The sequence below is a fragment of the Barbus barbus genome, assembly GCF_936440315.1.
Source record: "Barbus barbus genome assembly, chromosome: 26".
In the NCBI taxonomy this organism is placed as follows: Eukaryota; Metazoa; Chordata; class Actinopteri; order Cypriniformes; family Cyprinidae; genus Barbus; species Barbus barbus.
In genome coordinates, this window is record NC_136754.1 from 5,457,083 (window position 1) to 5,523,204 (window position 66,122).

The window sequence follows — 66,122 nt, forward strand, 5'->3', positions numbered from 1 at the left end:
TTCATGTGTTTGCTCCATTTACATTTACTCTTTTCCTTATACTCCAAGCAGCATTGTATATAATGTTTTAAACTGTATTTGCATTGGGTATTTTTCTTAATTGTTATTTATATGTTGAGTTGTACTTCCATATGTTTATATTCTTTTATAATGAAGGAATGATGATGATGATGATGATGATGATGACGAATGGTCCAATAAACTCAAATAAAAGTCCAACTTTTAACTTTTCTTACTGCTATTACATCAAGTGATCAAATATTAATCAGCCATAAAATATACCTACCCTCGATTCATATGAAATTCTGTTCTTTTACCTGTCTACCTTTACCTTAATATTTTTCCTCTTCCCTTTTCCTTTACCTAAAAATTAGAATGAAACAGAGTTTATGGAGGCCAATAGAAAAATATGCTTTAGACATCAAAATGGTCATTTTACAACATCGACCAGTAGGGGTTCTCCAAGACCACTTTCTTTCTCCTTTCTTTTTTTAATTGGTCTTTATGACGGCCACAAAAGCCCTCTTTGTCTTTACATATATTTCTAATATATATATATATATATATATATATACACAAATGCACACAGAAATATAAATACAATTTATACGTACATACATACATATAATTATTTTTATATTCTAAAAGAATTCTATTATTCTATTAAATAAATTGCATGTAAATATGTATTCTTTTATTATCGTAATAGAATAGAATGCCTTTGAATACAATTGATGTGTTTTTCCTCCTCGATCGAGCTCCATATTCTCCTATATCATGTTATTTTAGCCATAAAAGCTATAAAAATAGACCAATTGACATAAGATAAAATCAAAATAAATGAAGATTCCATTGCTATAAAAATACATGTAATTAATTCACGCAAATAAATAATGTTATATATTGATTCTGTCTTATAGTAAGCATGAAATATTTTGGATGGACTTTTATTTTAAAGTGTCGTCAGTTATCAGTTCAACGCAGATCACACACAGCAGCGTTTGGGTTCCTCTCCTGAAATCCTATTCGTGGAGTATAACAGCAAATCTGTCGTCCTTCACATATTCGATCAATGGCTTTCATCATGATGAAAAAGAAGAGGTTCAAGTTTAAAGTTGATGTGGAGCTGGAGGAGCTGTCATCTGTCCCGTACATGAATGGAGTTCTGTTCTGCAAGGTCCGACTGACCGACGGAGGCTTTTCAGATGAGTCTTCCAGGTGGGTTTATCCTGTATATTATTTTATTTTATCATTTTATTCAAGTTATAAGTGTATGTGTGTGTGTGTGTGTGTGTTTAAAATTAAATGTCTAGATGTTATTTAATATTAATATGAAAAAATGTTAAATAATAAATGCATTTCTGTTCCTGAAAATATTGTATGAAGAACATCAAGCCTTTTTAATCTTGAAATAATTTATTTATTTTGATTAGGATGCCTGATTAATGTTGAATGAGTTGGAGATGATCAAAGGCGTTTAATGACAAATGGCTTTATGTTCAAATGTTGTCTTTTTTTCTTTTGGCTCACTTAACTTGAACTGATATCGAGACATTTTAGGAAACGTTGCAGATTTAGTTTTAAAGGAACGTGTATTTTGGCAGGGGGTGAATGAGAGGGGGTATTCTGCTCAACAGGTCGTCAAAAGTGGAGATGGTCCTCACTGCAGAACATAAGATCCAGGGGGTGTGGTTGGATCTAGATCCAACTCCTCCCACCTTACATATACCTAAACCTACCCGTCTCCACCCCCTGATCCCTAAACCCACCCATCCCCACCTCTAAACCTACCCATCTCCACCCCCTAGATGTAGATCCAACCCCACCCCCTGGATCTTTGTTCTGCAGTGAGGGGCTACTGCAAAAGTGGGCAGTGTCTGGTTAGAAAATGCTTTCCTTCCTCTAACCGTCGAGGCAGGACTTGTTGTGGCAACAGTAGTGTGCATTTTACAAAACGGTTACATTCCATATCTGTCGGAATTCCAGACGTTCCTCCTCATAAACACCACAGCCGAAGGTTAACTTGGCATTAGTGTTACTTTGTTTTCAGGAACAGCATGTATAGAGTCTGCAGAAAAACTGCTGCAAGAAGCATTATTGGGAAATATTCCTTACAGAATGCACAGTGTTTCACAACCAGAGTAAATATGATGTAACAGACATTGTAGACATTGCTGTAATGTGCATTTTCATTCAAATCTCCCTTGACAAATGCTTTGTTTACATCACTTTTTATCCTCCAGTGTGATACCGTTAAGTGCTTTGATCCAATCTGTATTGTTAAAAGCGCTATATAAATAAAGGTAATGATAGAGATTTCCTTGTGTATTGGGGCAAAGACAGTAAACACTGTATTCAGATTTCATCTTTGGGTCTGTTTCAGTCATTCAATCATTTTATCTGTATGTCTTGTCTGTCTACACTATCTACATTATCTTTCTTGTGTTTGTTTTTTGTGTGTTTGTTTCTGTAGAGAGCCAGTTCTGGTGAATTGTGTTAAATGGAAGAAAAGATTCTCCTTCTTATGTAAGATGAGTGCTAATGCAGGGACAGGGGTGTTGGATCCATGTGTTTTTCGGGTATCTGTAAGAAAGGTATGATTTAACATCCTCCGTTTTGGGGAAAGTTACTTTTAAAAGAAATGCATTACAATATTGCGTTATCCTCTAAAAAAGTAACTATTATGTTACTGGAAAGAAATGCGTTGTTACTTTTAAGTTATTTTTTTAAGAGATGCTTGTTTGTTTTTAAAGGGTTACTCCACCCCAAAATGAAAAGTTGTCCCCATGTCGTTCCAAACCCGTAAACACAATTTAAGATATTTTGGATGAAAACCGGGAGGCTTGTGACTGTCCCATTGACTGCCAAGTAAATACCACTGTCAAGGCCCAGAAAAGTATGAAAGACTTCGCCAAAATAGTCCATCTGCCATCAGTGCTTCAACTGTAACGTTATGAAGCTACGAGAAAACGTTTTGTATGCAAAATAACAGCTTTGCATATGGCCATTTTGGAGAGTATCCACTGGACGTAAACTGTGTTGTTCTGTGTTAGCTGCACCACACGGATACGTCTTCTATGTATTTACGCTTTGATTTGAATGAAAACAGTGTACAGTGAAAACAGTGTACGAAAACAGGCAGAGGAGATGAATTGTTGAATATTATTGTTTTTTTTGCATACAAAAAGTATTCTCGTAGCTTCATAACGTTACGATTGAACCACTGATGGCAGATGGACCATTTTGGCCATTTTGAGGAATACTGAATATGTTTATATGCATGTGAGATGAGTAAATAAATGTTCATATTTAGTCTAGAACTACAGTAAGAATCATGTTCACACAGTGCACACAACGTCACACACTACTCCCGATTACGTTACTCTCGATTTCTCTCAACATGGCAATACAAGAGCTGTCAGTCAAGACATGGGAAACAAAGTAATTGGCATTATTTATTTGAAAATGTAACTCAGATATTTCCTTCGAAATTAAAAAGTAATGTGTTACTTTACTACTAAAAAGTAATCTGATTACGTAACTAGAGTTACTTGTAATGCATTGCCCCCAACACTGAACATCCTTATTGTTAAACTGGGCTCTAAGCAGTTTGTTTCTGTACAAATGTAGTTGGATTGGGTGAGGTTTTTGATTTTTGTTTTTTCCTTTTATGAAGGAGCTCAAAGGTGGGAAGACATTTGCAAAGGTAAGTTCAGTTTATCTGTGGATTATGAAGACTTTTTCAATCAGATCACTGGCACTGATACCGTGTGTGTGTCACACAGCTTGGCTTTGCTGATTTAAACTTGGCTGAGTTTGCCGGTTCAGGAAGCACCACACGGCGCTGCCTATTGGAGGGATACAACACCAAAAACACACGTCAGGACAACTCTATACTGAAGGTACACATACACGCATACGCATACATAGCAGAAAACTTCATAATGAAGATGCACAGTTGTCCCCTTTGTCTTGAGACTGCATGTCCTATGTATTTTATTTTCTAGTTTATTTTTATCATAAACATGCGGTTACTAGGGGACGGGTGAGGGGCGTGTCCCCTGAGATCTGTGTGCGGTGTTGTGTTACTTCATATTCCGCTTCACATGGGTTATGTGTGGCATGCTTCGGCCTGTGTTGAGCTGTGTTTTCCAATCCACAACCCCCACCTCCGCCTGGAGCTGTTCGCAGAGCACCCAAAATTCCACAGGCCTGCTCATTTATAGCTGTTGAGAGCCACACACATGACCAGACCATTTTAACTTGCATCACTGCAGTCCATTAACATTTGAACACACGTGTTGCCATATTTGTACGTTTATTATAGAAACAAGTCTTGTGATGCATTGCAGTTATTTTACACTACATACGGGACGTTTTTTATTTTCTCAATATTCACACTTTTCTATTTGATTCTTTAATATTGGGTTTGCTGATAATTGGGCTCTTAAAAATAACACGCAACAATAGTTCTCACAAGTAAAGTGATTATTATATTATTATTATTAATAATAAGAAATATTATGAATGAATGAAGCATTTATACAGCGCTTTATTGTGTATTGCTGTACACCCAAAGCGCTTTTTACAATCATGTGGGGGGTCTCTCCTCGACCACCACCAGTGTGCAGCATCCACTTGGATGATGCGACGGCAGCCACAGCACAACGGCGCCAGTGCGCTCACCACACACCAGCTACAGGTGGAGAGGAGAGAGTCATAGAGCCAATCAAGTGTATGGGGATTATTAGGAGGCCATGATAGACACGGGCCAGTAGAGGGAATTTGGAGGGAAAGAGGGAAAAATATTATTAATGACATTATTATTATTATTATTATTATTAATAATAATAATAAAATGCATATTATGCTGTAATTTTATTTTTAAAACTATATTTTAAACAGTAATTGAGTTGAAAAGCAGAAGTGACTTAAAAATGTGTTCCTCTTTTAGAGACTATTAAACCTAATAGTATAAATAAACTTTTTTGATTCTTTAATATTGGGTTTGCGGATAAATGGTACTAGAAACACTCAACAATGGTACTCGCATGTAATATTAATAATAATACTAATCATCATCATTATTTCACAACATTAATATATTCAGTAGGATATTTTCAAAATATTCTATATTAATCAAACATTTGTTTCATTATAAAATAAAATAAAAAATTTAAATAAAAAAAATCAGTTCTGCATTATCAGACACTTAACTAAATTCCTTTAAACAAAATAAGAATGTGTATCTGTCTTAAAATTGTAGTGTCAATCTTGTACAATATATTTATGTGAGTTGATTAATTTGTGTATATTGTGCATAAATTAATCAGTCAATCAAATTTTTATATAGTTTACCACTGCTTACTGTATGCGTATGCGTATACTCACCACCTCTACCTCTTTCTCCAGGTGATAATCAGTATGCAGCTAATGTCGGGTGATCCTTGCTTTAAAACGTAAGTTGTCCCTTAATTTTTTATATACTTATTTGTAATTATAAAAGTTTAAATTTCATATGTGGATCAAAATCTGCATCCTTCTGAAAAGACAAGCCTATGTTTTGGATGCTGGTCTCCAGCATGGCACAACCTGGTTTATTTAAGCTCAACAAGTGATACAGAAAGACCATGCTAGTCGAGCTGAGTAACCCAGCAGCTCAGAATGACCTTGAAACTGTGCGACAATACACTGTAAAAAAAAAAAAAAAAAAAAAAAAAGTTGAGCCAACTTAAAATAAGGCAACAAACTTCTTTCATCAAAACTTGTTTTAAGTTTATACAACAAAAAGTTGAGAATCTCTTACAAAAATAAGTTGAGAGAACTCAAAAATCTGCTGAAGCTGGTTGCTTTAAAATTTTAAGTTGGCTCAACTTTTCTTTTTATTACATTGTAGCAGACGCAGCTGCCGTGATGTCTTTGTATTTGTTTGCGTGTCTGTGTGGCTATGCCAGAATGCTTGTTCCAGTGTTTTTCTGACACCAATGTCTAGGACTGCATGAACACAGGAAGTCTGGTTCAACCACTTCCTGCTGATGTTTAGTTAGACAGGGGTGACAGTCAGACACGAAGGTGCTTTTTTTGGGGGGGGGGGTCAGAGCTTGAAACCTCTGATTATTAGTTGAGGTTGTATGGTTACTCAGCCATTCTAAAGTAAGCAATAAGATTTATGTTTGAACGAAATTATACTTTCATTCAATTCAGTTGATCAAAAGTGACAGTAAAGCCTACAGAATCCTCAATCCTCGGTTTCCCCAAAAATATTAAGTGGCACATTTGTTTTTAACACTAAAAATAATAAATGTTTCTTGAGCAGCAATCAGCATAGTGGAATGGTTTCTGAATGATATATATTAGAAGTAATGAAAAATGTAATATTATTCAACACTGGTTGTTGATAATAATAATAATTAAAAAATCACATTTCTGATCAATAATTAACATTAAAACATTTATTTACGGCGGTTTTGTGAAGAAAAATGTATGTGTTTTCTTTTTTCACTGCCCTCTCTCTTTATGTGGGTCTGATTGTATTCAGATACACTAGCACTTGAAGCACTAGTATTTCTAGTATATTGGAGTAATTGTGTGGATGTTTTTGCATGCATGTTGAAATACCACCCAGAAACACTGAAAGGTGTGTTTCCTGTTATGTAAGTGAGCTGGCACACAATCTCCCATCAAAAAACAACTCGTACAGTGTTCTGACAGTGGATTAGCAACTAAAATGAGTGACAAATGAACCTCCATGAAGAGGCATGTGTGTCTGACTTCTGTCGTCACAGACATGTGAATCATGCTCTAGTGAGAGCTGTATCATTGCTTCACTGTGGATGGTTGTCAAAAATAGTCACGCGCACTCATAAATCAAAGTGCTTGGTGGTGTTTCCCGGTGAGTGTGTGTGTTTGTGAGGCCTGCAGAAGTGTTATCGGGGTGTTTGTGTGTGTGTGTGGGAGTGCTTTTAGCTCTGGCTAGAAATATTTAATATAGTTTACATGACCTGGCTGAGTTCAGGTTATTAAAAGAATGATTCCCTCAAAAAATACAATTCTGTCATCATTTACTCAGCCTTATTTTTTCAGACCTGTATGACTGACTTTCTTCTGTTAAACACTGAATTAGAAATGTTTCATGTGTTTTTTTCCCTCTAAATATTAAGGCTCTCATGTAAAAATGAATTAGTTTAAATATCTAATTAAATATAGTTTTGTTAAAAATATTTAAGTTACTGTTTAAGTTAAGAATAGTATATTATGTGATTTTTGTATGAGAAACAATGTCTTGATTTGTTGTTTTTGTATGTTTATATGTTTTAATGGAGATATTTTTGACTCTTCCAGGCCTCCATCCACTGCAATGACCATTGGTTTTCCAGGAGAAACGGAGACATGTCTACATGAGGACAGAAGAGGAGAGACACCGAGTACAACTCATATCTGTACAGGTACCTCCACAATCCTCACACAAGTTTGGAATAATATGCTTTTTTATGTTTTTGAAAGAAGTCTCTTATGCTCACGAAAGCTGCTATTTGATCAAAAATAGAGTGAAAACAGTAACATTGTGAAATATTATTACAATCTGACTATTTTAAAATGTTACTTATTTATTTATTTATTTAAATAATGCATTTTTTGCTATTTATTTATTTTTAAAAAATTGAATAATTATTCCAAACTCTTTCCTTTATTTAATTTTCTTAAAGATCTAGTAAAGTCTACTTTGCATTTCAACAGTTCCAAAAATCACAATGATTTGTTTTTTTTTTTTTTTTTCGAGAAAACCTAGTAAAAAGTGGCTTCAGTCATGGTTCTGTTCCAGATGAACTGGGAAAGTGTGGGCACTCAAGAACAGCCAGTTACGCCAGTCAGCAGTCCAAGTTTTCCGGTCTGTTTATTCACACCAAATGTTTTGCTTTTCTGTTTTCTTTTTATTCTATGACTTTTTGCATTATATAATTTCATAATATTGATCAGCCTGGACATTCTTGTAGGCTACAGTACAGGTCATTCGCGCTCCTCCAGCCTGACGGAGCTCTCTCATAGGAGGAACTTGTCTGTGGGCAGTGCCTCGACTGGGATTGGCAGCCTACCAGAGCCCAGTGAGGACAGAGAGTCCCGCACACAGGCCTGCACGCCTTTACCTCAGCACTTGACCACTCCGTCCCACAGTGGGATCACAGCCAACAGGTAAATGTGTGTGTGCGCGTTAGCACTTCCTGCAAAATGTGTTTGTAGAAAAATATTTTAGTGAAGTCTTGTATATGTTTCTATTTCAGGCACCCTGTAAAACAGGACTCAGTTGAGTCTCAGCTAAAGCGAGTGGATGCTACCAGAGTGGATGCTGATGATATCATTGAGACAATCCTACAGGGTCAAGACTTCAGCCACAGCATACTGGACTCCAGTAATGAAGGTACTTTTAGGAAGCTCCTTGATGCATGCACCATTTACAGTCCAGATGTTCAAAAATCCTGTTTAAAAGCCATATCATGTAAAAATGGATTTTACTTGCTCGCTTGAAATAGTTGAATGCATTATGTAGACATACATTATTGTTTAAAAGTTTGGGGTTGGCAAGATATTTTAATATTTTTGAAAGAAGTCTCTTATACTCACCATGGCTGCATTTATTATATCAAAAATACAGTAAAAATAGTGAAGTATTTTTACCATTAAAAATATTTTAAAATGTAATTTATTCCTGTGATTGCAAAGCTGAATTTACAGCATCAGTACTCCAGTCTTCATGTCACATGATCTTTCAGAAATCATTCTGATTTGCTGCTCAAGAAACATTTCTGATTATTATTATCAATGTATTATTATTCACTGTCTCCTCTCCACCAATAAGCTGGTGTGTGGTGGGCGTTCTGGCGCACTATGGCTGCCGTCGCATCATCCAGGTGGATGCTGCACACTGGTGGTGGATGAGGAGATACCCCCCTTACTATGTAAAGCGCTTTGAGTGCCTTGAAAAGCGCTATATAAATGTAACGAATTATTATTAATGTTGAAAAAGGTTGTGCTGCGTAATATTTTTGTGGAAACCATGATACACGTTTTTTTAGGATTCTTTAGGATTTACTTTTTTAGTATTATAAATGCATTTAGTGTCACTTTTGATTAATTTTATGTTTCCAAACTGACAAAACATTTTACTGTATACAGTAGCAAAACTATTTCTAAGGGTCAAAGAGGAGATGAAAAAATGATCATGGAAAACTAAATTACAATTGCTTGTGGTGCAAAAAATAAAATGCTATTGTTTCCTTTAAAAATCTACCAGAACGATATTGTGACCTGGCAAGGAAAATTGCACATGCACGCATATTATGACATCTGCTTCTACAAGTATATTTTGTATAGCAACCTTCCTGAAAACAAGTTTAAATTTAAACATCATCTCCATCTCCGTAACATCAGGCTGTGGTCAACAGCCAACAGATGCACAAACATGGAAAGATGTCGTATATGACCAGCTCACACAGACCTTCACATCACAGCACACTGTATTCCACTATCCCATAGTAGGTGCTCAATGCATTCACAAGACACAAACTCTGAGTTGCTTAGTTTCACTTTAATATGCACCACATTGTGGCTTTGTAAGATGAATGTTTACTATGGTTACTACAGTCTGAAACAAACAGATGGTTAAATTTCCCCTCTTCTCTCTCTCTCTGACTCATGATAGACCTCAGAGAGAGCAACTTTAAACTTAGTTGCACAACATCTTTTCCAGCATCTTGTGATTCATGTTAGCTTTTACATTTTAATGTTAAAAACTGAGAACTTACTCTAAAATGGTACCTTTTGTTAACATTAAAAAGTAAATGTGTTAGCTAACATGAACTAATTATCAGACAAATATTTTCTAGAGCATTTATTTAGTTAGTAAAAATATAATTATAATAGAATTGTTGTTAATGTTTGTTCACAGTGCATTCATTTAATGTTAAAGGAACACCCCACTTTTTTTGGAAATAGGCTCATTTTACAACTCCCCAAGAGTTAAACAGTTGAGTTTTAACCTTTTTTTAATCCATTTTGCCCGATCTCCGGGTTTGGCGGTAGCACTTTTAGCTTAGTTTAGCATAGATCATTGAATCTGATTAGACCATTAGTATCTCGCTCAAAAATGACCAAAGAATTTTGATAGTTTTCCTATTTAAAGATTGACTCTTCTGCAGTTACATCGTGTACTAAGACCGACAGAAAATGAAAAGTTGCGATTTTCTAGGCTGATATGGCTAGGAACTATACTCTCGTTCCGGCTTAATCATCAAGGATTATTGGGGAGTTGTAAAATGAGCCTATTTCCAAAAAAAGTGAAGTGTTCCTTTAACAAATAAAACTCTGTTAACATCTGTTTAACAAATAAAGTGCTGAGACTGACATGACTAAAAATATCTTACAATATTGTTACTATTCATTATTAGTTTTTCATGTTTTTAAATAAGTTTCTTATGTTCATAAAGGCTGCATTTATTTAATCAAAAATTCTGTTTTTATTTCTGAAGAATCATGTGACATTGAAGACTGGAGTAATGGCTGATGAAAATCCAGCTTTGTATCACAGGAATAAATCATATTTTAAAGTATATTAAAATAGAAAACAGTTATTTTAAATTGTATTAATATTTCACAATATTGCTGCTTTTTTCTGTATTTTTGATCAAATAAATGCAGCCTTGCTGCGAATAAGGAACTTCTTATATATGTTTATCATTATGGTATCATTAAGGAGGTTTTTGCCCTTTTTACCATCCACCAGTTGATATGAGGGTTTATATATATATTTTTTTTTTCCTTAAACCTTTGCACTTACTGAATAATGTCTGTGTTGTATGTGTGTTGCAGAGGAGGGTCTGCGACTATTTGTTGGGCCAGGAGGCAGCACTGCACTGGGCTCTCAGCACACCAGGTGAGATACATTATGTAACTTTCTCTGCCGCAAGGTCACCACAGCAACTGGCCTTGTCCGGTTATGCCGTCCTTGTGTGATACATGGTCATTGTGTTTGGCATTATAAGACGCAGATTACAGAGAGGTATTATGTTACATGAGCTCTGACAATATCATAAAATTGCAGACTGTGGTAATGTAATTCTGTAATGTAATATAATGTAATGCCTTCCGTACTTTGATACTACGACCCCCACCCCCCCCCAGCTCCCCACATCCCAGGACCTTCCACCAACACTGCCCCCCCCCCCCCCCCCCCCCCCCCCACACTTAAATACTGCGATCAGCACCTGTCACTTGTGCAGCATTGGACTGATCACTACCTCATCCAGCATTGACTGCAAACTACCTCTTCGGATAGTCTGATAAAAAGACTATTGTTTTGTCACTGTAACAGACTGATAAGCTCTTCTTGCACTACACATATTCTTGCACAGTTTTGTTTTATTTAACTGGTTTGCACTCTATCTGCCATGTGCCTTATGCCACTTTATCTATCTCTTTCTTTATTTTTCTACAATGTCCTCATTTGTATATCTGTATAGTTGTATGTACATATGTTTAAACTATATTTATCTGTATTTGAACGTCTACTGTCAGTGTCTTAAATGTTAACTGTATGCACCAAGGGTCTGAGAGTAACGCAATTTCAATTCTCTGTATGTACTGTACGTGTGGAAGAATTGACAATAAAGCAGACTTGACTTGACTTCTGTCTCTCTCTTTCCATCATTCAGGGTTGGTGCAGGAGCTTTTGAACAGGTGGTTATAAAACGTTAGACTGAACGTCCATGGGGGAAGGTGATGTAATATCCTGTGTCAAACGAGAGGACAGCAGTTGTCTTTGATCACAAGCAGCAGTTCTATACTGGGCTCCTGACACATTCATGGGCTCTAGGAGTTTGTGGAATCACTGCTCCCCCTAGTGGCAAAGCTCTGAAGACAGACAGAAGCTTTGCTTAAGCTCAAAGTAACAGGAAATACTTGGATTGGTATTCTTTTACCAAAAACATGGAACCACTGGAGAATCTGAAAAGGCCTGTTACAGATTCAGGACTATTTTTAATATAAAGATCAGCTTTTATAAATCCACTGACATGGACTGATGCACTTTGGATTGTCTGATATTTCCTTGGTTGGATGCTGCTGATTTGAATTAAAAAAAAAAATAATTAAAAAAGCAAGTATACTAATTAAACACATACTACTGATTTCAAGTGGACAACTTGAAATCATATTTCTGTCTTTTTGTGAGATCATCCATAAAGGTCAAGTTAAAATATTACAAATATGTTGATTTAAAAGATAACTGTATAAATATATAGTAAGCAGATGACAGCTAAGATGGTACTGTAGGTGGCTGTTGGTACAGCACCAGTCAAAGTGACCCACAAACTAGCTTCTAATATCCCAGTTTAGTGCTGTCATCATAAACAAGTTCCACAGGGTGGATGCTGCAAATAGTGGACTATTCAAAATGGCATAATCCAAATTCATTTTACAGGCATTCCTTTTCAGCTAAGAAGTGATGTAGAAGACCTGAGCCAGGATTCAGGATCTTTTTAATGTTTTTTTTATTATTATTATTATTATTTTTGAAAGGGGTTTGTAAATGTGGTATATTTTATAGTTTATTACTGCAAAAAATGTGTTTGAAAGAACATGCCAATTTTAAAGGCTAATAAAAAAAAGGGCTGTTTATCAAATTTCATATTGTAGATTACAAAATTTTAATATTTTTAAGAATGTATACAAGGAATTTTAATTTATGTGTTCAGGTCAACTGTCAAACTATAGAAAAACTGAAGATTTATTATACATCTGATGTTTCAAATCATAAAGGTCATGAAGTATACGTAAATGTGCTTCACTATACATTGCTTTTTTTATATATAAAATGTTATATAATTGAAGTATTTGATTCTGTATTTTTAATTTGTTGCTAACTTGCTATGCTGGGTAGTTGTATTTGCACATCTGAAATAAATGTTGTTATAACTATGCCAGTGATGCAGTTTACATCTATATTATTAAATCTGGAGCATTACTGTCACACAAGAGCACATGGGAAAACATAAGCGCCTTCAGCAATATGGACTCTGCAAGCCATCTGCAGTCAGGTACAAGCCATCGTAGACCACGCTGGAGAATCGTGTTGCCAAGTCCTGCGTAAAACATATTCCCAAGCAAAGCAGTTAGCGATTAACTTTTTTCCATATGTAGACGAACCCCATTGTTTTTATTTCCACACAGAAATACATAGATATTTTATTAATGATTTTAATCATTTGTACTCGCACTTTCTAAAGCATTTCCCTAATTACTTATTTCCAGAGAGAAAAAAAAAGCATTTTACTGTGACAACTTGGCAACCCCTGCCTTGCGTCCCTTTCCGCCGCCGCTCTTTCGTGCGCCATCTTGTCGTAACATTAACTGAACGCATCGCGTGCGTCTTCTAATCTTAGAGAAAACGACCAAACGATCCAAAATCAAATTCGAATGAATTAAGAGACGTCAGTCCGCCACTCGCGCACCTCGTCGCTGCTATATTCGTTAGGGGCAACGGTCGTTTTCTTTTGTTTAGTAGTTTAATGGCGTTGTGAAGGAACTGCCATGGCGGTTAGTCAGCAGCAACAGCAGCAGCAGGCCGTGAGCAAACCGGCCGGCGGGAAACACGGTAACAACTTGCCGTTATGGGGCAACGAGAAGACGATGAACCTCAACCCCATGATCCTGACAAACGTCCTGTCTTCGCCTTACTTCAAGGTCCAGCTGTACGAGCTCAAGACGTACCACGAGGTGGTGGACGAGATATACTTCAAGGTGGCGAAATGAAACCGGGCCGATGAGCGAGAAGCCCGCGGTTTTCTTATTTGTGTTAAATTGGTGTTTTGAGTATTGCTTATTGGTTGTTATTTTTCCTATTAGGCTTAAATAGTTTTTAAATAATAGTTTTTGTTTTAAATGTCGTATTACGTGAGCTGAACTAGGCCGCGTTAGTCCACGGAGGCTAATTGTGCTAACTAGTTCAAAATATACGTTACCTATATGAATGGTTAGTTACCTAAAAAAATTAAACTCGTCATCATTAACTTAACTCACCCACTCGTTGGTCCAAACCCGTAAGATTGAGCTACTTTAGTAGAACACACAAAGTGACCGATAGCTTTAATTGTATGGAAAATCATTCAATGAAAGTGAATAGTGACTATAGAGTAAATGACAGAAAATCACCATAGCAACTGCAATTTCTACAGTTAAGAGCAATAACTATGAAGATAATTATTACATTAATTTGTGTTCTCACTAACAGACAGGCTGTGTTTTCATTATTAGGACACTGTAAATTCTGATTTCTCAGTGTCTTTTTGTCGTTCATTGGCTGAAGAAATGTGACCCTGGCCCACAAAAACCTTCTGAAAGCTCATAAACAAGCTTTCAGTTGATGTATGGTTTGTTAGGATAGGACCAAATATGACCGAGATACAACTAAATGAAAACCTGGAATCTGAAGGTGAAAAATCAAAATATTGAGAAAATCACCTTACTTTACTTTTTGTCATTTAGCAGACGCGTTTATCCAAAGCGACTTACAAATAAGAAAAAGTAACTCTGTAAATACTCTATACACACCCATTTAAGAAAATACAGAAATTAAATAAAATTGACAAATGCATACAACAACATTTCAATAGTAAACATATAAAAGAAAAAAATAAATAACCTTAAAAGTTCAAATTAAGTTCTTAGCAATGCATATTGCTAATCAAAAACTAACTTTTGATGTATTCACGGTAAAAAAATTTACAAAAAATAGAATATCCTAATGATTTTTGGCATTAAAGAAAAATCTATAATTTTGACCCATACAGTGTGTTGTTGGCTATTGCTACAAAAATACCCCAGAGACTTAAGACTGGTTTTGTGGTCCAGGTTCACAAATAATCATTCTGAAAGTGATTCCAATGCTATCGTTCCTCTTTGTCGTTATAGTTGTGGTGTGAACTTCCCTATCCTCATAGAATTACAACGACTAAAGTAATCATATTTTGTATAAACAGCCCTTTTGTTACTACAGAAAATATAGTATCTTTCTATTAGCCAGTACTGTTGCAAAATAAATGAACAAAATGCAAACGATTGTGAACTCTTTTCCCACTATTATGATTTTAAAGTATTAGCTTTAAGTAGCATATTAACAGTAAGTTGTAGAATCTATGTTTGAAAGAAGGTTAGCTTGGGATTGAGCTGTTTTTCCTCTAATTGTCTGATCTGTTTCTTTCTCAGGTCAACCATATGGAGCCATGGGAAAAAGGCAGTAGGAAGACCGCGGGGCAGACGGGAATGTGCGGAGGGGTAAGTAGAAGTACGTGCCTTGAGACCTCCTCGACTTCATCCTCCCGTCCTCTTTGTCATTTTGATTAAATTGAGGGAGAGGTACACTAAGCAGGAAATAAGTCTTGCTGTAGGACTCATGATGTTTGTCTTGCAGGTTCGAGGAGTCGGGACTGGTGGGATTGTGTCCACTGCATTTTGCTTGCTGTATAAGCTATTTACACTGAAACTGACCCGCAAACAAGTGATGGGTCTCATCACTCACTCAGATTCACCCTATATCAGGTCACTGGGCTTCATGTACATCAGGTATGACTCGGAGCACATAACGTTACCTAAATTGTTTTTGTTCATATGGGTAAACTACTTTACTAGAATTTGATTATTCAAAGGAATATGAATATGTAGAGCAATGTATCCGAACTGCTGTATATGAGATGGTAATTTCATAAGTATTTAGGTCAAACCGCATTGTTTGTTTGGATGATGCATATTTTCTGGTTTTGATGAATACACATTTATAATGTCAAATCTATCTATTGTAGGTATACTCAACCTCCTCCTGACTTGGTTGACTGGTATGATGAGTTCCTTGACGACGAGGAGGTATGTCACCACGGGTAATGCCTTCATCTCCCTCTCTTATTTCTAATGTACTCAATTGTAACCTGTAAGCTTTAGGCCAAATGCTGATTGTGATGCACATTGCTGTCCTTCAACCTTTGACCTCATTTGGCTTAATGTTCCTCTTGAGATACACAGTTAAAACTGTGTGTGTGGCAAGTTTACCCAAGACTTTAGATGACTGGTTTCTTACTCTCACTGGGTATGCCATGTCTGTTCTGAGATCAGCACAAACTCTTAGCAAATGGTCCATTGAGCTAGATGTGAAGTTCCATGGTCATTCCTCTGTGGTTAAATGTGTTAAATTGCAAGCAATATTCTCTTAGCCCAGATAAGTGTTATTCATAGAGGCATTTATATTTGACCGTAAATATCAGATATCCATTACTGGGTGCTGGCTCATCTCTTGTGCTCCTTCACGCCCACTCTCACCTGTAAAGGAGTTGGTAATATATCATCCATTTTAAAAATAGTCCAGAAAAGGAGATCTAATTTGCCTTGAGCAGAAATTGCTGCCAGGCGTGGCGGTGATTGTGTGTGTCTCTGGCTGACTGCCCTGTTCTCTCTCCCAGATGGCCCTTGTGATGCGGGTGGATTGGATATAGGGTGTGCTCCACACTCTTGGCTGGCGTTCGTGAGTGCAGTTAAACAAGCTCACCCACCCACTCCACCCCTTCACACGCACCGGTACAGCATATATATGTCAGCTGACCTACGACCTCTTCTGCATCGCACCTATTTTGAGTCATTGCATAGTAAGAGACATTGTGGAAGCTAATTATTTTGAAGCTCAGTCATGCAGTATTTTGATCTATTGAAAATCAATGTAATAATCTGTATTTTCTATATAAAGTGAAGCAGAAATACAGGAAATGTTACTAGTCTCTTAAGATTTCCACTTATGTTAAAAGTGCACTAACATACGAAATAGCACCTTTTTTAGCTAGTGATCAAGGTATTGAAATGATGGTATTCCTGTATTATTTGTTACTATAAAGTCCAAGATGACGGTCAGTGAAAAACAAACAACAAAATTACTTGGTGCACCTGCAAATACTGAATATTAAGTCAGGTGAGAGCAGAGGTGAAGACTCAGTATTTGGCCATCACAAATGAAGCATTTTATTCAGGACAGTGTACAGTCTAATTATTAGCATTAACGTATACCAGAGGTTGTACTTTTTTTAGTGCGTGCCTGAGTGTGTTGTGTTTGTGATTGTAGTGGTAATTGTTTTGCTCCTCTTTGTGTCTGTGATCAGGAGTTGGACGTGAAGGCTGGAGGAGGGTGCGTAATGACGATTGGAGAGATGCTCCGCTCCTTCCTGACCAAGCTGGAATGGTTCTCAACGTTGTTCCCACGAATACCTGTTCCTGTACAGAAAGCAATCGACCAGCACATGAAGAGCCGACCACGTAAACCGCCACAAAAAGATGAGCAGGATGAAGAGGCAGCCGATTCGGGAAGGCATGGAGATAGGCGCTGTTCCAGGTACATTCGTTGTGTGTGGGTGGGATGAGATTATTTGGTTAAGCAAATCAATGTTTGTGGTGTTGTGTTTGAACTAGTGGAAATGTAAGAAGGGAAAGCTTATTTAAATGATCACCAGCCGTTTTGAATGAACTATTTAAGACCAACCATAAGTACTCTGCAATTAAAATCAATTCCTGGAGTATGTTTTACAAGAAAATAACATTTCAGTTTTTATACTTCGTTTAATTCAGCGTGGCACTTGCCATGTCTTTGTAATTATTTGTATATAATGGACGCTGTTGGATTTAAGCCCCACTAATTTCTTGTGTTGTTAGTTGTTGAAGGGGTCATTTTGCCTTTTTTTGTGAATTTTGTACTGTTCTCTGAGGTCCACATTTTATAAAGATTTTTACATAAACATTATAATTTAGAAGTAATAGGCTATTTTCTGTCCGCTTTTGATGACCCTCATCGGCATGGAAGATTATATACTTGGAAGTAAATGCCCACTGGTATGATTGGCAGTTCAGTTTTGCAGTTTTTCATAGATGGACCCTGCTATGATTTAGGTTAAAAATGCATAAATGCTACATATCAAACGATCTGTAACAACTGACAAAGCATTAGTGACCACGTAATAAAAACTCACACTTGTGTTGCGACATTACTGTTGTTTCCAATATAGTCGCACAGCATCGTATTTTAGTTTCGATCTTTCTTTCTGAAAATCCTGTTGAATTGTGCCTTGTTTGTAAATGAATCCAGGGTAAAAATTTATCGAAATGCTCTTATTTCTGCTCAGAGTTATGCTTGTCTATATCAGATTCTATCTTTCATATAGTACCTTGTAATGTTGTGATGCCTACATTTAATCTGAATGCAGTTAATAGTATTGCGGTTTCAAAATGACCCTCACTATCTCCTAATTGACAGTGTACTGTGGGTTCTAGTGGATTTTTTTTTTATATGCCTTGTTTAATAATTTTATTTGTGTCTGTTCAGGACACCTAGGAAAAGTCCCACTCCCGGGAGATCCCAAAATCGTTCACGGAGTCGCAGCCATCACAAAGAAAAACATGGCGCCAGCTTCGACCGTGAACTGGAGAGAGAACGAGATCGGCAGCGCAAAGAACGGGAGGGAAAGGACCGGGATAGAGATAAAGAGAGGGAGAGAGACAGAGATAAACGACGCTCCAGAACACCAGACCGAAGCACAGAACGTCGGCACAGTCGCAGCAGGGAACGACGCCGGAGTTGCAGCGGCAGTCGAGAGAAGCGGAACGAGAAGAAAGACCGAGATAAAGAGAGGGAGGCAGAGAGTGAGCGAGAGCATAGTCGCAAGAAAGACAGAGAGCACCATAAAGATCGGGAGAAGTCCAAAGACAAGAGGAGTAAAGGAGAGGGGGAAGAGAGGAGGCACAAGGAAGATAAGGAGGATAGAAAGCACAGGGAAGAAAAGAGGAGTAAACGCTCAAGGAGCAGAAGCAGAGACCGGAAACACAAAACCGAACGATCTAGCAAGAAACGCTCCCGCTCGGGCAGCAGGAGCAGGCAGGAAGCAGGCGAAGAGAGGAACAGGAAACAGGAACGCAGCCATAGTAAGGAACGCTCACACAAATGCAGTCGGAGCAAAGAGCGCTCGCACCGTCGAGAATCCAGCAATGGACGAGAACATGTAAAACAAGAGCGTCCCAGTCCTGAACCAGGAGAAAGAACAAACAGTGTTCGAGCGGAGTCTCCCTGATCCAAGTCTGTCTCTATCTAATTCCCTCTGTACCTTTATTCCAGTCCCTCTCTTATTACTTAATGTCTTTATCTTTAATCCTCTTGTGCACCACTTGTGTTGAAGTAAGCATATGGAAAAGCCTGGATTTTTTTTCTTTTCTACACTGTTAATTGCCACTTGTGTAGATATCAAAAATTTTAATTTCTCTGTTGCCCATTACAGATGTCCAGACTGAAAATGGCATTTTAAAACTTTTTTTTTTTTTTTAAATCCCTCTTCTTTCCCAATTTGTTTTCTGGATTTTCACAAATGGCTTTGTACATAGAGCTCAGAGAATGTTTTAAATTTCAACAGAGCTACCACAGAGTTGAGTTTGTGGCACAGGCTGCTGAAAGCTGTCCTGACATTGTGCTGTTTCATTGCTCTGTTGCATCTCGTTTTCTAATAAAATTCTTGTATGGAACACAATTGCTCTGTTGTATATTTTTGATGTCATTAAGCTAAACTGTTGGGTTCTGTAAGTAAAAATGTCACATTTTCTTCATAGAGGTTGGTAGTTTGCGCTGACAAACCTTTCAAGGCAAACCTGCCGTGAGATTTTTGGTTATTAACTTAAGACATGTGCTTCTGCTGTATGATTTCAACTTTATTTTTGCAGTACAGTACTATCCATAATTTTAAAAAGAGATCTGAGAAGTTGCTATTACTGTATAGGTGGGAAAAGTAGCAGCTACCCATTCCCATGAAGCATTGCGACGTAATTTAGTCAATCCTACTCAAAAAAGTAATTTGGAACAAATTGTAAAAATGGGAAAAAAAATGCACTTTTATATTTAATTATTTGTAGGCTATACAGTCCATAGTTGGTTCATGGGATGAGTAGTTCATTTACTCAAAAGATGTTAAATGCAGACACTTTGCTTTGAATAGGTCACTGTTGCGCCCTTGTCAGTTCCTTGTAAGAACATTCATTTTATAAGAACAGCAGGTGTTTTGTGTATGGTCAATTTATTTTACATGTGCTTTACATGTCAATTTATAAGACTGATCACATGGAGAAATGCTCTTTGTATTTAATATAACTCATACAAAAACAGGAATACATATTTATGAAAGACCTTTTTTTTTTAAATATTTGGCATTGCATGAAAGTAAGTCCTACAGCCAGAAACAACAGATTTTGGAAAACATTTTAAAAGAAATAGTTAATCTTTTACCCAGTCAATCTATTCCACCCTTAAGTATTGTTAAACAAAAATAAGGAACCTTGAACCAGAACATATGTAACATGCAAAAGTTAAATAGTTTTAAGAATTTGTAGATAAGTGCAGGAATTCTCAGAGGCAAGAGTTTGAGTCCGATGAGATGCAAGCGGTTGGTCAGGCCTGGTGTAGAGAGAATCAAGGGTTAATACTGGAAACCATTTCAAGACTTAAAATATTTCTGTGGCTTGTAAATACATTTTTAAGATGTTAAGGAAAGGAGTTGTTGTGGATGAATCTTTAAAAGCCAAGATTAGGTGACATCATGGCATCATTTATTTGTATGTGGAATGAGGCTGAGGGAGATAAGTAGGTTTTTTTCTTTTTGTCCACTGGAGATATATTTGTATTCATCAACACCAATGTTGGTCTCCACTTTTTTTGTGTTAAGTTCAGTAAACCATTTACCCTAACTAAAGTATATTTCTCCATTTTGAGAATTAATCTGAAAAAAGAAATCTCATGAACTTTATTTTCTGCTATTGAGCATCAACTCACCTTTCTCACTTTGTGGCAGGTCTCACCTCCTCCTGCGACCTGCTGTCACTGCCAAAGGATGGACAAGATCAAAGGTTACAGGACTTTCACCAAATTACCACTGATCTGATGTTTGATTCTTGTTCTCTAAAATCACCTTCTTACCTACAACAGGCACCGAGTCTTCACTCTCCCCGGCAGTGTTTTGGGCTGTTACGACAATGTGACCACTGCTGAAATTGGTGACAGAGCAGAGGAGCTGTGAGGTCGTGCAGAGTTTCGTCCTATTAGAGGAAGCAACCCCATACACTGTGTAGTTCGTAGCAAATAGAGATTCGTTCCATGCCACTACCGCCGATGATGCAGAGAACGTCACATTTAGAGGGGCACAAGGTACTGGGGGAAGGAAACAAATGAACAGATGAGTTATGGATGTTTTTGCATTTTAAGCATATTCATTTCCCATTTAAGTATGGTAAGAAGATAGTACTGTGGTGACTGAACGTTGTTCACCTGTGGTTCCAGTGACAGCAGCAGACTTGTCGCTTGTGGCGGCAGAGTTCCTCGCACTGATGGTTGCGCTGTAGGTGGAGCCACAAGGGAGAGGCACCTCGAAGAACGTGCGACTTGTCCAATAGGAGGCGAGGTCAAAGAGTGCTTGGTTGTTGCCCTGAATGCTGCCCGTGAGTGCCAGGAGGTATTCCGAATTAGGACAGTTCACAGTAGACCAAGACGCCCTCAAGATCTGAGTATCATTTACTACTGTACGAGGGACAACCCTCAATCCAGCTGGAGGACAGGGAGCTGAGGGAAAGAGGTGAACAAGACTTAAAACCTGTTTTCCAAGTGGGAATCCCGAAGAAGTAGAACCAAAATGTCACGAATATCTATCTTCACAATGGATTTTCCAACATTATATACCAGGCATGGACAAATCTCACTGTACAGCTCCAACACCTAATCAAATACACCTAAACCAGCTCATCAGTGTCTTCATGATTACTAGAAAGCTACGGGCACTTGTTAGGGTCTCATGGTTGGTATGAACCCAAATTTCATTCTCTTCTTCTAGAGGTCCTTTTTAGTAGACACATTGTTAATGCAAGTAGCTGCTAACCAAATTGGTAACGACTCAGGAGAAGGTGCCGAAACTTTTACTTTGCTCTGCTTGTAGATCCTTGAAGGACTGAAAATTGGGTCAAATTGCTTACATACTAATTAACAACCATACAAAAGTGTACTTGAACTGTTCTCTAGACCTTCATTTTCAAGCAAATTGGGGTGTGATTCTTTTGGTAGACAAACAAGTACAGAAAACGTGCTAATGAATTGAACCAAATGTTGTTCTCAAACAGATTCAAGTCCGCTCCAAACGCAATAGTTTGAAACGGCCTTGGCTGACATGTCAAATATTAACAGATCAGTTCAGATAAAGCAGATGATTGTGATGTGAGGATGACTGATGATTGTTGTACCTGCTCCCTTAGTTTGAGGTTCACTAAAGGAACTGTTGCAGAAGCCACCTGTTTCCTGCACTGTAAAGTTGTACACAGTGCCACACACTAAGCCATCTAGAGTACAGGACGTGTGTGTGGTTTCGCAGTAGATTGTTGAGCCCGTTTCTGACTGCGCAAGGCCCATGTAGGCCACTGCCCCTGTACTTCCCACCCAGGACAAGGAGGCACTACTACTGTTCCCACACTGTATGGCTGCAGTTAAGTTGGCTGGCTCACACGGCACTACAGAACAAACACATTGCAGTAATTATTTACACAATGTATAAACTTTGATCACGGAATTTAAAAGAAAATAATTTGTGTCCTCTTACCCGTTTGGAAGGTGATGTTAGCACTGGGCAAGCTGGTGCAGTTCTCATTACTGGCTAAAACAGACACATGATAGGTGTTGCTGCAATGCAGATCGGTTAGTGTGCAGTTATTGTCTGAGGTATTGCACGTCTTCAAGTCTCCATTTCTGCCAACTGCAGTAAGCAGGTAGGACTGCGCCACATATGATGGGTTCCATGACACAAACACATCCTTCGACTCACAGTCTGTATCGGCCTGTACTGATGAGGGCTGACAGGGTGCTGCAGATGATCAAAGGAAGAAATGAGAACAACCTGAATATTAATGTAACAAAAGCTAATGTCTAACATGGATAGATCTGTAGATCAGGGGTATCCAATCCTGCTCCTGGAGGTCTACCTTCCTTTTGAGTTTAGCTCCAACCTCATCTTATCAAGGTCTTTCTGATTACTAGAAACTTTCAGGCAGTTGTGTTAGAGCAGTTTCAAACTAAACTCCACAGGAAGGTTGCCCTCCATGATCAAGATTGTACAACTCTGGTCTATAGAGTGCATTTGCAATCATTTAAAAGGTTAGTTGACCCAAAAATGAAAATTCTGTCATTACCTTCATGTTGTTCCAAACCCATAAAACTTAAGTTCATCTTTGGAACACAAATTAAGATGTTTTTAATGAAATCCGAAAGCTTTCTGACCCTCTATAGACAGCAATGTAACTACCACGTTGAAGGCCCAGAAAGGTAGTAAGGACATTGTTAAAATAGTTTACAAGATATCAGTTGTTCAAAACAAAAATAACGACTTTATTAAAAAAAATTCTTCTTTTACATTTCAGTCTTCGATGCACATCATGGTACTCTCTAGGTGAACACACGTCGAAGACTGACACAGTTACATTGCTCTCTATGAAGGGTCAGAAAGCTCTCAAGATTTCATCAAAAACTTCTCAATTTGTGTTCCGAAGATGAAGGAAGGTCTTATGGGGTTGGAACGAAATGAGGGTGAGTAATTAATGACAGAATTTTAATTTTTTGGTGAACTTACCCTTTAACTACAAAAGTCCCACAGTGCAGTTGTTATAGTATATAGCATGGTATATTGTAGTATATAGATGTTATAGTATATAGCATAAACACATGTTAGCACTAGTTTTTCTAGGGCAGTTGCACAGTGGCTAGAAAATAAGTAAAAAATCTTAACCAGGTGTCCATGGTATTGTGGTCCCTATGTATTAAGTCCCTTAAATGCAAGTCTAAGGGTTTTTTCTTTATCCAGCAGGTAAAAATTGGAAGTCAGATCACCTAAGAAAGTAATAGCTCACCTCTTTAAAGGGTAAATTCCCAACCCCATGTTGGAGAAATAATAATAGTAATGGTTGCTAATGAATGGTTATTAATTCCTAATGGATTGCTTTCTATAATAAACATCTATTCTAGATGGGAATGGCATAATATTGGTGATTGTACCAGTTCTGATCTTGTAGGGTGGGCTGCGGAGGCTGTTGCATTTGTTGGCCGAAGCAGCCACACTGATGGTGTACTCCTTGTCGCACTGCACATTGGTTAGGTTGCAGGAAGAAGCGGAGCTATTGCAGGAAAAGATGATACGGTCTTGATCCTCTGCTGTGGCAAAGTAGAGAGAATTTCCGCTCCGAGCTTTCTGCCATTGTACCATGATAACAGAACTGTGGCATTCAGCCACCACCACGATTGACGACAAGGCACAAGGTGCTGGAGAGAGAGATATTATACATACTTTAAGACTGAGATACACTTAGTTTCAAATAAGAGGGCAAACACTTTCTGCCGCAGGTGTACTTACCTGTCTCCAGCTGAAAGCTGCTGCTGGGTGAGCTCACGCAAGCATCGTTTGAGGCAGTGACATGAAAGGTGTAGCTCCTTCCACAACCTAGGTCAGGTACATTACAAGTGGAGTTTGAGCTGCTACAGGTAGAATTGTGACCGTCCTCCCCTACAGCCAGCACTGTGTAAGACTCTGCACCATTAGCTACATCCCATGATACCCATGCAGAGTTAGTGACACAGTCCACAGTACCGTTGACCCTCTGTGGAATACATGGAGCTGTAAAGAGAATAGATCAGACATGAATTGCATTAGGTTAATTAGCTATTGAAATCTGGTTGAGAATGTATTCTTGTGTTGGTGTCCAACCTGAGGCGATAGAAAGGTCACTGCTTGGTTGACTCTGACAGCTGCCTCTCAGTGCCACCACACTGAGGTTGAATCTCTCTCCACAGGGCAGATGGGTGATGGAGCACTGCGTGTTTGTGCTGTTACATGAGGAGATCACACCCGTGCTCTCAGACTCCAGTTCAACTATGAACTGGCTGGCGTCCACTGCTGGGTTCCAACTCACCAGGACAGACCCTGAATCACACTGCACAATAGCAGATACGTTCTGAGGGGGACATGGAGCTGAGAAATGGAAAGACGGAACCGGGATGTTATTGAAGGGTGGGGCTGTACTAACTACATCAGCAGGAAACTATGTAAGGTAAGCCACAATGATGGTGTGCTTCTTGCCGCAATGCTACATCAAGTTAGCATGCCGCTCATGTCACATGCAAAAAGTTAGTCTGTCATAGCCGCATGTTTAAACATATAGCAGCTTGTTTAATTCTAAAGGGGGATGAATCTCACAAAAAAAAAATCCTGGTCCATATTTTACCTCAGAAATAAGAAATTATATTTTATAAAATTACATTAAATTCCATTTTCAAGACTTTTGCATGGTGGCATTATTTTCATGAAAATTAAGTAGAATTTATATTAAAATTAATGTCCAAAAAATTATTGTTCCCATAATGAGATGTTTTACTTTCAACTGATTCTTTTGTTGTTCCCCTTACGATATTATTAAACATTTTTAATCGTATTAAATGTAAAATATTTAACAATAAAACAAATGCTTAACCATTTATTTATTTTTTTACATTTAAGCAATGATAATTTGGAGATAAAAGTTTCTTAATTATTCTGAAAATAACTAAAAAATGACAAATATCATATTAATGCCAAAAGTAGACTTCACTTAAGCAAAATATATTTTTGTATTTTCTTCTTTGATTTTGGTGTGAGAAATGTTTTGGCTATGGTCTTTAAATATTTCATTAGATTTACCTTTATGTCAGAGGGGGGATAGAAACTGATCAAATTAAATTACAACTGCTGTTGGTGACAGAAACTTTCAGTGAAATATATATGCAACAAAAATACAATATGGTCCTTTTATATATTTGATGGGTAATGAAGTTGAACTGAAGTGTTCAGATATCTTATTATGTAATTATAATTATCAGCTTCAAGATGAGACTGATGGTTTTGAACAGGACAAACACATTAAATACCAAGACATACAGTTGTCTTTACTTGATAAAGTAAGTAAAATCTTCACACACATACCTGTCTGCACCTGAGACATAGTGCTCTTCACGCCTCCACAGCCATGGGCCAGTGAGTAGACAGAAACATTATAAATCTGGCCACACTGCAGTTCCTGCAGATCACAGGAGGCAGTGGTGGTGTTACAAGAGTAGGAATGACCATCATTAGACACGGCCACAGCCATGTAAGACTCCGCTCCGTTTGCTTGCAACCATGATACAGACCCAACACCACTACCGATGTCGCAACGCAAAGATGTCTGAACATTGCTAGGTGCACATGAAGCTGAAAGAAAGCAAGAACAGGAACCAATTTTATAAGGACATTTGTTATTAGTGTTAATAATCATACACCTGCATGGTCATTGGAATATCCTACATTCGACTTCAAATCAGATACAGGATTAAATCTTGGCTTCTCTGTCATCAGATGCACAAAAGAATCAGCAGACTCACCTGACTTCAGAATGAGGTGTGTGTTGCTGTTGTCACATACGCCATCCAAGGCAGTGATGGTAATGTTATAGCTCTGGCCACAGTGCATGCCAGCTAATGTACAACTGTGGTCGGAGCTGGTGCAGTTGATGCGATGTCCATCAGAACCAATAGCCTGGACTGTGTGACGTGTGACGTTATCACTGAGCTCCCAACTTACAACAGCAGAGTTGGTGTCACAGTTGAGCTGGGCGCTAGCATTCTGGGGCTTACAGGGCACTGAAGTGAAATGAAATATTAACAGTTATCATAATTAACAAAATAATAAATGTAGTACTTGAAACTTAAAAATTAGTACTAACGCCAGTAGAAGTTCATTATTTCTAAAACATCCTTGTGTCCTTGAAATAAAAAAATTAGAGGGCTGTCATTTTATTGCTATAAATTTAATTAAATATTCATATATGCATTGTTTTATTTTATTACACACTGACTAGATGTGTTTTTTACCCTTAAGAACAAATAAATTATCAACAAATAAAGTCATATATGTATCATTGCACTAAAATACACTGTTCAAGAGTTTGGGGTCAGATCTATTTGGGCAAAATTTTATTCAGCAAGGATGCATTAATTTGACCAAAAGTGATAAAAACGTATACAAAGTTCCAAAAGTAATTATATTTCACATGAATACAGTTATTAAAATAGAAAATTTTAAGTTATTTTAAATTGTAATAATATTTCACAATATTTCGATTTTTACTGCATTTTTGATCAAATAAATGCAGCCTTAGTGAGCATAAGAGTACTGACCCGAAACTGTCGAACTGCTTTTATGGTGGATGTGATTTTTATGTTTTTCAGGTACCTGTACTCAGCACAACTGGTGGACTCGGAGCAGTGTTGCAGGTCCCGTCAGTGGCGCTGACAGCTAGACTATAGTTCATTCCACAGAGCAGATCCGAGAAGATACACGCTGTTCCAGTGCTGTTACACACTGAAGCGTAGCCACCACTAGTCTGAGCAACCGCAGCATAGGAAATGGCCCCTACGCTTGGGTCCCAGGACACAGATACAGCTCCAGTTGTACAGTTTACACTGCCCTTCACATGAGTAGGTACACAAGGCACTGCAAAGAAACAAGGTTGGAGAAAGGCTAAATTAAATGGCTTAACCCTTAACACTAGGTTTTCAACATCTTCATATAATTCAGAATTATATATAAAATCTGTTTAAAGGAAATTAAAGTTTGAAAAAAAAACGGTAACACTTTATTTTAAGGTGTCCATAATAGAGAGTAATTACCTAATTAAGTACTTAGTAGTAGCCGTTGTACTTACATGAAACAAAATGTACTTACCATGTAACTAAGATATGGAACAGCCTGCACTTACAGTTTGTAATTATGTAGATGTAATAGGCAGCTACTGGTACACATATTTAACAGACCGAGTCTGTTATACAGCTACTTATGTAACCAAACGATTGTTACATATGTGTTGCAGACGTTATACAACGTAATTATAAATGTAAATACACAGACTTAAGCTACTTAAAATAAAGTGTATCAAGGTTGTACTTAAGTGTACTTCATGTGTATCTATACTGTACACCTTATCCAGCTGCACCTTAGTTTGATTTAACCCACCAGTGCACAGCTTAAATACTACACCGACATACAGAATATTACACAGGCACAAGCTACACAGGCTACTTAAAATAAAGTGTATCAAGATTGTACTTAAGTGGACAAGTAGCTGTGTAACAGACTCGGTCTGTTACATACGTGTAACAGTAGCTGCCTATTACATCTACATAATAATAAACTGTAATTACAGGCTGTTCCATAACTTAGTTACATGTTAAGTACATTTTATTTCATGTAAGTACAACGACTATTACTAAGTACTTAATTAGGTAATTACTCTGTATTATGACACCTTAAAATAAATTGTTACCACAAAATCTCACTGAATTTCTGACTTAATAATATTTGCATAAAGAATTGTAATTTGTTTTCTGTCTTACATCTATTTGCATGCTCAGTTGTAATGAATCTTTTTTTTTAGAGAGCAGAGGATATGAAACTGTAGACTATACCGGTGTTTATTCGTAAGATGGAACTTCCTGATGTGTTGCATTGTTGGTTTACTGCAATAACGCTGACATTGTACGAGGAGCTGCAGTGCAGTGTTTGCAGTCTGCACTCCTGCGTAGTTGTGTTACAGGCAGTCACTGGACCCTCAGGTCCCTTGGAAACCACCAGGTAAGACACCGCCCCACGGCTAATGTTCCATCTTATATTTATAAAGTTAAACATACAGTCCAGCTCAGATAGGACATTCTGAGGAACACATGGAACTAGAGGAGAACAGAACAGGAAAAGCATTTGAGATCTGCAATATGGGTCATTCTCAACAGACTGTATGAAGAGTCAAGTCATCGGTGTTTCTGTATTACCTGATGACAGGGAAGCAGGTGAACTCGGTACACTGCTGCATTGACTGTTGATTGCTCTGACTGTGACCTGGTACTGATGACCGCAGAGCAGCTCTGATAAAAAGCCGCTGGTGATGTTGGTACTGAATACCAGCTTGTTCCCGTCTTCACTCTCTGCTACCACCTCATACGTCTCAGCTCCAGCACTGGAAGCCCAGCTCAGAGAGCCCACCCCTGTGCCACAGTCCAGGATGGGCGTCAAAGCTTGAGGAACACATGGGGCTAAAGAAGTAGAAAACATAGCACAGATTTAAAAACTCCCCTGAGGTTTGTTTGCACACACACAATAATGGAATATATCAGGGTGTTGTGAAAGATCTTAAAGTGCCTTTTATTTCAAATAATATTTAGTTTGTATTGAACTTGAGAAAATGTGTTTAATAAACTTTTTTTTAATTCTAATAATCATTAAAAGTTGCATATTTTTCTCATTAATTAATTGAAAATGCTAGTTTGTGTTGTTTAAATTAGTTGATTTATCACAGTTTTTATCTATCTAAATAGATATATAAATAGTGAATGCCACTTGGTTTGATCTTTTCTTATTTTGTTGTCTAATGCAATCTTCTATCTAATACATAGTCATACATTTGTTTTAGTTTTTTTTATTTAACTATCATGTAAATGATAATTATGCAATGTTAGTTACAGATGCAGACTGCTGGTATATTTATCATTAGAGTGTCTGGCCTTACCCATGTGTATGGTGGTGCTGTTGCTGCGTGCGCTCGTGCAGTGGCTGTCATTGGCAGTGACCGTAACGTTATAGATTTCACCGCAGTGCAGGTCCTCCCAGGTGCAGCTGGTCCCATTAGTAACACACAGGTGTGAGTGTCCATCCTCACCCACTGCTGTGGCAGTGTACATGTTCGCCCCATCGCTTGGGCCCCAGCTGACAGAACCCAACTGATTGTCACACTTTAAATATGTCACGAGATTAAGGGGCGTGCAGGGCGCTGGATCACAACACACATTACAAAGGTAGGTTAACTCACTTCCTACCATACTCACTCAAATAACAGAGAATTATTTGCAATTAATTCTCTTTTTTATAACAACAGGAAATTTCATACTGCCTTTGTGTTTATGGATGTGGATTTTTGTTTAGTGCACAGCAGGTTTATGTCTAATTTCAGGGACATACCGAGTCTGAAAACCGCAGGATTGCTCAGTCGGCTTTCGCAGTCATCGGTATGCGCTTGGACAGACACGTTGTAGCTTTGTCCACAGAGCAGTGACACAGACAGGTTAGTAGAAGTAGTGTTAAAGTCGACAAAATATCCTAGACTCCCTGTTGCCATCACAATGTAGAATGATGCTCCTTTGGCTTTTGACCAGTCGAGCGCCACCGTCTCGCTGTCACATGACACGTGAGCAGTCACGTTCTCTGGTTTGCAAGGATCTGGAGAAGTGCAGGGGGATTGTTATTTTGTAGCATTGTATAAAGTTATTTTGTAATCATTTAAATAAAAATATTAGTAGTAAAAGATATTAGCAAAATAAAACAAATATATATATATATATATATATAAACATGTTGTTATTATATATATTATTATACGTTTAATGATAAAAATATTTAAATAAAATAAAAATAAAAAGTATTAACAATAAAAAATAAATATACAAATGTATTATTATTTATAATAATAATAATAAATACTGGGTAATAAGGCACAAAGTGTGAGAAGAGGTGTGTCTAAAATATTAACAATAAAATACTAAAACTATAACTAAGAAAAATAAATATATCAACTTCTTCATATTATTATTATATCTGTAATGATATTAATATCGGTAATACTCTATACTGTTATTATTAATAAAATATTATTAAATTATAAAATATTAATTATAAAAAATATGAACAATAAAAATCTATACAACCATTATTATTATATCTGTTGTAATAATAATTAGTTATTTATATAATATATTAATAATAATAGTTAAATAAAAATTAATTGTAAAAATAAAATATTAACAAATTAAATAAATATGTAAATGTATTTTATTATTATTATTATTAATTGCAATAAAATACATGTTAAATTGTTATTAAAATACACTTTTATTATCATTATTAGTAGTAGCATCATCATTAATAATAATATTAATAATTTTCTGATTAAAGACCCAAGATGAGATATCTGAAGATTTTTGTTCACTGCATAATGCTGTACCTGTAGTGAGGTATACAGGTGTGCTGACATCGCTTTGGCAGTGGCCTCTGTGGGCGGTGACAGTGAATGCGAAGGTCTCTCCACAGCCCAGAGTAGGGAAGGAACAAACAGTGTTGGTAGAGTTACAGAGCTGATAGTCTCCTGCTGCACTGATGGCTCGGGCGATGTAGTAATCAGCTTCTTCTCTTGCATCCCAAGACATCACAGACATTTTGTTACCGCACAGTTGATCGACGACTGGCTGCAGTGGTACGCAGGGTCCTACAGGGTGGTCACAGAAAAGTTGGACCCTAATTAGCGTACTTCATCTTTTAAAACTTTCTACACATTATGCTTTGCAAACTCACTGGACAGGAATGTGACATTGGTGGTGGTGGTCGTTTGGCACTGCTGATTCATAGAACTGAAGGTGAGGTTAAACTGCTGTCCACACTGCAGGGAGGAGATGTTACAGTGATTCTGACTGGTTGAACAGGAGGCTGTTTGACCTTCTGACCCCAAAGCGGTCACGGAGTAATTCTCCGCCCCAGCAATGGCACTCCAAGACACTAGAACTGAATCTGTAGGGCAGTCCACCATGGCAGACACACTGGTGGACAGACATGGTGCTGAAAAATACAGAAGGATATTTAATAACTTATATTTTAAAGTATTTTATAATAGTAAAAGTATATATATATATATATATATATATACACACATCATTTTTTATTCTGGTAATGGCAAAGCAGATTTCTCAGCTTCGGAATTCCTCAGAATCCTATGCTGATTTGATGATCAGTTATTACTAATGGTTCTTATTAACCATACATACACTACCGTTCAAAATTTTGAAGTAATATTTAAAAAAATGTATAAATTTCAGCAAGGATGCATTAAATTGTTCAAAAGTGACAGTAAAGACATTTATAATATTAAAAGATTTCTATTTCAAATAAATGATGTTTATCTAACTTTTTCTTCATCAAAGTGTATCATGGTTGTCATAAAAATATTGATAATAAGAAGAAATGTTTCTGAAAAATCATGTGACACTGAAGACTGGAGCAATGACGTTGAAAATTCAGCTTTGTCATCACAGGAAAAACATTTTAAAATATATTCCAATAGAAAACTGTTATTTTACAATTTTAATAATAATTGGAATTTTACTATATTTTTGATTAAATGATTCTTCTTTCATAAAATCATTCCAAACTGTAGTCTAGTAGTGTCTTTAGACTTTTAACACAGTTATATATGATATCTTAACATTAAAGTGATTTTATGAAATATGTGGTTCTAAATAAAACATATTTAAACAATGTACACATGCAATAAATCATGCAAAATAAGACCAGAAACATGGTCAGTTCTGGTATCATTTCGACCTCAGCCTTTGGTACTAGAGAAATCTGCTGTGATGGAAAGAAATATTTTTGTTTCATTACAATATTGTTTGTTTTTAATTGTTTTTTACAGACCTGATGTCATGTTGACCCCTATGCTGTCAGAGCTGTTGAACACCTCACCGATGGCACGAACTCTGACATAGTACACTGTTCCACAGGTGAGATCAGGTACACTGCAGTATGTATGATTTGTCCGACAGGAAGTGGAATGACCATTTCCGCCTTCCAGGAAGGCAACGTATCCCACTGCCAACTGGCTAGGCTCCCAGGAGACAGCAGCACTGAGGGTGGCGCAGTTTAGGCTAGCTTTGACATTCTGAGGAGGACAGGGTTCTGGAATGACATGAAGTAAATGACACTGATTCAAGATGCACATGATGCAGATTTGGAATAACATGCGGATGAGTAACTAATGGCAGATTTTCATTTTGTGTGATCATTTCTTTAAAATCAGTGGTCACACGACTGACCTGTCTTGATAGGATCAGAGGTCACAGTGTCACTACAGACACTGTTGTGAGCCGTCACACTGACGTTGTAGATCTGGCCACAGTCCAGGTCTGGGAAGGTGCAGCTCATGTTAGAGGTCTCACAGGTCACACTCAGGCCCTCGAGGGTCACAGCCTCTGCTGTGAAGTTGGTGCCACCTTTAGTGACATCCCAGGACAGCAGAGCGGTGGAAGGACTGTACTGCACAATCACATGCTGAGGAACACACGGACCTGTAATGGTATGATAACGGTTTAGTTTTATACATTTATGTACAAGATGTACACATGTGCAAGATACATATTTTATCTAAAAATGTATATTGGGTCAAATTTCTAGATAAAATCACTCAAATGATCTCAATATACTGTTATAAATATACTGTTGTAATTTAAATTGTTTTAAATTTATTTACAGGTAAGTAAAATTAATACAAAAAAATGGCGGGAGATTACCATGTTTATTCAAAAAGTGAAACTATAGCCTTATGTGCACATTTTGAAGTACAATTATGTGTGACTTACTTTAATATATGTAATGTTTTAAATAGTTTTATTATATAATTTTTATTTTATATTAACTATATATATATACACAATGATATGTATAAGAAAATATATGTTCAGCTATGAATGATAGCAGTCAAAAGTTTTTGAACAGTAAGATTTTTGATGTTTTTTTAAAAATGATCTTCTGCTCACCAAACCTGCATTTATTTACTCCAAAATACAGCAAAAGCAATAATATTATGAAATAATGTTTTACCATTTAAAATAACTGCTTTCTATTTGAATATATTTAACATATCATTTATTCTTGTGATCAAAGTCAAATTTTCAGCATCATTACTCCAGTCTTCAGTGTCAATGATCCTTCAGAAATCATTCTAATATGCTGATTTGCTGCTACATTTTATTATTATTATTAAATTTTTCCAGGATTCTTTGATGAATAGAAAGATCAGCATTTATCTGAAATAAAAAGCTTTTGTAAAATTATAATGTTATTATAAATTATAATGTTATTATAATTTAGTATAAAAATTATAATGTTATTATAAATTATAATGTTATTATAATTTAGTATAAAAATTATAATGTTAAAATGTATAATGTTACAAAAGATTTCTATTTCAGATAAATGCTGTTCTTCTGAACTTTTTATTCATCAAAGAAACCTGACAAAAATTCTACTTTATTATGTCTCCAACATAATAATAATAATAATAATAATAAATGTTTTTGAGCAGCAAATCAGAATATTAGATTGATGATTTCTGAAGGATCGTAGTACTGGAGTAATGATGCTAATAATTCAGCTTTGAAATCACAGGAATAAATTACATTTTAATATATATTGAAAAAGAAAAGTTATTTTAAATAGTATAAATATTTCACAATATTACTGTTTTTGCTGTACTTTGGATCAAATAAAACCAACCAACCGGTTTTTACAAAACCGATGTAACAGTCTCAGCTGAGATCTCAAATCAGATTCACTAAACCTCACCTGTGATCAGGGAGCCAGTCATCTGTGCACTGGCATTGCATGTGTATCCCAAAGTCTGTACGTTCACCGTATACTCATTGCCACACTGCAGGTTGCTCAGCTCACAGTGTGTGATGGAGCTGTTGGATGTGCAGCTAGCCCTGTTGTCCACTGGTGCCAAGGCAGAGACCGCATATCCCTGAGCACCTGCACCATAGTGCCATGATACAGTGGCTGTACCCAGCTGACAATCCAACACTGCCCTGATGGAGCTGGCTGTGCAGGGAACTATGGGTAAAAGCAGGAGAGACACTGAGAATCTATTTAACTTTTTTTTTAAATAGAAAGCAGTATACAGTATATATATGCAGGAAGCAGTTCCAAACATAGCAACTAATTTAGAAGACAGTGTCTAAGGGAGCAATGCCTATGGAGTGAAAAATATAGACAATATGCTTGAACGTGTTTCTATGTACCTGAGTTAGTGTTCACAGTAGCACTGGGAGGGCTGCTGCACAGACTGTCTGACGCCGTCACATTGACGTGGTACAGCTGGCCACACCTGAGCCCTGTCACGTTACATTGTGAGCCTGTAGACTGGCAGTTAGTGGACAGTCCATCGCTGTCCTGCAAGGTGGCCGTGTAGTACTGTCCTCCTGCACTAGGTGTCCATGATACAACTAAAGCATTTGTGACACAATCTACGGTGGGCAGGACATTACTTGGGGTGCAGGGCACTAGAACACAAGAAGCAAGGTAAAACTTGAGTGTTAATGAATTCAGAGCCTTTCTTTTACGGTTTATTGTTTTTTATTAGACTTTATTGAATTTGATCAACTAAACGTTTTAACAAAAAAGACATTCTTCAGCTTGAAAAAGAATCATATGAAATATGAAACAAACCTGCTTGAACTTGAACAGGCGCACTGTTCCCACTGCTGCAGTTGCTGCCTTTTGCCTTCACTGTGATCATGTAAGACTCTCCGCAGGTCAAAGTTGACAGGTCACAGGAAGTGGATGGTGAGGTGCAGTTAGCTGAAAGGCCATTAGCACTGCTAGCTGTCACTGTGTAAAGCGCCGCCCCTTGGCTGCTCCCCCAGGTTACTGTTGCTATGTTGCTGCTGCAGCTCACACTGGCCGACACGTTTTGTGGTACACAAGGACCTGGGGAAATTATAGAAAACAAAATGAGTACATGATTGATTTGTTATTTTAAAGGAATACTCAGAGTCCTGCTTGCATGCTAGATAAGTTCTGTTTTGAGTCGTTTTTATAAAGAAACATAATGTAGTAATGGAGCTTATCCTTCAGAAATCATTCTAATATGCTGATTTAGTGCTCAATAATAATTTCTTATTTTTATTAATGTTGTAAACGGTTGTACTGCTTAATCATTTTGTGGAAATTAAGTTTAAAGTAGCATTGATTTAAAATAGAATTATTTGGTAACATTATAAATGTCTTTGTCACCTCAATGTCTGTCAATTTAATGCATCCTTGCTTGATAAAAGTAAAACTTTTTCTGATTTTTGAATGGTTCAAAATTACAGGAATTCATTTCACTTACCTGTTATGACGGGTGATCCAATGCCTGCAGAGCTGTTGCAGGAACGTCCCTCTGCCACTACCTTAACTGTGCAAGTTTGTCCACATGCCATGTTAGTGATGTCACATCCTGTTTCATTGGTACTGCAGATGTACATCTGTCCATTAGAGCATTCCATTGTCATCGTAAAGGACAGAGCTCCATTGCCACCAGACCAAGACACACTCGCTGTGTTGCTGCCACAGTTCATTATGGACTGGATATTCAGTGGAGGGCATGGGGCTGAAGAGAAGACAAAATAATGCCATTTAAAGGTGAATGTTAAGTATGAAATTTCCGCTCCACTAGAGGCACCAAACACATTTTTTTAAATAACTAGATTTTATACTTTTTTTGTGCTGTGGTGTTGCTATATGGCTTCTAAGGTGTTTGGAGTTGTTTTCATTGGGCTGCTATGCAGTTGTTAGGGCACCAGTACTGACAGTAATTTTCAGCGAGAACCTGAAGTCATTCATTTTCAGTGAAAGTTTTTGCAGAGTTCAGCTTTATGCAATGAGCAGCTACGTGATGCAGTGACCTCCAGTGGGAGTGCAGACTGTGTTCTATGCAGGTTTGATGCATGAATGAAACGGTGCCTCCCGTTCAATAACAAAGCCTAAGCTTTCAAATTGTTTACAATTTTCTCATGAAATACAAACAAAAAATGTCATTTTGACATCATCATGTGGCATGACAGATCGCTGTAGCCGCTGCATTCATGCGGCAAGTGTGAAAGCAATCATGTCTTCCTCTTTACCTCTAGTTATAAGCATGAAATAAACAAGAATTATAATCAGAAAGTAGGTTGAAAAAAATAATAATTAATTACTTAAATATACCAGTTTTTCAAACTGCAAAAAATAAAACAGCTTGCAAACATAGCGTAATGTTACCTTAGCACAATCATTCAATGTCTGTAGCTTGTTAGTTTGCAAGAAAAAAACGGTGAAATATGTGTACTCTATATATATATTGATTCTATTTTACCTGTTAGTGATGTCATAATTACTTTGATAGTCATGAAACAAGCAATTTGAGTAAACATTTTAATTATATCATTAGAAAGTTGCCTTATATACAATTTAAATGTTTGTGTACAACTCGGATTTTATTTGAGTGTTGATTATTATATCTATAAATAAATAGCAATCCATTTTAATAATTTGTTACATTTTTGATGTTCATTTTAACATTTAATATTTTAGTAATGTACCAAGAGAAAATGTTCCCTACATTTTTTCCTTAAGAAAAATTGCATGTACCTGAACTATTTCAAATTGAACTGATATCAAAACAGCATCTGGATTAAATTGAATTGATAGCTTGTGAATAAGAATCTATTTATGAAATCTGTGTCAATACCCAGCCCTACACTCAAGTAGAAATGTCTGCTAAGCTGTGATTTAGTGAAAAGGGCTTGAGGCATTTCTTCAAATTATTTATTTATGTTTTCTGTCTAAAGTATTTGTCTTTTCTTCTTTACAGTGTCTTCCATTTTATGGACAAACTAGGCTTTGTTACCTGTCTCCCTCTGCAGTGTGTTACTAGTAGCACTGGTACATTGGCCTTGTGTTGCATTCACAATGAACGTGTAGATTTGTCCACACTGCAGTCCATCCACCACACATGCACCATTGTTGAAGACACCACAGCCCAGCTGTTCACCCTGAGTGCTCACTGCGCTGACCGAAAAAGCACCTAGACTCAACCCTGAACTAGACCAGTTCACCACAGCAGACCTTGAGCTGCAGTTCAGAGCCACGTCGTTCAGAACTGGCACACATGGAGCTGAAAGTGAAGGTAAAGAAAGATGAAAGGAAACAGATTATTAAATATGAAAAGTGCATAAAGTGCATCATTAGTATTATAAGAGCAAAAATTTCATTTTAAATGACTATACTTATGGTAATATTATTTTTAATACAATTCCTGATTCCTAACCTGTAATGAAGTACTCTGTGCTGGATTTTCTAGTACAGTTGTTTTGGGTAGCAGTGACAGTGACGTTATATTGGCTGCCACATTGCAGATGGGCAAGAGTGCAGTTCAAGTTTGTTGTGTTACACTCCACACCACTAGAGGGCCCCAATGGGCCAATGGCACTTGCTGTGTAATGAACTCCGGAAATGGCCAAGGAGCTCCAGGAAACTAAGACTGTGTTAGTAGAGCAGTCCAAAACAGTAGCAACAGAAGTAGGTGGACAGGGGGCTAAAGAGGAAACAGAAATACATATGCTGAGACTTTTATTCTCCATGTCTCCAGTACTAAGCATTTCACTCTTAAAGGGATAGTTCACCCTAAATGAAAATTACCCCATGAATTACTTACCCTCAAGCCATCCTAGGTGAATATGACTTTCTTCTTTCAGATGAATTCAATCAGAGTTCTATTTTAAAAAATTGTTGTGGCACTTCCAAGCTTTATAATGGCAGTGAATGGGGGGGTCAAGATTTTGAAGCCCAAAAAAGTGCACTCACAATGAACGCATCCATATGATGGATAGATACATCAATGAACGTGTACATCTGTCCACACTGCAGTCCATCCACCACACATGCACCATTGTTGAAGACACCACAGCCTTCATCTTCCCCCATCTTAATAAAGATGTGGGCCTTCCATCCATCCATCATATGGATACTTTAGCATGTTTAAAGGAATATGGGTATGGGGGGTTAATAAAGGCCTTTTGAAGTGAAGTGATGCGTTTGTGTAAGAAAAATGTCTATATTTAAAACTTCTGCCATAATCTGTAGCTTCCGCTAACTGTCGTAGGCATGTTTACGAGATAGCGGTGTTCCAGTGGATGACGTGGGATGAAAGTAGCATAAGCTCCGGTGGCAAGTGACGAACGCGGAAGCGCAGAGGAGAGAGCAAAACAAATGAGGATATGTCAATAAAAATGTCAGAGGATTTCGATAGAAGCTAAGAGGAGACTGGTTTTTCCTTAGCTGTAAACAAAACTTAGTTCTCGCAAGACTAACATATTCTCACCGGAGTTTACGCTACGCCTACGTCATCTGCTGGAACACCACTCTCTCAATAACACACGTTTGACAGTTAGTGGAAACTAGAGATTAAGGTTTAGAAAGTTTTAAATATAGATATTTTTCCTCTCGACCCCCATTCACTGTCATAATAAAGCTTGGAAGAGCCAGGACATTTTTTAATATAACTCTGATTGTATTCATCTGAAAGAAGCTCTATACACCTAGGATGGCTTGAGGGTGAGTAAATCATGGGGTAAGCCCAATTTTCATTTTGGGGTGAACTATCCCTTAAAGTCATGATGAAACTGTATTTGCAAACCGTTTACTTCAGTATTGTGACATATCTTTAAGTTTAAGAAATGTAGAGTGTGACTTTGAAATGAGGAACAAGGACTGAAACCACCATGAATATTTGAAGGTAAAATGTCCCCTCCAAAAATTTGATATGGCCAGATTGTTCCTCATAATATTTGATGTTCTTGATGCTGCTCTGCTGCACTCCATTATGCACTGTTCTTTTGCTAAATTTTGCTGATTTAATAGTGATTTGTGTAAATTATAATTAAATTTGATGTGACAAGAGCTGTTTTCGACATATTAAGCAATTGTGTGCATATTTATTTAGATTGGAAGCCTTCAGCTTTGTTCAGATGCTACTGTACCTGCTGTGACCTGACTGATCGCACTGGTGTTGGAGCTACAGCCGTTGGCCTCTGCAACCACAGTGATATTGTACGTCTGCCCACATCCAAGTGCAGGGATTATGCAGGACGTGGAGGTGGAGTTACACACCAGAGTCCTGTCAGTGGATTTTGCTTGAGCATAGTAGATCTGCGCTCCTTGACTCGACTGCCAGCTAATTTGAACATCACCTGTTTGACAGTCTAAGAGCTGACTGACCACAGACTGTGTAGCACAGGGTGCTGGGAGACAAAGGGAAACAAAGTATTACTTTAGCATGTTTAAAGGAATATTCTAGGTTAAAAACAAATCTTTCTCAGAAGAATCTTTGCTGTGCTGTCAGGTACATTTAAAATGTGAAGTACTGTTGTCAAAGCACTTGAATTATTCAGTAAAACTGTTCTCATTTTTTTAGCAACATTCAAATTTCAAGTGCCGTAGAGAATAATATTGTGTACTATAGTGTAAACGTTCTGGATTTAAACGCTACAAACTTGCAGTATGCAAAATTCGATTTTAGAGAAGATACTTACCAGTATTGATGCGACGCACTTCACTACGTTGTCCAGTGCAGTCCACGCTCATAGCTGTGACTGACACGTTGTACGCCTGACCACACGCCAGGCCACTGATGTCACAGGAAGTGCTGCTGGAGTTGCAGGTTAGCTTATGTCCGTTATCATCTACTGCTGTTACTGTATAGTATGAAACAAGGCCACTAGATGCTGCCCAGGAAACAGATGCAGTGTCCGACCCACAGGATAATGACACATTGACTTGAGTGGGAACACATGGAGCTAGAAAGGAAAAAAATCTGAAGATTTTAGCGCAATGGATCATTTGATGCCAGAAGAATGGCCAAATTAAAGTTTAATCTAAATGCACTGTGTTGTTATTTTATGTTATACCTGTGTTGAGAGTGACCAAGTTTTTAGAAGAGGTTGAACAGGTCTGGCCGTGTCCTGTAACACTGATGTTATAGTGCTGACCACACGGCAGTGAACTGATGCTGCAGGAGGAGCTGTTGGTGAAGCAGTTGTGCTGCTGGGGGTCTTGGAAAGACTGCAGTGTTGCATTGAAACTTAGTGAACCATTGCCTGGTGTCCAAGAAATGAGTGCCGAGTTGGTGCTGCAGTCCAGATTGGCTTGAATGCCAGTGTTGGGACATGGTGCTGCAACATGACAAAAATATTGGTGCTTGCCATGCAAAAACTGCTAAGATGTTGTTATAGGGTTGCAAAGGTGTTCTGGGTGGTTGCTAATAGTTCAAGAAAGCTATTTTGTTGCTCCAATCTCTAATTATCACTTATGAGTTTAGTTCAATACCTGAGACAAGAGTGACATGCTGGCTAGCCGGCCCCATGCAGTCACCATTCATGCCCATGACTGTGATGGAATATTCCTGGCCGCACTGCAGGTTTGGGATATCACAGCGTGTGATAGTGTTGTTGCAGGACGTCTTGTACCCTTGGTTGCCTTCTGCCTTTACTAAGTACCAAGTGGCACCAAGTGCACTGTTCCAGGTGATGGAAGCAATGTTGGTTGTACAGTTTAGAGCAGGAACGACATTGGTTGGAATGCAGGGAGCTAGAGAAGAGAAGAGGAAGTTGTATGAAAAAAATTATATAAAATATAAAAATTATTTAGTAAAATGTTTTTGAAAGAAGTTTCTTATGCTCACCAAGGCTGTATTTATTTTATGAAAACCACAATTTAAAAATGTGATATTGTGAAATATTATTATAATTTAAAATAAAGTGTTTTCAGCAGTCATTATTCCTTCACTGTCACATTATCCTTCAGAAATCATTCTAATATGCTGATTTGGTGCTCAAGAAAAATGTCTTATCAGTTTTCAAAACAGTTGTTCTGCCCAATATTTTTGCAGAAACAAAAGTACATTTTTTCAGATTTTTTAATTTTTTTTTAAGATGAATAGAAAATTCAAAAGGTCAATGTTGTCAATATCAAATTAACGTGTCCTTACTTAATAATTATTGATTTCTTTCCTTTAAAAAATTGTGCTGACCCTAAACGTTTGAATGGTAGTGTATTTTTTTTTAAATTATTATTATTGAAATACATGTGGATCCCGCCTACATAAATGTGTGTGTGTGTGTGTGTGTGTGTGTATATACATACACATACACACACACACACATATATATATATATATATATATATATATATATATGTGTGTGTGTGTGTGTGTGTGTGTGTGTGTGTGTATTGAATTGGATAAAATAAACCACCTATATCTAATGTATTTAAGGACCAAATTTTGTGTACACATTGTTGTTATGAATCACTGAAATCAGCAAATGTTAATGTGACTTGACACCTGTTTCCACTACAGCTTTAGGTTGAGAGCTGCTGTTGCAGGTGGCGCCATCAGCTTGGACAGTCACATTTAGTCTCATCCCACACGGCAGAGAGTTTAGCTGACAGGAAGTCCCCATAGAGTGACAAGAAGCTAAGCGTTGCTGCTGCCCGTCTGTTGCCATTGCCGTGTACCCATTAGCTCCCGCACTGGCAGCCCATGTCACATTGGCCATGTTGGTGTCACACTGGAGCAGAGTTGTGATGTTCTGAGGGTCACAGGGAGCTAAAGGAGACACATAGTCAGTTTCAAAGGTCTGTTATTACTGTGTAAACATGCATGCATTCTCACTTGACTGTTACCTGACTGTATCTGAATGGGTGTGGATGGCGGACTTCCACATTGACCATCATTCCTTGTGACTGTGATGTTGTAGTTCATTCCGCAGAGCAGATTTGCGAATGTGCAGTTGTTAGAGCTGGTGCTGCAATTAACTGAGTGTCCATGTTCATCCTGCAGTACTGCTGCATACAGACTCCCAGTTTGAAGGGCCTGCCAACTTGCGATTGCGTGATTTGCTGCACAGTCTCTAGTGACCCCCACACTGGGCGGAGCACAAGGAGCTAAAATGGAGAATGTATCAGATTTACTTGGTGTACACCAAAAATTCATTTGTTTTACTTTTATATAAAAATATAAAAACAGTAAAACACTTGTCAAATATTATAGAGAAATTAATTTGTTGGTGAAATATACAATTCATTTTTGGCTTAAAGGGACAGTTTAAACCAAATTGAAATTCATATTAATATATAAAATGTTAAGTATAAGATTTTTTTAAAAGATAAAATGACAATTTTTGAATTTTTAATTTAACATTTTTTTGTTTATTTTTTGTCATGTTATTTTTATATTTTAAATATCTGGGCCCCTTTATTCATCTTCTCTTATTGTTTTATTTTCCATTTTAAAAGTATGTCCCTTTTTCTTTATAATTTTTTTACATTTTAAATATCTGGCCACTTTTATTCATCCCATTTAATTTTGTATTTTAATTATTTGTTATATTACATTTTAAATATCCTGTTTTGTTTTTATTTAACTTTTGAACCTTTTATTCATACCATTTTATATATTAAACAATTTATTCATAATATTTTATAATATTATTTTTTACATTATATATACCTGGCATCTTTTATTCATTCACTTTTATGTTTTGTTTTATGTATTATTGAATTTTAGATGCCATTTAATACCTACTTTTAATTTTTTTTTCACAGTTTGTATTTTATAAATGTATTCCTTTTTATCATTATTGTTACTCTTTTTTTATTCATTGTTATTTTACGTTTTAAATATCTGTTCCCTTTTATTCCTTACTTTTACTTTTTTGCTTTAAATAATTTTTTTATTTCTAGTCTCTGGTCCCTTTTGCTCATCCCTTTTTATTTTTTATTTTACGTTGTTTTTTTTTTTTACATTATAAATTTATGTCCCCTTTCCATCATCCTCTTTTATTTTTGTTTATTTACATTTGAAATAGACCCCTTTATTTATTTATTTTATTATTATTATTATCTGGCCCCCTTGCGCCCTTTATTATTTTAGATTTCACATTATTTTATAAATAAACTAGATAAAGAAATTCATTTTAAATATCTAGAAATTTTTATTCATCTAACTTTTTGTATTTTACTTTTAAAATATCTGGCCCCTTTTATTCATTCTTTTTGATCATCTGTGCACCTACCTGTATGCAGGGTGACATGTTGACTCTCAGAACTGTTGCATTGCAGGTTACTTGAAATGACATACACATCATACGACTCGCCGCATCGCAGGTCTGAGAATGTGCATTCTGGCATCATGGCAGCACAGGTGTGAACTGTGCCATTCACGTGCATCGCCATTCCCATGTAGAAGATGGCACCGTTGGCAAAGTTCCATGTGAGAGAGGCAGAGTCTGAACTACAGGTCTCCACAGCGGTCAAGTTCTGAGGTATGCAGGGAACTACAGTGGGAGATGAAGAGACATAATGTATAGTATCTTCATCTAATAACATGCCACAGTACTTTTTTGTAAGTGTATATTTCTATACCACTATATATATTGCAATTTAAAGAATACCATTGTATTACCACAAAACCCAGAATCGCTCACCTGTCTCTGCCACATCTCCCAGCACAGGATCAGTAGTGCATTCACCATTTTTGGCAACAATCCACACGCTCAGGCTCTCTCCGCAATCCAGATTTGTTAGTGTGCAGCTTGTGTTTGTAGACGTACAGTTGTAGAAATCTCTACGATTACCGCGGGCCTCCACTATGTAGGCCTCGGCTCCTGCGGCCTCGTGCCAAGTAATGATGGCACTGCTGATGCTATTACAGTTTGCAATCGTGTAGATGTTCTGCGGCAAACATGGGGCTTCATGGGTAAGGAGACAAGAGCCAAAATTAAGATTTATATTTAAAACAAGTAAAGACACTCTATATAGCCTTCAAACAATACAGATTGTTTCTAAGCAGCTTAATAAAAAGGAAAACAACAGTGTTAAGGTCATTGCACACTGAGTCTGAAATTTTCGCATACGTTTTTCTGTTTTTTGTATTCGTCATCCTTTCCTATCAAACTGCATGCTACGGATACGAAACTGCAGAAAATCGAACCTGATCCAAAAAATTTTATGACGGACGAAAGTTTCGGAGGCAGTGTGTAAACTCAATTGACACAACGTGAGGTCGTATTTATTGTTGTAGTTCATCAACTATGAAACAAGTTCAGTCTGGCTCCGAAGTAGCTCATTTTTCACCTCAAATCAGTTCAAAGTTGATTCAGTTCAGTTCAATAACAGTCTTGATATTGCAGAGTTGGTGTCATAATCCAGCTTAATTCTTTTAAAATTTTGTTCTCATCCAATAATTTATATAATATAATTGTCTTTTAAATGTCTTCTAAACCCGAAAACAAACACACAAACATAAACAACTGCAAAATTATGTGTCCCATGGAAAATCACAGAAAATGAAATACCAAAATGACCAACTCACCTGTTTTGATCACCACACCATCTGTGTATCCACTGTTGCAGTCTAGTTCTCCGGAGTAGAAGGAGCGGACATGGAAGCTGTAGGTTTGACCACAGACAGTGTCGGTGAAATAACAGGACGTTTCCACAGTGACGCATTCCATCACCAGGCCATCCGAGTCCACAGCAATGGCGAAGTAATAAGCCGTGTTGTTGGTGGGTTCCCACGAGAACAAGATGACATTAGTGGAGCACTCGCGGTACACTTTTGCCGCTTTGGGTGGGCATGGTGCTGGTAGTTTGAGAGAAGGGGGAAAGAAATGCATTTGCTGGTGAAATATACAATTCCTTTTTGGTTTAAAGTCACGGTTCACCCAGAAATGAAAGCCCTTATCATTTACTCACCCTCATGTTGTTCGAATGACTTACTTTCTTCAAACGCAAAAGGAGATATGTTCAAGAGTAACCGCTGTTTTGTCTATACAATGAAAGTAAATGTGGTCCAAAACAAACAACATTGGATCCCATTGACTCATTTAATGGACAAAATCACTTCAAAATATCTTCTGCAGAAGAAAGAAAGACACACCGGTAGACATGAGGGTGAGTAATGATGACAGAGTTTTCATTTTTGGGTGGAGAGTAGATAAAAACACAACCTGAGAAAGATAACCTTAGAGAAGGCAGGTAGATTTACTAACTTAAGGGCCAAGTAAGGACTCTGCCACCTGATACCACATGACCTTCCATAAAAAATCTCTGCCTCAATAGACCGCAGAGGTCATTTAATCTACATGACAGTCATTCCTGGGTGTGTTCCTCCTCAGACTTGCTATACCACGACAGGATTTCCTGCTCACCCCCCTTTGAGAAAGGATGTCTTTACCTGTCTCGAAGATGTAGCTGCCATCAGAAGTGCTTTCACAGTTAGCGATGGCTGTAATCCGTACGGCGTACCGTTCTCCACAGATCAGATTCGAGATCTGGCAGGTGGTGTTCGTGGAAGTGCAATTGAGCGACCGGCCTTGACCATCTGTAATGGCGGCACGATACGACGTGGCACCAAAAACCGCATCCCAACTAACCGTTGCCGTGGAAGTAAGACAGCTGTACTCCACAGAGATGGTGGAAACTGTTGCAATGGCTGAGATAAAAGAGAAGTCACATGTTATAGATCTGCATATCCAGATGCTGTAAAAATCTGCATTGGTTTCTAGACTTGGTTTATGCTTAGTATTGATTCTGGACTAGAATGTAGCCTTTTTCTTAAAGGAAGTCTTGGTTATGCAAGTCTAGAAGCATCCGAAACACATCAAGGCTTAAATTTACTGCTTTATTTCATTCAAAGGTTTCGCTCTGAAATGTTCTGCTTCATCTTGACTTACTGGAAGTTGTGTAGGTGATGTTATTGGACTCTCCTGGTTCAAGGAACATGTTGATAGATGCAACCCCTATTGTGTATGTTGTACACGGCTCCAGGTTTGAGATATTCACTGCAGTAGCAGTGACGTTCCTAATAACCGGGGGAAGTCCCGGCTTGTTATTGGCCGTCACTGAAAGGTGATAGAGCAGGACGCCTGAGATTTTGTTCCATTTTACGTGAGCCGTGCTCTTCGTTAACTCGCTCGCAGTCACATTATCTGGTGGCTGCACCACTGTGGAACAAAAATATTTTCAAATTGTCAATTATAGAAAGGCAAGATTTCAAGGTACCAAAGCCACTGTCATGAAAATATCACACAACTGGAAAGAACTGAGCAGACTTACATGTTCTGATGGTTCTGACAAGGCTCTTGGCGCCGAGTCCTGCAGAATTTGCAGAATAAATGTAACAGCTGTATGAGGTGGATCGCTGGAGGTTGTCTATCTGTCCACTTAGAGAGGTGAATGTGAGGTTACGAGTCTCAGGATGGAAAGTTCCATTCACCACCAAAATATATTTATCGGCTCCCTGCGCACTGGACCACTCAAACCTCATCGAGGTGCTTGATATTGCCTTTGAATATGTTATTTGTGAGGTGGCAGGAACTGCATGTACAAATGAAATGAAATGAATTAAAAATGTAACAAGTCCAAAAATTTGTTAAGAAATGTGTGGGTCGATAACTTACTTGTCTGTGCTCTCTGGGAGTTGATGCATGTCACATAACTGAACACAAACACTTTAAAAGTCACTAGATAAAATTGTCCCGGTCTTAAGCCTTGGACCAGTCGCTCCACTGTGGACATAGGGAGTGTAATAGTGACAGGTGCTGTGTTGGTTGCATTCTCAGCCCTGACATCCAGAATATAGCTTGTTGCTCCACTAAAATAGTTCCATTTTACAAGCAGAGATGATGCAGTGGGTGATGATATTGATGTTATGTTACAGTCTGGAGGAGACAAAAAACGATTTGTAAGTATTTTATGAGTTACTTTAATTATAATATATTTAAGTAAATACATTTCTAAAGATTTTTATTAGTTAATTTTGTTATTTAGTTAAACAATATTCTCTGTAAATTAAAATAAAACCATTTAATAAACTGTGGTACATAATTTTACATAGTATTAATATTCTTAATACTACTACTTATTACTAAAATAAATATTAAATACTTACTTGCAGCAGCTTCTATTGCCTTAGAACAAAGACAAATATGATAGACAACTTAATGATAAGGACTTTGAAAATAAAATTAACAATAAATTATTAATAATATATATATATATTGATAGATTGATAAATACCTGTGTTGCTGAAAATAGCGTTACAAAGATGCACAGTGTCCCTGGAAGATGCATCTCTGATTTGATGCGTCAGGTGCTAATAAGTTACAAGTAAGTTATGATACATACACTAGCTAATATGGAGAGAAATCTGAAATCTTTTGTGGCATGGTGCAGGTATACCTGCTCTGTGAGAACCAATCAGTGCATCCAAAATGAGGGCAGGTGGATGCCTCTGGGCTGAAGACATCATCTAAGTATCTGTGTGTGAGTGTGTGTGTGTCTCTGTGTGTCTGTGTGTGTCTCTGTGTGTCTGTGTGTGTGTCTGTGTCTGTATTAATAGGTAAAGTGTAGACTGGGGGTCTAGTGGTTATTGTTTCTTACAAATTAAGACCACAAACTTTAACGCTTGTACTTTATAGATATGTGCCATATTTTAATAATTACTTTGTTTTAAAATTATAATTTGTTTAAATGAAGAACATACTGATGTGTTAGGATTATTTTGGAGTGGTAAATGATATAGGATAGGTTGTTAGTCATTAGGTTTCAGGGAAACAGGCTCAGGATAATGGAAAGAGTGAAATTCCCATCCTTGTACTGACTTGCCTCAAGCAGTCTGGTGTAATGTTAAAGAAAGATTATATTACTGGATATTAAACATATTTCCCCTATTATTTCACTTTAATACTGGTTTAATGTTGTCTTCTGTAATGATGATGTTGGATTTGTGAACGAGTTGGTCTTTTGAATTTGTTTTCCCATTAAATGACATGAATACTGATTGAAACCAATACCAATATTGAAATGCATATTTGTAGGGTTGCAACTGAATTGAATCAGTTCCGTTGGATTGATGACTGTTTTCAGTAAATCATTTACTGTAAAGTTATTCAGTTACCTTTCACTGAATTCACAATGGTACTTTAACTAAAAAGCAGTTAATACTGTAAATTGATTTTTTTTTAGTGTCTCGTGTAGTTGTTTTTATATCAAATATATATGTATTTTTAAAAATAGAAAACTTTTTGTAATTTTCTTAATTCTTTTATCTGCATCTTAAGCTGAATATTGGCTAATACAATTATAAAAATGACAAACTAGTAGCTAAAGATCATACATGTGCAGTTAATTTACCAATAAAAGTGAAAAAGGTGCAAAAAAAATTATATAAGCTTTTTTATTGTTTATTTCATTCACTGTCATTCATTCAACTTATGTCATCTTCTTCCGGAAGCAGTTCTTTTTTTCTCTCTCTGATTTTTTCCCCCTCTTCTCTTCCGTCAGGATCATTTATCTTACAATTACCTGTAAGGAAGTGGGTCACTCCTGTCTAATACATAACTGCTAATGCTATATCTCTTTCCTTCTAATATTATAAAGTTTAAAAGTCTAGAGCCACATCTCTTCAAAATATGAGAGATCTTCCATGCCTTTTCTGAGCTGCACTGGGAATGCCGAAAGCACTACAATGTTACGCTATCAAAATTCATCATTGTGCCTAAAAAAGTGTGTTCTGCTACTTTTAAGAGAAAGATAATGAAGGAATAGAGTGTCTTTGTCTCGGTCTCACTGATCCCAGAAAGAGGAAGCTATAAGGGAAAGCAAATCTGCCTCTTCGATTCAGAGCCTGAAACATACACCCAGCTCTGTGTCCAGCCAGCTCAAATGGGTTTGTATGGTGGTTAGGGTCAGTGTCTTTAATGCTATAGTTTATTTTACATTAACACAGGTGGAGTCCAGGCCTGATCCGGTTTGATTCCCAGCAGTGAATGAGAATCACTTATTTCATTCATCTCTTCTGTGGAAGCACCATCAGTTCCTGAGAAGGAACTTGATTCAGACTTAAAAATAACGTGCACCTTCATAATTATAATAACAGGTGAAGCTGGATTGAAATTAGTTCAGATTAGAAATTAGTAAACACAAATTTTAATTTACGTTGCATATAAACAAAACGTTTAACTTTGAACAAAGTTCCATCACGACCATCAAACTTTGTCCTTCAGAACATCACTGAAGATGCTTTATGACTCAGATGTTCCCCTTTTGTTCTTCAGGAAACTTGGAGTATGTTCAGATATGATGCACTGAAGTAATGTCTGATGTTTCTCTTGAAAAAATTGAAACAAATGAGATATAAAATGAATGCGTATAGCAGCTAATACACTACACAACATTTGGTCCCACTTCATATTAGGTGTCTTTAAATACTAAGTACTTAATAAAATAATGAATTATTAGGTACTATGGGCCTATTGTGTTCAGGTTTGATGGTATGATTAGGGGGTAGAGGTATAGGAACAACAATGTAATTATAGATGTAAGTACAGAAATTAATTACAGGTGTAAATACAGGATGGTATTTTCAAATACAAGTACAATGTAAAAAATTACACAATAAGTGCATTGTATCAAATGATTAATTTAAATGTAAGAACATAGTAGTTAACGACACCTATAAAGTGGGTCCCAACAAACAGATTTTAAAACACTAGCCCCCGGTTTCACAAACCAGGCTTAAGCCTAGTCCTAGACTAAAATGCAAGTCTGAGCTGTTTCAACTGAAATAAACTTGCACGGACTGATCTTAAAACATGTCAGCGCTGTTGTTTTGTCTTTGGATGCACACCAGCAATGTTTTTTTTCCAAAGGCACGTTTATAAAATTACTTAAATGTCCTAATTGAACAATGGCCTAATCCTGGCTTAGTCTAAGCCCTATCTGTGAAACCGGGCCTAGGCTTCACACATTTGGCTACTTTTTAAGAATTGCAGAGCAAAACATGCAAAAACAAATGGAAACCTGTTTCCGCCATGCACGGTATGAAGAGCACAATGCATAATTGTGACCTTTTTATCTTGCACTTGCGAGTTAATTCTCACAATTGTAACTTTTCTTCCTATTTCCACACAATTGAGAAAAGCCCAAACTTTGAGATATAAACTCGCAGTTCTGACCTTTTATCTCACAATTGTAATATTCTTTGATCACAGTTTTGAGTTATCTCACAAGTCAGATATTTTTTTTCTCAGAATTGCGAGTTCTCACAAACTCATTACTCAGATTTGCGACAAATAAACACAGTTGCAAGAGTCAAAATTGCGATATGCAAAGTCTCAATTTTGAGAAGAAAAGTACGAATTGTGAGATGTAACCTTGCGATTGCAAGAATAAAAATCAGAATTGTGAGATAAAAAGTCAAAATATCAAACATGTTTCATATCCTCCAAATGGATGGATTACAGTCTGAAACTAAAATAAACAGTCTGTGTCCACATATTCTGTATATTCTGTGAAATCTAGCTCTGACTTTTGGAAACTAGAGTCGACTCATCCAGTAAATTGGCGCAAAAACCTTGGCAAAAGTTTAAAATAGGATATTCCAGAGATGAATGTGACATTACTTGGGCCTGTTGCTTAGAAGAAGAAAAATATTAGAAACAGGAGATTTATTGTCTTGTAGTAGAAACCAAATCTACAAGTATTTATTTACCCGGTATAAGCGTCATCAGCAGTCTTTCCCACGGGATGAATGATCAGTGTCACTGTATGGCACGTGTTTGAGGCACATCTTTTCTCTCAGAAGCTATACATTGCTCATGTTTTAGGCACCTTATGTTCATGCAAGACAATGAGAGGTCTGTCTCATGTTCTGCCCGCATGCTGCTGTAGGTACGGTATATCTCTGTCATATAAGTGCATCTGTCAGCAATGTTATTGTTATATATGCATTTTTCTGATACTTTTATACAAAGCTACTTACAGTGCACTCACAATATATCAAAATATGAGTTCCTTGGCCAGGTTTCTATTATAGTTCATATATCCCAAAGTATTAAACTTTGATGTTTGTGCTGTGGATATGAATGATGCTTCAAATCATGTGTCTTTTTGAGCAGTTCTGTGCTATTACTTGTTTAAGTGGTTAGGCTTATAATTGTAAAAAAAAAAATTAAAAATACAACCTGGTGGACAATAAAAGAGACAAAAGAAAATCAATTTTGGTTGCAGCACTGCTTACAATTTCTTAAAAAATTTAAAAATCTAAAGAACATGTCAATGGTCCTTGCCAATGCAAAACCAATTGCCACAATAATAGAGTGTTGTGGGTACTTGCTATAGCATTGCTATTATGGTTGCTGTGATGTTACTAACTGTTTGCAAGGTTGTTCCTGTTGGTTTTATATGTTATGTCTGGGTGGTTCCTAATTGGCTCCAAGCCTCTATGTGATATTCTGGTTTTCAGTGTAAATCTGTGGAAGATTTTCATCCGATTCGAGGTATTGCTCACTCCCATGGCACAGATGGTGCAGGATGAGTTACTGAAGTTTAATATTTATGGTTCAGGGTGTGTTCAAATCCAGTATTGATAACAGTGATGCTTATCTTAGCAAGTGCCACTAAATATGGTGTTATGTAAGAGAACATAATATCTTCTGGTGTGTTGGTTAACACAGCTCAGGAACTCTATGTCCGTGACGTGGATTTGTTTCTTTTGTGTTTAATGCCATGTCTTTGAGGTATTTTACAGCTTAAAACGATAAAGTTTCCCATCCGACTTTTGTGACTTTTCTGCATTTGAGATGGAAACCTTTCGTGGTTTTCTTGCAAAGTTCTGACTGTTTACACCAGTTATTAGAAACAGAATAGCATTGTCAAAATATGCAAAATTATGCAAATAAAATTGTCAAATAAATTTAATAGCGTTAAACATTTAGTCAGTCTAAAGAATTAGTGTGTTAACTTTAGCAGCCCTATAACGTACAGAAAATAAATATATAAATAGCAAATAGTGGAACAAATCTGAAATAAAAAAAATATATATATTCTCAATATGTAATGCTTCATGCTGTTTATTGAGAGTACTAAAGGCTGCTATTGTATTGAGGATCTCAGGCTGTAGGTCATTAGTAAACATACATATTTTGCAAATTCAATGTAATATATCATCCAAAGGACACATGACCTGGGAACATGAAACTTGTGCTGTTCAAATTTCCCATCCTAGTTCAGAGGAGGTCCACCCTGTATAAAACACACTTGTCCACTCCCTTTGGAGGCTTGCTGCTTAGGGGAATTCCTACAAATGCGTATAGTGTTGTTCCAATCATTAACATAGTCATTTTTCTTGTGACATTATGATATTACTTATTCTTTTTTGGACATGTAAACATTTGGGCTTCATGACATGCTTTGAATATGAGAAAATTACAGTATAAATGCAAACTTTATAATACAAAGGAAATGTATGTGTGAAATATCACACATTTAGAAATATTTAACAGTTTGATTGAAAATATACATATATTTTGGTTTTCTTGTTTAAAAGATCTAAAAGATACACATACATTTTCATTGAGCCAATTGTTATAGGTATTGCTGGCAAACAGTATATAAATGTGGCGAGATGAAAGTGGTGAGAAGAGAATGCCCTGTTGTCTCTGTTGATGACATCAGAGCTCCATCTTCTTTTATCTGTGCCCTTTGACAGAAGACAAAAAGATATGAGAACCGGACATTTGTGGGCGTCCAACTTTGATCATATACACACTGAAATGTATATGGCCTATACATATTTCATGCCATGTCAAAGACAAGATCCTGCAACAGTCTCATAATTATTTTGTCTTTTTTTCATACCATCTCACACACACACTTTACACAGGAGAAGTGCTTAATTGTCATGAAAATTATGTCTTAAGTAGGATTCCTTTTAAAATATTAGATTTTTTTTCCAGGCGATATTTAGAGAGACTTTATAAGATTTATTTTTATTCCTAAATGTTTTAAGACAAGGAACAAGACACTTTATCCTTTATCATATCTGAAGACATTTTGACTGAGATGCGCATCTGGAGTCCCAAGAGCACAAGTGTCATATTTTATTGTCACAGGCTGTACAGCAATAAACATGTCCACATGTTGACATGGTATGCTTTATCTTATGGTGGACACAAAGGCTTCCAGTTTCGGATGCCCTGGGTAAATCTGTCCCATGAGACTCTGCATCTGTGTGTGATGACAGCAAATGTAAACATTCAGTCATAATTTATGTGCAATTACTCACAGAAAGGTTTTAGTCCACACTCCTCCGGCCTCGATAGATCACTGCAGACACACAGAAAAGCAGTTATATAACACTGAATCATAGAGAATGTTCTTGGAAGAGCTTGTCATTTTTAAATGTCTATTTTTTTATAATAGTACTATATATTATTCAAATTATATCATATTATATTAATATATATTTAAAAATGTATGATCGAAGATGAGTTTCAATAAGAATACACACCCATTCCCACCATGTTTCCAGAACAGGAGACTGAAAAAAAATAAAGAAACGTCATTTTACAAGATTAAAATGTGATGTTTTATTAATATTTTTTTCTTGTTTTATTTATAATTATAACATCATTTTGTACCAGAGTAGAGTCTTCTGGGGCAGTACGTGACCTTTGAACCCTCTTGTGTTAAGGGAGCGACCACGACGGTGTACACTTCCCCACACAGGATCTCAGAGATGTCACATCCATGAGCCCCATTTGTGGCACTGCAGGTGTAGTTGGATCTGGTACCGTGAAGGTCAGCTGTGTAGTTGTACAGGCCGGGAGAAGAGCGCCAGTTCACCCGAAGAGTGTTGTTATTCATCCGGTATAGTCTCACGCTGGACGGACAACACGCACCTGAGAGAGGTTACAGATAATAAAATGAAATAGCATGGTCAAAGTTTACATTTTTTATTGATTCATAAATCATTCTTAAAACCATTCTTAAGTATTGTTATATTGGATAGATAGATAGATAGATAGATAGATAGATAGATAGATAGATAGACAGACAGACAGACAGACAGACAGACAGACAGACAGACAGACAGACAGACAGACAGATAGATAGATAGATAGATAGATAGATAGATAGATAGATAGATGACTAGTAAATGACTAGTTACCAGTTATGTGGTTAAATATGTTAGTGTCTAATCTGTAGTGATGCCATGACAAAGCTACTTTACTCACTTGCAGAGAAACCGTGGTAACTGCACTCTGATTTATGTCCAGTAATGCTGAAGGCCTCCAGCGACACATTGTAGCTGGTGCCACATGTGATGCATCCCAGCAGGCAGTGAGTGTCCATGGTGTGACATCTGGCGTGACCTCTGGGGGATGTCAAAGAGGTGACATAAGACCCCGCCCCTGTGGCAGCTGACCAAGTGATGTTTGTCATAGACTGGGTCACCTGTTCAACACTCAGAGTTTCTGGACAACAGGGTCCTGGAGAGAGAAAGGGGACATTTATATATATCGCTTGATCATTGTCAACCATTAATTATCTATTTCCAGATGTTTTCTATATTCATTACTGCACCTGTTTCCAGGGGAATGGAGTAGCTGGGAAGACTCTGTCCTGCTCTGGTTGTGGCATAGGTGCTGACGTCATATGTGGATCCACAGGACACACTGATGTAGCAGGAAGTGCCACTGGATGAGCAGTTGAGCTGGTGGGAGAGACCCATGGCGATCACAGTGTAGTTAGCCTCGGTGTTTGTAGCCATCCAGAACACCTCCACCATGGAAGAGTTCACCTGAGTCACGTTGAGGATCACAGGGGCACAGGGAGCTGAGAGACAGAGAAATAAGCTCAATTTCATAAAAACTGATACCATATTACAGTGATAAGATCATATAGTATAGCAATGCTGTAGTACTCTGAAATATACCATGGTAATGAAACTAATGTTATTCTAATTATTTTAGGAAAGCCTTTACCATTTTGATTTTGTGTTTTGTTTTATTAAAAATTAAAAAGAAATTCTACCCATGTTAATTTTGTTTCATAAATAATTGTTTTCATTATTTTCAAATATGCTTTATGATTTTTTATTTCATAACTTGTTTTTGTCATTTTGCTTTCATATATAAAGTGCATAGAGAAACTACCTTTAAATGTGCAATATAAAAATATGATGAATATTTATATGAATCATGAATATTTTAATATTAATCATAATAATCTGTAATATTTGTAATATTATTACAATACTATTATTATGACGTGGTATTTCTGGAAGTACTTTTAGCATGATATATATAAATGTTATAGTATATAAAATATATGTTAACAATAATAATGATAACAACCGTTATTGTTGTTGTTAATTGGTGTTTATATTGTATGTACATGTTGGTTAAATTACTTCAGAAATACCATGGTAAGTGTACTACAAAACATGGTATTCCATGGTACTTTATTTTATGTGGCATACTATACACTAGTAATTTATTTTTTATACCTTGTTTTTTAAAGTACATTGCGAGGCTACTTTTAAAGGATTAATATTTATATAAATATCATTAATATTCATAATAATAATATAATTATAACAGTACTAAGTATCATGTAAATGCAAAATAATAATACTTAATAAACATTATAATTAATAACAATGTTATTAATAATAATAATAATCAATTAATCATTATTATTATTAGACCATGGTATTTTTGAAAATACTTTGAATAAATGCAATTATATTTGTATTTGAAATTGTATTCATACAATTTCAGTTTCAATAATTGTTAAATTGTATTTACATTTGTATTCACAGTACTTAAAAAATACCATGTTACTACTATTGTAAATATACAATAGAATAATACAATACATAAAAACATGGTACCATCATGGTACTTTTTGTATGCGGCATATTGCCCAGCAGTATCTTGTGGGTTCAAATGCAAATGAGCATTTATGTGTGTACCTGTCCGGCGTGTATGTGCACTACAGGTCTTATTGCATCCTTGTGTTTCACTGCAGGGCCGCACCACCACGCTATACAGGCTGTCACAGGTGAGATCAGAGAGCGCACACACAGGCGCCGTGTCATTGCAGTGGATCCATTCGCTTCCATCTGCAGCAATCGTCTCGTATAACTCAGCTCCTCGAACTGAAGACCACGAGATCTCTAGAGTCTCGGTGGAAATCAGAGACACTGACAAATCGTCTGGACAGCAGGGAACTGAGAACAGAGATGCATATCATATTTTGTACCAAATATTCTTTTGCAAAATTGTTTCTGTTAAATAAATAAATGTAAACTTATGTGCATGAAATACAAACTTGTAGTATAGTTGACTATTTGACCCGGTGGACTGGTCCCAGCCAGGTTGTAAGCGAACACAGTTGAGAGGTACGTGTATCCACATATGCACTGGAAGTAGCAGGTCGTGCCAGTGGTGTTGCAGTTTTCCTCTAAGCCGTCATCTCTCTTCACATAGGCGATATAGTAATCTACCCACTGAACCTCAGACCACGTGACGGAACAGTTCCCTGTGGTCGGCTCCTCAATCCAAACCAGCTCAGGAGGACATGGGACTGAAAATGATTTAAAGAAGTCAACAAAGAACTGCACAAGTCTTTATTAATGCGTATGTGTGGTTTTGTATGTGAGTGTGAGTAAAATCTACAGGTGAGAAGGTCCTGTGGAGCAGAAGGTTCACTGGGTCCGGCCTCGTTCTCTGCTGTGACGGTGATGGTGTGGTTCTGGCTGCAGCTGAGGGGACTGATTATGCAGTATGTGCCTAAGGAGGAGCTGCAGTTTTGGCCCGTTGAGCTCACAGCAGTGTACCCGTCGGCACCACGGACTACCTGCCAATACACCGCCAGATCAATAGAGCGACCCGGCGTCACCTGAACCTGCACCTCTCCCGGGACAGGAGGACCTGTAGAGGACAATGGGACAGAAAGAGAGAGGAATTTAAATTCTGTCATCATATACTCCCCCTTGTTCCAAACATGTATTCGGGGCCTAAAATTAACACTCAACAAGCAACAAATGTGAGTAAAAATCGGAGTATATGAAACAGTGTTACTCGCCAGTTGGACCTGAGAACGCAATATGGTTTATCATGATTATCAAATCACAAAGACTGCATTGTAATCACATGATTAGATAATCTAGTGTGTTTCATAGTGAAGTGCTATGAGATTTCCACACGAGTTGCTCATGATAACATTGTCTCGGAGCGGTTAGCAGTAAATGCTGCTCCATGAACTTCATCTCTTCAAGTGCTGTGAGTTTAAGCGCATTTGAAAATGTTTTCCAAAGTTTGTAATAAGAATGGTTTATATATCTGTTGTCAACAAAACGGAAGTTTCCCTATAGATTTCTGCCCAAAGAAAAGCCTTATGGTTTAAAGTTTGAAAGCAAAGAAAAAAAACAACTGTAAATATTAGTATTGTATTATTAAAAATATTACTAATAGTAAATTGCAATTAGATGTGTTTCCCCAATTTTGTCTGCATATTTTTTAATGAAACAATGCACATAACGTTTCATGGATGGTAAAAATAGTTTTTGATGTTAAATCTTCTCAAGTAACCAGCCATTGGCAGACATGTGGCTTACTTTCTTCTGTGGAACACAAAAGCTGATATTTTGAAAGAAGACATTTTGGGTCCAATTGGCTTCCATAGTTCCACAAAAAATACTGTGAAAGCAATGCGACCCAAAACTGGTTACCAAAATTATATCTTCTTTTGCGTTCCGCAGAAGAAAGGAAGTCATACAGATTTGGAAAGAGGGTGAGAAAATTATAACAGAATTTTCATTTTGGGTGGACTAGCTCTTTAAGGTTTGATTCATAATTTTATTTACATTTTACAAAATTATGAACAGATTATCTAGTATACAAATGTCAGGCAAAACCGTTCACGGAATGAGAGAGTTTGTAAGGCTGAACATTTTGGTTGTGGGACACTGGGTCCCATCTCTTTCAATTAAAAGAGCCAAGGGGTTTAATGGGAAATGCATTGTGTGAACACATTCTGTTTAAATTACTAGAAACAAGTGAGCCCTTACGTGTGATTTGGGAGACAGTGATGTCATCTCCTTGGTTACCATCTGGATCCCAGGCATTGCCCTTAATGCTGTAGGTGGTGCCAGGCTGAAGGTCAGTGAAGGTCACATTGGTCTCAGTCATGTTGAGTCTGACCCGTGTGTCTGAGCCCTCCATGGTCATGACCAGGCTGTACAGCACAGCGTGGTCCACTGGATTCCACTCTATCACAATAATGTCACTGCTGGGGGAGCTGGAAATCAGATCTGGGGCTACCAACACTGCAATCAGAGAAAAAAATTATAATTTAACAACGTTTTATTAGCATAATGAAAGACAGAAGGAATAGAACATGTTGACAAAACAGCAAGTGCATAATCACAGACAAAGACTCAACAGTTACTGCCCCTAGTGGTGAGTTTCGATCACTACAACTGCAAAAAAAAAATCCTATCTAAATTAAACGGATAGTGTACCCAAATAAGAAAATTCTGTTATCATTTACTCACCCTCATTTCATTCCAACCCTGTATGAGTTTCTTTCTTTGTGGAACACAAAAGAAGATATTTTGAAGAATCTTGGTAACCAAACAATTTTGGGTCCCATTGACTCCCATATCTATATTTTTTGTCTACTATAGAAGTCAGTGGGACCATTTGGGAACCATTTGGTTACCAGCATTCTTGAAAATGTCTTCTTTTGTGTTCCACAAAATAAATATTTGGAACGACATGACATTGAGTAAATAATGATAGCATTTTTATTTTTAGGTGGACTATGCCCTTAATACACTATTATAGGAAAAATATTATTTGTTGGGTGCCAGTGCTTATCTGCAGATATACTATCATTAGTTTTAAAATTATACTAGTATAAATGTCTGATAGGGACACATATAGGATCTTGAGATGGAAATAACTTGCAGCGTATCTGTTGGGTGAAATGAGATAGAGTGTAAGTTCTGTTGTTATAAATGAAACTTTATGAAACCTGTCCCTCTTATGTTACGTCAAAGCCGTTCCTTGGGGAGAAGCAACAGCCTAGTTCTCATGGTTTTATCTTTTCATTCAGTTTTGGGTATAAAGTCCAGCTGAAGGTGCAGTTACCGTCAACAGTCGGTGGAGCTAGAGGTACCAACTCTACACAATAGCTGGAGTAAACAATACTGTGTTATTGTTACAGGTTTTAAATACCAATTCATTGTCAACCAAACAGGGAATAGTGCTCAAGTTTCCTTCTATTCTTAGTTGTGTTATCTTTATAAAATGAGCTTTATATGAAACGGTCTGTATTGGTTGGAAGGCTACAAGGTACACTTTAATTTGATCTTTATAGTGTTACACCATGGACTTGAGGACCAAGTTTTCCATAATCAGTAAAGTATGGTAGTAAACTGTTTTTGGACTGAAACTGATTAATAACAGCAGATTAGCATAATTGTTTGGAATGATATGTATTGAACTAACATCAAATTTGTACAAATTTATAAGTTTGAGTAGGCCACCATGCTAGTCTTGTCTGGTTTGATGGTTTTATAGGGGTTTTGGGTTTGTCATTTCCATTGCTCAGTCTGGCAGACCAGCTAGTTGGGCAGGTAACCAGTTGAAGTCCACCTAAACCATGGTAAACCATCTTTTTTTCTGTCACAAACAGCAGGGATGTTACCCTTTTTTGAAAACAAAGAAGAAAGAAAGAAGAAAAAATAGCCAAAGTATTAAGCGAAAGGCATGTTTAAATCAAGTAGAAGGTGTTTTAATGAAAGTTATTTTACCTGTCCTAGCATTCACAGTTAGGGAAGGCTGACTCCTTCCCCCAGTGTTGACGGACATCACGCTGAGGGTGTATTGGGTGTAAGGCAGCAGACCGACCACTATCCCAGGGGAAGTGTTCACCAGGCTTTCAGAGAAGAACCCATCCTCGTTTTCTGCCCGGATGATGTAGCTGGTGGCACCAGACACCACACCGAACTCCACTATGATGCTGTCACTGTGTTTGGAGTAAGCCTGGTATATGAGGGGAACCTCAGGAGCTGATGGCACACAATACAAAAACATAATAATAATAATAATAATAAATGAAATTGCAATAAATAAATAATATAAATGAAAAAAATAAATGATTAATCAATCATTAATTGTGTAATGATGGTAGAAGCACTGTTTTTAAATAATAATAACTAATAATTAATAATAATTTGTATAAACACAAACAAATAAATTTATAAATATATAGATTGTAAAGTGCCCTTCGTAAAAACCGTGGCTCAAAATGTTTATATATATACTATATATATATATATATATATATATATATATTTGATTCCTACAATCTTGAATATTATGTTACATCCTGTAGATAAATTAATATTTAATAAAAAATACAGTTCGATGTTGTGTAATACTTGTTTAGTCGTTTAATTTGTTAATCATTTAGTAAATTAATAAAAAATATATACACATATGAATTAATATTTATTTTACCATTTAACCATTAAATGAAATAAAATAATGTTTCTAATCAATTAATACTTAAATTGTTATTGTTAAATTCACTTTAAATGATTGGATTTGAATTTTTCTTTAGTAATTAATCATGGCAGCTTGTCCAACGCCTCAATAAAAGTCCGTCTAGTTACCTGTGGTCTCCTCGGTTTCGGCGCTGCTGAGCACGTTCACCGCGTTGTCCATGGCTTCGACCCGCATCCGGTACACAGTGTTCGGGGATAACGAGTTAACGGAGCCCATCACCGTGCTGCCGCTGAACTGCGCGAACACCGACGGCTCTGGGGAGTTTCTCGGCGTGGCGGTGATTTTGTACGAGCTTGCGCCGGTGTGTCCGCTCCAACGGACCGTCATACTTTTGGAGGTGACGGTAAACACCGATAACGTGATGTCTGCAGACAGAGAAGCGGTTAGGATAGCATAATAATCATAATGCTGTTATAATACTACAATATGAAAACACAACTGGGTCATTCCTCAAAAAGGTGAGTTTTAAGCCTGTTGAAATATTTGACAAGTTGAACGTTTTAACTTAAAAACAGTCAACTTGTCAAGTCTTTAAACTGAAAAGGATGCCTTGAAAGGATGATAACAGATTTGACACCACTGCAATATTACAAAATTAGTTCTTCATCTATATAGACGGTGAGAATAAATACAAGCTTGTATTTCATATTTAATTTTAACTTTACAGACCAAAAAGTCATCTTCACTGGGAGAGAAAACAAACAAAAAAAGTATTTGTGGTTGTGATGGGAATAATATCTATAACATATAGTACAAGTTTGTGTCAAGTATGTGTTGAAGTCATCTTTTACATTTTTTACTTGAAAGACAAAATGCACCCATTTCATGGAATGACCCAAATATTAAAGATCTCCTACCATGTGCTTTGCATATCTGTAAATTAAGAGCAGAAATACAACAAATTACTTTTAAAATATATAAAACATGCTAGAAAGCATCCATTCTTTGCTTATTTCAGGGGAAACTATTATTCTGTCATATGGTATTATGTGCCATTAGTGGCCAAGGAAGCTTATTTGAGCATCACTCAGCACAGATTTCATATCCAGAGCTATATTTCCTCCTATCCGACTTGGAAGTGTGTACAAGTGCAAAACATGACAGTAGTATAATAAAAAGGACTATTGTTTATGCATTACAAATAATCAGTTTTTCAATACTGTTTATTAAGAATCCCAGCACACGTTTAAACACTCTTCCAGCAAGTTTACCCAAAACTGCAACTTATCGCATGCATAAGAAAAAACTAATTTTTATTCTTACCTGTGGCACAGTAATTATCAATAAGACAATATTAGAAAGATGTAAATATTTCGACTCCATGCCTCAAATTTGGTGCTGATCAGCTGCCTTTAGGGCACACTTCCTTCTTCTGATTTGACTCTCTATTTCTGCAAGGTAATGGCTGAGGCTTAAGTTGTTTTTTTTCTCTCTATTACCGTCCAACAGGTATTTTATTGTTCTGGGAGTACGGAGCATTCACGTATACCCCCTCCCTCTGTCACAGAGGAAGACTGGACCTATCAGCGCTAAAGGACGCTCAATACACTTGAGGATAGACACAAAGATCCACTCTGCCAGAGAATGGGCTGCTCAGGATTGTTTGTTCTATTGTCTGTCAAATAGACCAGATATTGAGTGTTCTATTTTAAATCTAAACTTAGATAATACTTCAGAATTAAAAAGTATCAGTGGTATTAATTCATATTATGAATTAAGAAAGTGTTCTACAAATCTGAAGAGGCATTTATCGTATTACATACTTGTATGACAACCCATTTTTATTGCTGAACGGTTGCTATTTCATACACTAGAAACAATTTTCACTCAGATATTGCTAAAGAAAATGCAAGTAACTCACTGGATTGAAGTTTTGAAGTAGAATAAAATAGTGTTTTGTAAAACACACACTAGTAATCTTTAAATATGTTTTAGTACTTTAATTTTAGTACTTTTACTCAGATGTTTCACCTAAAATTGTTGTAGTATATAGGAGAAATAGAGCTATGAATGGAAAGCTTAGATAAGTAGATCTTTGAAGAACTTTACACTAGTGCGTTTTCGGTTTAAAATGGTGTTTTAGAATGAAAACGATCCCTGTTTACACTGGCGTTTTCCGCTGCGTTTCAGAAACACTACACAACCGAAAATGCATGTCATGTGACCATTCATGCAGGTACAACCATAGATATGTAGATCTCTATTATTTAGATGGCGGACACGTCTACGTGCTTGGAACGGTCGAATGGGGAATCTACCCATACATATCTATGGGTACAATAATGAGCATGCTGTTATTGTTTACACGGTCATCAAGGATACTCAGAGCGAATTTGGGCAGCCACTCCATCGTTTTCAAAAGTCTCTGTTTTGGTCCGTTTACACTGAAACACAACTCTGGAGTTTTCAAACTAAAATGGGATCTGCAGTGTTTTCAAAAGTCACCATTTTCAACCTCGAAAACGCCAGAGTAGTTTAAACGATATTTTATATATTTGTATACGGCATAACGGTAGCAAAAGTTATGCATTTTAAAACGAAAACGCACTAGTGTAAACGAGGCCTTAATGAGTTCATAATGAAAATTCAGACTTTTGATTCTGGGTTTGATGTTGTAGCAAGTGTGAAAACATTTGCTGATATTATTCGGAAATGCTAAACATGCATGAGATTTGGGGTCATTTTTGTAAGGAGGGACATGAGAGAAGCAGGAGATCTAAGCAAAAGTTTTGCTTAAAGAACAGATTATTGTGAGAGACGCAGATGAAATGTGTACGTGTAATATCAGTGTCAAAAGATCCATGTAGCTGAATGACCAGAGGAAATGTAAAAGCCATAAATCTGTGGTTAATTCCTGTCAGTGTAACATGACATGCTTTAGTATATATCTTACAGAGCTTATTTTTCCTTTCTGGGGGACATTTAAGAATTTCAAAACCAAACCAGGAACAGTTTAAATTCAAGTTGTATAGCACGACAAATTAGCACTGGTTTAGGTTGCCTGAGCTTAGGGGTGTTGTGACATACATCAGTCATGTATGTTATGTATACAGCCATCAATATGCCTGATGTATCATGAAAAATGACCAAAACTGGCCAGTGCTTAGAGAATTCAGTTGAATCCCTCAGTTGGCAGGACATTTGTAGTATTACACTACCTTTCAAAATGTTGGGGTCAGTAAGTTTTTATCTTTGTTTTTGGTATATATTACTACTTTTATTCCCCAAATATTCATTAAACTGATTAAAAGTACCAGGAAATACATTTATAATGGCACAAAGGATAAATCCTGTTCTTTCAAACTTTCTATTTATGAAAAAAAATCCTGAAAAAAAGAATCAGTTTCCATTAAAATATTAAGGCGCACAAAACAATGATAATAATAAGAACTGTTTCTTGGGCAGAAAATCTGCTTATTAGAATGATTTCGGAAGGATATTGTGACACTGAAGACAGGAGTAAAGGAATTCACAGGAATAAAAAAAAAAAACATTAAATCCAAGAGAAAACAATTTTCACAATATTCCAGTTTTTACTGTTTTTGTTTTTTTACTTTTTTTTTATTTTATTTAAAGGGTCATATGATGCTATTTTAAAGATCATTATTTTGTGTATTTGGTGTAACAGAATATGTTGACATGCTTTAATGTTCAAAAAACATTATTTTTCAAATACTGTACATTATTGTAGTTCCTCTATGCCCCGCCTCTCTCAAAATGCGTTGTTTTTTTACAAAGCCCCTCCTTCCAACAAGTGCAGTCTACTCTGATTGGCCAACGGACCCAGTGCATTGTGATTGGCCGAACACCACAAGCACGCGTTGGAAATTAAACGCCCCTTACCATAATCGAGAGCTTCAGCTTTCAAATTAGTTTATCAGTTGAAACCGCAGTTAAGACGATTTCTGACGGGCTGTACACTCCGCTGTGTTGTGACCCAGTTCCCCTCACTCTAGGGTTGTGATGGTGAGGAAATTTTCCCACTGGTTAATCAACGTGTGACAATACCGGTATCACCATAGTGGGGGGGTCGATTGAGTTTTCTCTCTTTTCCTCGCTTTCCTTCGGTTTTAAATAGATTGTAAAAGCTCCGTGCGTGATTTACTTTCACTTTCAAATTCAAAAGCAGTTTGTTTTTAGGTTCGCTTGAGTTTTCACACTTTCCCTCACTCTCCTCCGCTTTTAAATAGCCTAGCTTGTAAAAGCACCATGCACATTTTACGTTCACTTTTAAATTTGCAGCAGTTCGGCATCAAGCAGTTTGGATCACTTGAGTTTTCCCACTTTCCCTCACTTTCCTTTGCTTAAATAGCTTGTAAAAGCACCGTGCGCAGTTTACTTTCACTTTTAAATTAGCGGCAATTCAATTCAAGCAACAACAAAATACAACATATAACTTTTATTAACAAAATTAATAAAAATACACCATGCTATATGTCTAATATAAAATAACAAATAACTTACAAATTTTAAATAGGTATACAAAACTGAAAATTAGTAAAGACTGAGGAACAAATAATTATAAAACGTAGAACGTTTATTAGCAAAACAATTAAGAAAGTTTGGAGGCACGGACTGCATACACTTTGATGTAAAATAATGGGGAAAAAATCACAGTTTAAATAAAATAAAAATCAGCAAATTCTGTGGAACCAAATAAATGAGAAACAAATTTTTAAAAAACCTTCCAATATCACCTTAGATAAATGGCAGGTCAACAGGCTTTTCAAAATCCCAAATATTTTTTAAAACAGGCCCTTTACATTTCGTTTTGAAACTCTTCTGCCATCGTCTTGTCTGTCTCACCTCACTCTTCTTGTCAATCAGCTCGACTCCTCGCGGGATAAATGAAATCTGATCTGTGATGCGCGACTGT

General features: G+C 36.9%; 4 protein-coding genes across 5 annotated transcripts; 2 read left to right on the forward strand and 2 right to left on the reverse strand.

Moving 5' to 3' along the window:
* The first annotated feature begins 972 nt into the window (after positions 1-972).
* On the forward strand, positions 973-12,977 carry LOC306845973 (EEIG family member 2-like). Of its 2 annotated transcripts, XM_079379002.1 has the most exons (12): positions 973-1,218; positions 2,474-2,594; positions 3,677-3,706; positions 3,786-3,902; positions 5,413-5,459; positions 7,342-7,445; positions 7,781-7,888; positions 7,995-8,190; positions 8,280-8,416; positions 9,427-9,530; positions 10,864-10,927; positions 11,706-12,965. In XM_079379002.1, the coding sequence occupies exons 1-12, from the start codon at positions 1,073-1,075 to the stop codon at positions 11,738-11,740; spliced, it is 1,209 nt and encodes a 402-aa protein (XP_079235128.1). In that variant the 5' UTR covers positions 973-1,072; the 3' UTR covers positions 11,741-12,965. The 2 variants fall into 2 exon arrangements, with proteins under 2 accessions (XP_079235128.1, XP_079235129.1); XM_079379003.1 differs by lacking the exon at positions 9,427-9,530 and having other exon boundaries at positions 11,706-12,977.
* Positions 12,978-13,368: 391 nt separating this feature from the next.
* Positions 13,369-19,592, forward strand: LOC306845721 (pre-mRNA-splicing factor 38B-like). The gene is made up of 6 exons (XM_079378680.1): positions 13,369-13,791; positions 15,256-15,324; positions 15,461-15,612; positions 15,849-15,909; positions 17,187-17,416; positions 18,401-19,592. Exons 1-6 carry the CDS (start codon positions 13,582-13,584, stop codon positions 19,140-19,142), a joined length of 1,464 nt encoding a protein of 487 aa, XP_079234806.1. The 5' UTR covers positions 13,369-13,581; the 3' UTR covers positions 19,143-19,592.
* A 527-nt stretch (positions 19,593-20,119) lies between these two features.
* Positions 20,120-36,220, reverse strand: LOC306845780 (fibronectin-like; the record flags this gene model as incomplete). Its single annotated transcript, XM_079378763.1, has 24 exons — positions 20,120-20,509; positions 20,885-20,932; positions 21,029-21,259; positions 21,377-21,667; positions 22,339-22,602; positions 22,692-22,952; positions 24,137-24,400; positions 24,492-24,752; positions 24,843-25,106; positions 26,094-26,360; positions 26,531-26,788; positions 27,381-27,641; positions 28,613-28,873; positions 28,973-29,233; positions 29,707-29,967; positions 30,156-30,413; positions 31,195-31,455; positions 31,542-31,802; positions 32,658-32,918; positions 33,056-33,307; positions 34,584-34,850; positions 35,039-35,299; positions 35,466-35,726; positions 36,130-36,220. The coding sequence occupies 23 exons, from the start codon at positions 36,218-36,220 to the stop codon at positions 20,907-20,909; spliced, it is 5,604 nt and encodes a 1,867-aa protein (XP_079234889.1). The 3' UTR covers positions 20,120-20,509; positions 20,885-20,906.
* Positions 36,221-53,955: 17,735 nt separating this feature from the next.
* LOC306845781 (fibronectin type III domain-containing protein 7-like) lies at positions 53,956-62,569 on the reverse strand (the record flags this gene model as incomplete). The annotated part of the gene is made up of 12 exons (XM_079378764.1): positions 53,956-53,987; positions 54,302-54,562; positions 54,899-55,153; positions 55,248-55,499; positions 56,641-56,898; positions 57,000-57,254; positions 57,347-57,601; positions 58,741-58,998; positions 60,490-60,747; positions 61,354-61,611; positions 62,104-62,119; positions 62,510-62,569. 12 exons carry the CDS (start codon positions 62,567-62,569, stop codon positions 53,956-53,958), a joined length of 2,418 nt encoding a protein of 805 aa, XP_079234890.1.
* Positions 62,570-66,122: the final 3,553 nt, after the last annotated feature.

Bases quoted from the DNA above. Each gene is read 5' to 3' on its own strand.
- LOC306845721 (XM_079378680.1), top strand. From the start codon at position 13,582: ATGGCGGTTAGTCAGCAGCAACAGCAGCAGCAGGCCGTGAGCAAACCG. The intron at 15,325-15,460 runs GTAAGTAGAAGT...TTTGTCTTGCAG, and splicing joins AGACGGGAATGTGCGGAGGG to GTTCGAGGAGTCGGGACTGG. The intron at 15,613-15,848 runs GTATGACTCGGA...TATCTATTGTAG, and splicing joins CTGGGCTTCATGTACATCAG to GTATACTCAACCTCCTCCTG.
- LOC306845973 (XM_079379002.1), top strand. From the start codon at position 1,073: ATGGCTTTCATCATGATGAAAAAGAAGAGGTTCAAGTTTAAAGTTGAT. The intron at 9,531-10,863 runs GTAGGTGCTCAA...TGTGTGTTGCAG, and splicing joins CTGTATTCCACTATCCCATA to AGGAGGGTCTGCGACTATTT. The intron at 10,928-11,705 runs GTGAGATACATT...TCCATCATTCAG, and splicing joins CTGGGCTCTCAGCACACCAG to GGTTGGTGCAGGAGCTTTTG.